The sequence below is a fragment of the Primulina tabacum genome, chromosome 6 (assembly GCF_025594145.1).
Source record: "Primulina tabacum isolate GXHZ01 chromosome 6, ASM2559414v2, whole genome shotgun sequence".
NCBI lineage: Eukaryota > Viridiplantae > Streptophyta > Magnoliopsida > Lamiales > Gesneriaceae > Primulina > Primulina tabacum.
In genome coordinates, this window is record NC_134555.1 from 24,201,215 (window position 1) to 24,273,303 (window position 72,089).

Consider the following 72,089-nt stretch of genomic DNA (forward strand, 5'->3'; position numbering starts at 1 on the left):
CTCGATGTTCTAAGGCTTGTTTCGCCGTTAGCCACCAACTCTTGGCCACTTCTTGCAATTGATGCCCAATCAGCTTCACCCTACGTTCATCTGTATAGGCAAGTGATTCAAATAACATCTCTATATCATCCAACCAGCTTTCGCAATCCGCTGCATTCTCTGTGCCTTTCAAAGTCGGGGGTCGGAATGACTGAAACCGCTTCAACAGAGTCTCCATCGGGGTAGCGGTTACGTCTATCTGGGTACCTGACGTACTCCCCTGTTCTGGCACTTGACCTGCAGCTGATTGTGGTATTCTTCTAGGCGGCATATCTGATTATCAAACAAATTAGGATACAATCTATACAATCTGTCTCAGCCCTCCTCTGATCATATACCTCTGATCCAGAATCGGTTCTGATTCAGTCTTTACAAGTACATGCTGTAAATCAATTCAGATACAATACAACATATAATAGGGAAAGCATTAAATCATGCTAGCACATCAAAAGCAAGGAAGAAGACTCGATCTACCCCGCTTATTCTATTCTATCTCAGTCTACAGAACCTACTGCTCTGATACCACCTGTTGTGGGGACCCGGGCTCTAATTCAATTCTTTTTGGGATTAATTGGATCTTTATTCAAAATGTGGGTCAAATTTTCGCTTTTTAACATTAATCCAAATGTAAATACTAAACATAATATCTTTCCTTATTTAATTACAACACATATAATATACATGTCATGTTTTACTACCAACACATCACTAGTGTTTAATACAAACCATAAACTACAAGTAGTACAAATCTAGTACAACATCACTATTGATCTTCTGCGCCCGTAGTCACCACGCTATCTTGATCTCATCTCTGACGTGACCCAGATTCTGCCCCACCTGTTGTTATGCACACATACAGACATAACAACAGCCGGAAACTCCGGTGAGAACAAATCCCAGTATAAAACATGTATACATACTGATACGAAATCATAAATCATGCATGAAAGCAATAACAATGGCTCCATAGTCTATGAAACCGATCTATCTAAACATGCAACTCAAATCAAATCATGTCTTGACTCGAATCGACTCTACTCTAGGGATCCCGGTGTGAATAAGACGTCAATGTCTGTCACCTACCCTCCCAATCGGGGTAACTGTACGTCTTATTCCTAGACTTCGGTCATGTCTGTATCGAATGTCTACAATCGGAGTGAATCTGATTCGAAGCGTCGATACCACCTAACATCTAGTTTGGCAAGTCTGCCAATGACTCTCCTATCTCAAAGGCTTGAATATAAATCTCTAAACAAGACATCATCATATCAAGAGATTTGAATATAAATCTATAAACAAATCAAATTCATATCACAAAATAAACAACAATTCTAGTATGTGATTTGGTTGGGAAACTCAAATTGAATCCCATTTGAGTTGTATCTTCCCCAAACAAAACATGAATTATACCTTTCTTGTTGAACTTTTATCGGTGTCGAAGTCTCGAAGTCGAAGTGAGGCACAATGAATCTGAAATGGTAATGTTCAATAGATACAAGATCAACATTCTATTCAATCCATACATGTACGTAACAATATTCATTCTCGGTACATTTTGGACGGCATAACAACGTATTATTTCGATACCGATCAACTCAATAACACATATATGATATCAACAATTCCCAATTCTCAATAATCATCCACCACACTTCAAAATCTGCATAATCTCCTATACACATTTTCTGAAAATACAAAATAATCACATACGATAATCTTTCTTCGATCCGTTTCCAAATATACGTTCGGAAACATCACAAGAATACATAATAACCATCAATATCTGATTTCTTCAACCTTTTAACTTCAAAACATGTTGAAAGTTAACAATACTTACTTCCTTTTGTAGCCAATAGCAAGAGGAGTACGAATATCACCTCGGATCGAAAATCGGATAACTAAATGTGAGACAATCACAATTCTAAGCTAGGGAGAACTTGGAGCTTTTCTGAATCTCTTTCTCTCGGTTATTGCTAATGGAGATGAAGAAATGAAAGTGTTACACATTATATAGCTCATGCCATGTGTCAACTTAGTGTGCATGCTGGACTTCTCGCGCATATGCGTGCCCTTAACTCGCGCATATGCGCGAGACATATTGTCTCGGCATCAATACCTCGCGCATATGCGCGCTTCATCTCGCGCATGTGCGCCAAAGTCTCTGGAGGTGTCGCGCATATGCGCGCCTTATCTCGCGCATGTGCGCCGATGCTTCTGGAATTGTCGCGCATGTGCGCGCATTTCTTCGCGCATGTGCGCCATCTGTTCTGTCCTATTTTGAATATTTTCTCATCTCATCTCACTTAATACTTCCCATTGCATGTCATGCATACTTATATCTTCCGAGTATCACATCAATGAAGGCTAATAATCTCAAGCCTTACAATATCCAGCTAAACCCATGAAGCTACGGATTTTAGAAACATTCGTAGGTCTTGGCCAATTCAATACAGCTTCGACCTTCGTAGGATCAACAGATATGCCATGTCTCGAAATGACGTGGCCCAAAAATACAACTTTGTCCATCCAGAATTCGCATTTGGACAATTTAGCATATAAATGTCTATTGCGAAGAGTTTGAAGTACCAGTCTCAGATGTTCAGCATGCTCCTTTTTCGATTTCGAATACACAAGAATATCATCAATAAATACAATAATGAATCGGTCAAAATAATCTCGAAAGACACGATTCATTAAATCCATAAATACAGCAGGAGCATTCGTGAGACCGAAATGCATAACCAAAAACTCATAATGGCCATACCTCGTACGAAAAGCAGTTTTAGGCACATCTTCGTCTCGAACTCGTACTTGATGATAACCAGAACGAAGATCAATCTTAGAGTAAACAGAAGTACCCTGAAGCTGATCAAATAAATCATCAATACGAGGAAGTGGGTACTTGTTTTTCACAGTAGCCTGATTCAATTGTCTATAATCGATACACATTCGCATAGTACCATCTTTCTTTCGAAAAAATAAAACCGGAGCTCCCCAATGTGATACACTCGGTCGAATATATCCCTTATCGAGAAGATCCTGTAATTGTTCTTTCAGTTCAAGAGGTGCCATGCGATAAGAAGCTTTAGAAATAGGCGCAGTTCCCGGTATAAGATCAATACTAAATTCAACTTCTCGGTGAGGAGGAAAATCAAGAATCTCATCGGAAAATACATCCAGGAATTCTCTCGCAACAGTAATCTCATCTAAAGAAGGCTCTTTCTTCGAGACATCAATAGCGTAGATAAGATAACCCTCATCCCCGCTAATCAAAAGTCGAGACATTTCCAAGGAAGATACCAATGGAATTTTGGCTTGGGAACCCTTGCCATAAAAATTCCACTTGGGTCCATCAATCGGTTGAAATCGAACCACTCCATGACAACAATCAACAGTAGCTCGATTTGCCATCAAGATATCCATGCCAACAATACAATCAAAGTCGTGCATTAGGAGGACAATCAAATTCAGAAATACCACATTATCCTCATATATCAATACACAATTATGCACAACTTTCTCAGACAAAATAATCTTCCCTGCTGGCGTGGCTATCGACAAAGTATCATACAACGGGGTACACTCAATATCATGAGATGCAACAAATGCATGAGATATGAATGAATGAGATGCTCCTGTATCAAATAAAACACGTGCAGGATAATCGCAAAGCGTGCAAATACCTGCAATCACTCCACCAGGAGCTTCTCTCGTCTGATCCTCAGTCATGGCGTACACTTCTCACTTGAGGACGAACTTGGGCACTCTGACCACCCGGTCCTCGATATCGTGGGACACTCGAATGCTGAAAAGATGGAACAGGAACAGCAGGTCTCATCATAGTACTAGGGCCACCTCTAAATCCTGGCTGGGGTTGAGCAGAAGTCGTACCCCTGTTCGGACATACCCGAGAGAAATGGCCTTTCCTGCCCACACTGATAACAAGTACCAAACATACCTCGACACTGCTCGATAGTATGTTTACCCCCACAATGGCTACAGTAGGAAGCAATCACAGGACTCCCTCCCTGGGATCCACTCGAACTCGAGGAAGACGAAGAAACAGAATCAGTCTTCTTAAACTTTTTACCTCTTGGGCGCAATGTAGGCTGCTGAGCTGACACTGGTGGTGGAGGAGTATACTGTGGACCTCCTCACCTGAGTCCAGCCTCGGCTGCCTAAGCTCGTTCAACTGCCTCTGCGTAGCTGGTAGGCAATCCAGAAACAACAAAAGTATATAAAGCAGGATGCAATCCATTTACAAACCTGTTATATTTTGCTTTTGCATTTCCAGCTACGTGAGGTGCATACTTCAACAACGTAGAAAATTTCGAAGCATACTCTGCAACAGTCATCGTTCCCTGCTGCAGACTATTGAATTCATTCTCTTGGGCAGTATAATAGGAAGGAGGGGAATACTGCTCCAAAAACTGGGCCTTGAAGACATCCCATGTGACTTCAATCCCGGCTTCTTTCAGTCCAATCTCAGCGGCTTCCCACCAAGATTTTGCTCGGTCTTTTAATTGATACAAAGCATGTTTCATTCGCCAAGCCTTGGAATATTCAACGATATTAAACAAATGCTCAATATCCTTCAACCAGGCCTCTGCTCTTCAGCACTCTCAGTGCAAAAGAATTTCGGTGGTTTTAAATCCTGGAATCGAGCCATCACTACATCCATGGACAATCCTTCAAATTGTCCAACTATTCTCTCAGTACTGCTACTCGCAGTTTCATTCGTGGGATCCATCTACTAATTAGAGTATGAATATCACCAATCAATATAAATTTCACATCATCATCATCTCATATCATCAATCTCATCAACAACTTACTCAAACTAAATCAAGTAGGAGCAAGTAATACAAATAAATCAAACACATACGCACAATTCATTTGTGCCTATTCACGTGTACACAAGACTCAATCGACCATTCCCAGCTATGCTCTGATACCACTCTGTGTGCGGCCCTTAGCTCCTAATCGTTATTGCAATGCACTTTGATTAGGGTTAACTAATTACAGCGGAAAACGAGTTTAAAATTTCTTTACAATGAGCCCAAAATATTTCTTCTATTATTTAAATACTAAAAATAGTATTTAGTCTCACATCATAAACATGCCCACATGTAATCAAAACAAATCATATACAAACAACTCATATCCTCGGGACATGCCCCGATATATAAATACATATACATATATACTGGGAACAAATTATAAACCTCAACTCAAACTGTGACTCCCTCCAGAAGTACCATCTCCGGTCTTCTGATATCCTGGAGTACCTGCCATTGTCCACAGACCAAGACAACAATAGCCCCCCTTGGGGGTGAGCAAAGCTCCGTATGGAACAACCATCATATATACCACAAGTATCTAAACAATGATATATGGTATGCAATGCATGTATATCGTGGAGGTATCAGGTCAAATGCCCATCCACTGAGCACATGTCAGAATCAAACGAATCGCTATCAAATCAATGCTCGAGCTGGCACACCGGCCTCAATAAGGGATACTTGTATGATTGCGTCGACGAAGCGCCATCAAATCCCAAATCTTATATCAATCGTCGGGGCCACAAATGTCTATGTTTTAAGGGTCATATAATACCAAACATAGCATTGTGTTCACAAACCCCAGAATCCAAGCAAATCATATCAGGGTATCCAAGGATCATATCTCAACGTGCATGTCATGTATCGATGTATGCATCAAACGATGTGTGTTAACAAAACATTTATTTTATACATCGATATTCCAATCTCAATGTCATGTATGCCACATAAACTCAACAAATAAGGCATATAAACATGTATTCTCATTCCAATCAATCAAACCAATCCAACATATATCATATAATACAGATACCTGTCGTATGTTACCCGGTCGCAACATACCTCAATTCTTCGTTCCAGTTGATGTAGCTTGAAGATATCAGTACAATAAGCTATCTACATCAATAACATATTTATTTCAATCAATAACATCATTCAAATTCAATAATATAAGTTTCAATTATCTTTTGAAACTTCAAAAATTCATATTAAATCGAAATCATAACATAATTCAATTCCGACTTCAAAACTTAGTTTCTTGTCGGTTATTCTACCGCATATATTTATCAGAATTAATAACAACTGACAAATAATTCTCAATCTCAACCCAACAATTAAAATTCTTTAATTATAATAAATTAGAAATAATTCAAAATAACATCACTATTATCATCTCTTCTTTGTCAAAATCATACACTATTCAGCAATCTTCAGTTTCTGTATGATTTAGCAATTTATCGGATTTATTCCAAAAAAAGCGACAAATTTAAAACGTCACCAAAAATATAAAATTTATGCCTCAAATCGAAGACCTCGTGTCAACGATCCCAGAACTGAAGTCGGTTCGTCGATTGGATAAACCGATAAGTCGCACGATCGAAAAGAAAAATTGAAAATCTTATTCTCTCACCTCTCATTTTTCTTCTGTATTTTGAAGAATGTAACTTACGAAGGTAAGTTTCATATATATCAAATTTCTTTTTTAATATTATATTATATTATATTAATAAAATAAAATAATATAATATATAATATTTAAGATTTTAACGCTAGTATATCCCTTTGAACGAGTCAAAAGATCAAATTTTCAAAAACTCAAAACATAAAACTTCTATATCTTTGACTTTTCTACGTTATATCCAAATCTCAAATCATTGGACTTCATATGACCAAGATATGTCATATTATATTCTTAAAAATTAATTCATTATTTTTCAACTTATTTACCAAAATGCCATCAAAATAAATTGAATAATTTTCAACGTATTTACAAAAATTTCATCAATGCTATTTTATTTTCGGGGTCTCACACAAGCAGATCATTTTCCTCTTTCCCTAATGCCCATTATCCAATTTCTTAAACATGTCCAATTGCATTGCAAAGCCAACATGCATGAAAATCATATAATTCATTAATCCACATCGTAACTCGCATAAGAATCATAAATCATCTAATCTTTTAGCATAACAAAATCATGCAACCATGCAGGATAAAAATCTTTTATCGTGCAAACTTAAACGTAAACGTCATTTAACTTATAAACATGTATGCACATGTAGATTAAACGTATATACCATGTAAACATGTAGGTAACATCATATAAATCATATAAAGCATGTAAACTTACATATTTGAGGCTTGACGACTGAACTTCCGGCACTGATGGTGGCACAACCCTTTACAGAACCATTGCTTTGATATCAACTGAAACGTCCACTACTCGTTAATTAAAATGTGATAGAAATTTTTTTTCCTCCTTAATCTCCATAATTCGAAATATACATATGTATATTTTAAAATATCTTGACACCATTTTGAAAATAAAACAACCGAGTAACATTTAAAAATCCAAAGGAAATAGTTTAAAGCATAAAATCATCCCACATTTTACCAAATCTAAAAGAATTTTTTGAAAAGTATAGCCCATACTATCAACCTCTCAAAAACCTTTCAAAAGAATAAATAAGTAGTCGTAAAAATCTTTAACATAAATCATATACATAAATGCGGAAAACTAGAAGCACTGGTTCTCGGGTTATGTGCACCTTCAGTCAAGCAAAGTCAACCATCAAGACCTCCATTAACATTATTATCATAATCATCTGCATCAATTACAACTCGTGAGTCTGAAGACTCAACACACTATAATCTTGATAACAACATAATACTTATACAGATCACATGCACCGTAAAAATACTTGTACTTAAAATAACATTTTCATGAAGATGCATAGACTTAAACATAAACATAAACATTTTTCATAAACATTTTTATAATGATACATAAACTTTAAACATAAATATTTTCGTAAACGTTTTCATATCAACATAAACGTATTCATATTCATCATAAACATATTCATATTCGTATCCATATTCATATTCATATTTATATTCGTATTCATATTCATATTCATATTCCTTTTTGTTGAATTCAGATCGTTAATTGTTACTTTCATATTCGTATTGGGCGATGGATCCATCTACATGTAACCACAGTACTGGGCGGCGGGGACATCAGCGACACTCTCAGCCGTCAACTGAGTCTTGGCCTTACGTATTAACATATCATGTCACTGGAAATACGATCGTCGGGCTCCCTCTGGGGCCTTCTACCGTAAACGGGCTCCTTCTGAGGCCTTTCCCCTCACGATATCTCCATTCGTATTATCGTATCATCGTATTAGTCACAATTACTTCACTTCATTCAACGTTTCTTATTTTCATCACTTAATAAAAATTAAACATGCATATAATGTTTTTTTTCTTTTAAACCAAGCATACAACATATCTTTTAACGTTATCGTTTCATCATAAAATTACATAAACATTTAAAATAAACATATTAAAATATTAATTCGTAAAAATCCATAAATATTTAAAATAAAAAACAATTTAAGAAAAATCCACATTCAGAAAATGAAATCGGTGTTCAGTCGCTGGGTCAGAGTTTTTTTATTTGGACTCCCTGACACATCAAATTTTTTATTTTACACTCCCTACCTCATTTATTTACAGATTTCCTTTTTAAAAAAATTCTTTTTAATCGTCACCTCCCTCAACCACCGTCATTATGCTTCCTCTATCTTCTTCTTCACCATTTTCTCGACCTTAACCAAAAACACCATCAGAAAAATCCCAAAGCACTAAATAGCTGCTGCTACACTATCACCTCCTCAATCCTTCCATTCATTCTCCTTCCTCTTTCTTTTCTTCACCATTTTTCTTGGCTTTACAAAAAAACTCATCCAAAAAATCGCAGAGAAGTTTCAAAAGCATATCGAAGAAGATGAATTCGAGTGATGAACAACCATCAGCGATGAATTTCCCCTGTTCCTCGGCAAGGTTTGGTTTTTCAGTCCACATATTTACTGTCGTTTGGTTTCATTCTCATTTTCCCTCTGCCCATATCTCCATCTCAAAGTCCCTAATGACCGAAGCCACTAACCATTAGAAACCATTGACAAAGACTAAAAAATTGATTAATTGAGTCACCTTGGAAAAATGGTGAGTTTTTCTCTCCTCGGTAATATACGATTTTTAGAGTTAAGTTTCTTCAATTTTGCTTTTCCGTTCTTCAATTTGAAGTAGGCTTTTTTCTTCTCGATTTTCCGTGGTTTTGTTGGAGTTTCGCATGTTAGCCCCAAAAATTTTAAAGGCTAGCACCAAAAATTCATATGCATGTCATAATAAGGATGCATATCAGCTTACTAGCAGGCTTACCCATAACAAATATGAGTCACCTGACAAGATATTACAGAAATTCATTGAAAGAGGGATGATAATTGACTAAGTTATTCATAATACATCAATGAACATAAACATATAGTCAATCATTCAAGAGGCCTCAATAGAGAAAACCAAATATCTTGCGAAATACTAACCTATAATAATAAATAGTAAGAGGTAAATGTTGAATCTAAGTATACATCCCCGTTTTCTTTATCTTTGTTATACAAATAGAAAAAAGAAATTGTTTGTCATGTTACTGAGTTTGATGGTTACTCGTGTTCAGATAAAGCTTACAAGTTTATTTTTGTATTTGAATTGGCTATGATGATATTAATTTATACGTATTGATGTAGAAATGGTTACGAAGAAATTATGTTGATGTGTATGAGTCTCATAGACAAATGAGCAAAGATGCAATGTCACCATGTTCTTCTAATTACTTGAGAAAGGTGATGAATAAGCTTGAACCAAAACCGAGGGAGAAGCTTCGGGCAAGGGTCAGAATGGAGTGTTCAATAAGGAGTAATGATGGTGTTGTGCTTGTGAAAACGATGAAAGCATTGATGTTTTTTGGATCATACTCGATTTAGCTTTTTAGTTTAAGCCTTTTCATATTTAGCTTCATAAACAATAAATATGTTTTCTGGATAATTTTCTTTCCTAATAATTGTTATTATCAACATTTGGATATTTGCAAAAAAGTTGCCTAATGCAGTGTCCTTTTTTGTGCTCTTTAGTGTAGTATTTGAATGGTACCATGAATTTTGTTTATGAAACAAAAAGCGCTACATATATTATTATTGACACAAAATATGCTAATTCGGGAATAAAATATCCTAAATTTAGTATAATATGTCCAAATTTGGCACATAACTTGGATATTTGAGCATAAATGTTTTGGCCTAATTCTAATTGTGCTTATTGTGAATCTTGATCTTGTGTATGTTATTGTGAATTTTGATCTTGTGTGTTATATAAAAAATTGTAAACAACATATACTTCACTTGTTTTTATTTGTAAAATTTAAGTGCTAGTGCTTTGAGGTAATTAGTAGATAAAAAACATACTAAGAAGTAGTTTCCTAAACATTACTCAGTGACAAGACATATGAGTTTGGGTCAATACGATGGTAGTTTTTCTTGGAGTTTTTGGGTTCACACGATGATTTATTTCCTCTGAATTTATGCTTATATTCTCACGTTATATACCAAAATTGCAAACAAATTATACTGAAATTGTTTTAATTTGTGCCGCAATTAACTTATTTTTCGTCAAGAATTTAGTTGCCAGTGTCTTGTGTTTAGTAGATAAAAAAATATGATAAGGAGTAGTTTTCTTAAATCTTACTCACTGATAAGACATATAAGTTTGGGCCAAGACGATGGTGATTTCCCTCGCAATTTATGTATATAATCTCATGTTTTTTACCAAATTGCAAACAAATTATACTGCAATTTTTTAATCTGTGCGCAAAAACTTATTTTAGACCGAAAATTTAGTTGCTAGTGTATTGTGTTTAGTAGATAAAAAACGATAAGAAATAGTTTTCTTAAACCTTACTCATTGATAAAACATATAAGTTTGGGTAAAGACGACAATTTTTTGTATTCTAATAACCGTTTTCGTGTTTTTTGATCATTTTAAATAAAAAAAATTAACTCAATAGATTATTGCTTTTTATAGTGGTTTTTGTCCGCCGAATAAACGCACTAGCAAGCACAAGACACTATCAACACTATTATTAGCACAAAATATAATAATACTGGGATAATATAACTCATATGCATATTTATTGCATAAAAGCTAGGAAAACTTCTTACCATGTTTTTTATATATCAAACACAAGACACTGTCAACATTATTTTGGCACAAAATATGATAATTCGGATATAATCAAACACAATTCTAGTGTGTTTTATGTAAATTTTGGCACACAACGGGGAAATTTGAGCATTTATTTCGAGAGGAACCAGTGTCTTGGTCCAAACTTATATGTCTTAAAAATTAATAAGTTTTATGAAAACTACTTATTATTATTTTATTTTATCCATATGAGTTAGTGAAAAGACAACGAACGGTTCTCTACATATTTATGCTCAAATTCTCATGTTTTATGCTTGCTTGTAGCACATTATACCATATTTGCAAGATATTACGCACGCATTATTATATTTTGTGCCAATAATATTTTTCATATGGTCTTGTGTTTTGTAGACCAAAATAATGGTAATAAGTTCATTTCTCAACTCATACGAATCAAATATCCGTATGAGTTATAGATAAGACAATGAACGGTTCACTACATATTTATCCTCAAATTCTCATGTTTTATGCTCAATTGTAACCAAATTATACCATATTTTCGAGATATTATGCCTGAATTATTATATTTTGTGTCTTTTATATGGTCTTGTATTTTGTTTACCAAAATCACGGTAATAAAAAATTCATTTCTCAACTCGTACTCATCAAATATCCATATGAGTTAGTGATAAGACAACAAAATGTTCTCTACATATTTATGTAATTATACTCAAATTCTCATGTTAGGTAGATTAAAATCATGGTAAGGAGTTGGTTTCTCAACCCTTGCTCGTTAAATTGAGACATGAGTTTTCATTTTTATGTTAGCGTCTCCCCTCAGAATTTATGCCAAAATTTTCAATTTATATACCCAATATAATACGAAATACAATGAAATTGTTGCGGTTGTATGCTGGAGTTACCCTATTTTGTGTCGGAAATTATTGTGTTATATTGACTTGTGTTATGTGAACTAAATTCATGGTAAAAGGAGTTGGTTTCTCAACTCTTACTCATTAAAATTGAGGCATGAATTCACATTTTTATGCTAGTGGTTTCCCTAAAAATTTATGCTCAAATTCTCAATTCATGTATCCCAATATACTACAAAAATATATTGAAATTGTTGTGGTTGTAGGGTGGAATTACCCTATTTTGTGCTAAATATTATTATGATATTGATTTTTTTTCGGTAGATTAAAATCATGGTAATGAGTTGGCTTCCCAAATCTTACTCAATAAACCAAGACACGAGTTTGATTTTTTATGCTACTGGTTCCCCTCGTAATATATGCTCAAATTCTCAATTTATGTACCCAATAGAATACGAAATATACTGAAATTGTTGTGGTTGTATACTGAAATCAACTTATTTTTGTGCTGGATATTGTTAAGTAGATTAAATTGAGACACGAGTTCGGATTTTTATGCTAGTGGTTTCCCTCAGAATTTATGCTCAAAGTCCCTAATTCATGTACCCAATATAATACGAAATATACTGAAATTTTTGTGGTTGTATGGTGAATTTACCCTATTTTGTGCTGAATATTATTATGATATTGACTTTTGTTAAGTAGATTAAAATCACGGTAAGGAGTTGGTTTCCCAACTCTTACTCATTAAATTGATATATGAGTTTACTTTTTTATGCTAGTGGTTCCCCTCGGAATATGTGCTCAAATTATCAATTTATGTATCCAATAAAGTACGAAATATACTGAAATTGTTGTGTTTGTGTGATGAAATTAACTTATTTTGTGCTGAATATTATTATGATATCGAATTTTGTTAGGTAGACTAAAATCATGGTAAGTAGTTGGTTTCTCAACTCTTACTCAATAAATTGAGATATGAGTTTGCTTTTTTATGCTAGTAGTTCCTCTTGGAATATATGCTCAAATTCCCAATTTATGTGCTCAATAGAGTACAAAATATAATGAAATTATTGTGGTAGTATGCTTGAATTAACCTATTTTGTGCCGAAAATTATTATGCTACTGACTCGTGTTAGGTGGATTAAAACCATGGTAAGGAGTTGATTTCCCAACTCTTACTTCACTAAATTGAGACATGAGTTTGCATTTTTTTGTTAGTAGCTCCTCCCAGAATTTATGCTCAAATTCGCAATTTATGTACCCAATATGATACTAAAATCAGTTCATTTTATGCCAAAATAATGTTGATATGATTTCTTGTTTAATCGGCCAAAATCATGTGAATAAGTGTTGCGTGTTTTCTTAATTGCTCGCAAGCGCACGACATCAAGTTATACTAAAATGTATTTTTTTGTACAAGTGTCGATCCCACGAGGAGTAAGTATATAAATGTATATTAGTGCTTGTGATTAAAATAGTCTCGACTTTATTTAGAAAAATCAATTAAAAATTTGGTTGCAAGAATAACTAAATTGAAAATGGATTTAAATGTAACACCAATTTGTAACAAATAACAATGGAATAAAAGATCTAGAGGTCCGATTTCACGCAACTGTCCACCATATGTAATTTCTTGTAGCTATGTTATAAAAATCCTTCTTATTCATTAACCAAGAATCCTATAATTATCTACTCCCTCTCCCGAGTGTTAAGTAGACTTTAGTTATCTAAAAATGGATTGCAACGTTCCCATCAACAGTCTACAAATAAATAACACATCAAGCACTAGATTCTCTATGGGCTTCGATAGCATTATAGGCTCTCCCGAATTCTATAAATACCATTGATGTATTTTTCCTATTTCTTGTTTATAATTTCCTCTTCCGAGTGATAAATTGTAAACATATGAATCATTCAAATTATGACCAATAAATTGAAAGCATTAAGATTAGAACAATACAAATGAACAATATGAAGAACTTAAATAGCTTAGTTCATAGATTCTAACATATGGTTTCTAGTTTTGTTCCATCTTTCCTCTAGAAATAAAAATCAGTTCATAATAACACAAGCAAAAAAATAAAACATGGTTTTAAAACAAGACATATCAAATGAAAAATAAAAGAAAGAAGAATTTAGAACAAGAGTTTGAAGTGCTGATTCCGTCCCCGGAGTTGTGCAAAAGATTTCCCAAAAACTTGATGAACTTGAGTCTCTAATCTTCTAGCAGCAGCCTCCACTCTTCCCTTGGCTCCCCAATACCCTAGATGGTAAGTAAATGATGTATTTTATAGTCCCAGACAAGCCTCAATCCGCAGCACACCAAAATCTTGGACTTCCATGCGCAGCACACCAAAATACAGATTTTTCGGATTCTGTCGTGCAAGGAACGCGGGTGCGGTTAAGAAGTCATCGCGGGTGCCGTGCTTCTACTAGTGTCTGAGCGCGGGTGCGGTAATCTTTCTAGCGCGGGTGCGCTGTCGTACCGCGGGTGCGGTGAATGTATAAGTGCGGGTGCGCTATAACTTCTGTATTTTTGCATCTTTTGTACTTTCCAATTCAACATTTTAATACTCCAAACTCTCATCGAAAGCTTCCAAACTACAACAACAAATCGCATAAAACCTGCTCAAGAATCACAAAATTTCAAGTTAAATACAAGTAATAAAAGTGCAATAAATTGCACTTATTAATAAGTTTATTTATCATATTTTTAATAAAACTTCTCTCTAGTGTCACGCCCCATGTCCGAAGCGTCTGTGACATCCGGCATTGTTTAACAATTACTTGAAAACAATTAAGCCTCGTATCGAAATGCCAAAAAACCAGTCTTTTTCATAAATAAAACATTGTCTTTACATTGACAATAGAATAAAAATACATCAGAGTTGCAAATGCGGAAACTGAACAAAAGGAAAATAAAGTCTTGATTTCTTGTATCTTGCTCATCGGCTACCATCCCCAGAAGGCTTCTTGTTCCTCCTCATTCAGTTGCTTTTCATTTTAATCTGAAATTTGTAAGGGGTGAGTGCTTTGGGAAACACTCAGCAAGTGGGGGTCGATCGATTTTCCAATGATACATATAGAACTTAATCTTTAAATTATTTCTTTAACAAACTTTCAAATCTTATTACTTTTAACTCATCATAACAAAAACTAAACAAATATGAGACAGACGTTATCAGACGATTCAGAGCAATTCAGAAACAGATCAGAACAATTCAGAACAGAACAGAACAGATCGGAACAGACAGAACAATGTTACTCATCTCATTTCCATGGTCAAATTGTCCCCAATATGTTAGTCCTCTAAGAGGTGAGGCCAGAACATGGTTTTATACCCACCAATGGGGGCCAGAACAGAACATGGTTTTATACCCACCAATGGGGGCCAGACAGAATCACAATTCTCGTCCCATTTCAATTTCGAATCATAACAGTGCAACAAAATTCAGAAGCAACAGACAGAACATATCAGAGTTTTCAGATATCAGAGTTTCAGACGGATTCAGCGGAACCAAAGAATTTCGAATAACAGACTGAGCATATAATCGATCGAAATTTTAAACGGACAGACTTCCTATTTTCGAAAATGGAGACACACAATCATGCATGTCATAATATATATTCAAGTTTAAAAATACAAATGAATATATAACAAAATCCCACTTACACTTGTAGATTTTTGAACGAAGCTGTCTTCTGAAAATTCGACAGCACTTCGGTTCGACTTTAGCAATTGCAGTCTTCACTTAGAGAGCACTTCGACGTAAGATTTCCGCAATCGACTATACGAAAATTCCCTCCTTCCTCCTTGCTAGCCTAGGCTGAAAACTTGGAGATTTTGGTGGAGGGGAGTGGCCGAAACTTTGAGAGCGAAGGGGAGAGGGAACAGAAATTTCTTGCTTGCTTTTGGAGTGTCTTTCTTTCAACCTAGATGTGTTATTTATAGGCCAACTCAAGGCTCTTCACATAGCCCTTGGCCGAAATCTTGGCCTCCAAGAATGGCCATAATTGTAGTCCAAACTTCCAAGATTAGTCATGAATGTGGTTCAAAATCTCATGCAGTCCTTAAATGTGACATTGATTTTCTAAAGAGTCATTTCCTGCATCATCAATATGTCCTAACCCTTAGCTTCTCCCGCAGCTCCTTCATGGGTTAACGCAAAGGTTATTTCTTGCATACTTAATTTGTCCAAGCCTTTAGCTCATCTTTTAGCTCCTTTTTTGGTCTTGTTAGGACAAGCTTGGTTGAGCTGCTTTGAGCTGAAAGATCGAGCTCATGAGCTAGGGGTTTTCTCCCCAAGAATGAATGAACTTCCTTGAGCTGATGGTTTTAGCTTATGAGCTGAGGGTTTCCTCTTCCGAGCAACGTACCCTCAATTCTCAAGGTTTTGCATTGCCTTGGCTTCTTTTTGAGCTACTTTCCGAGCTTTTTGAGGTGCTTTGCTTCGAAAAATCCGGGTTCTCACATCCCACCCTTCTTATTGGAAGTTTCGTCCTCGAAACTTTAGTTAGATAAATCTTTAAAGTGATGAGGGTGCCGAGTGCGCATACTTTCTTCAAATTCCCAAGTTGCTTTTTTTCCCATATGATTTGACCATTGTATCTTGACATATGGAATTGTTTAGCGTCTCAGCACTTGGTCTTTGGTGTCCACTATTCGAATAGGGACTTCTTTCCTTCGTTTAGTAGCGATGCAACTTTAAAATTCTGACTTGGATCTGAGACATACTTCCTTAGCTGTGAGACGTGGAAGACGTTGTCAATTCTTGACATGCCTGGTGGTAAAGCCCGCTGATAAGCTAAGTTTCCCATTTTTCTCAGTATTTTGAAGGGTCCGACATATCTTGCAGTTATCTTTCTAGATTTGCTGAATCGAACCACTCTTTTTATAGGGGAAACTTTTACATAAGCTTTCACACCATTTTCAAACTCCAACGGTCTTCACTTTAAATCAGCCCAGCTCTTTTGTCGATCATGAGCTGCCTTGCGTTTTTCCTTGATAATAACTACTTTATCAACAATTCAAGTATCATGATAGCTTTCTCTCTGATTTCAATACTTCCATGATAATTATTGTTATCAGAAAATTCAATCAAGGGGGTGTGTATTTAATTCCTCCGAGGTCCATGGCACACGCCCTAAAATATCTTCAATAGTTCGATCCACCGTCTTTGCCTCATGTTTAATTCCTTTTGTGTGAACAGTATTTGAGGCGTTGATGATCGATAAATTTCACACATTTGCCACCAAAGAAATTGATTATCTGGATCTTTGGCTCAAATATAATTGTGGCTAATTCACTATCATGTGTTAGATAATTTTGCTCACATGATTTTAATTTCATCATTGCATAGGCAATTACTTGCCCTCTTGAATGAGAACACATCACAATCCTCTTTTGATGCATCATTATAAATTGTGAAATTCTTGCCTTCTTCGGGAAGTACTAATACTAGCGTAGAAACGAGTTTCTTTTTCAAGATCTAAAAACTCTTCTCACATTCTTCACTCTAATTGAATTTAGAGTTCTTCTGAGTGAGCTTGGTGAGCGGAAGAAAATCATTCAACGCATTTTCTTAATAGCCAACTAATCCCAAAAACTTCAAATTTCTATTCCAGTATTCGATCAAGGCCAGTCTATGATTGCCTCCACCTTATTGGTGATCCACTGATATGCCCATTTCAGAGATTATATGACCGAAGAATGTGACATTTTTTAATCAAAATTCACATTTCTTAAATTTAGTATTTAGTTATTTTCCTCTGAGCATCGGTAGAGCAAGACGAAGATCTTCCTTGCGGTCTTACTCACTTGTTGAATATGCATGAATGTCATCAATAAATGCTACCACAAACTTGTCGACGAATTTTCTTGAACACTCTGTTCATGAGTTCTATGAATGTTGCTGGAGCATTGGTCAGGCCAAAAGGTATTATCGTGAACTCATAATGTCCATACCCTTTTCTTTTTAAGGCTGTTTTAGGTATATTCTCTGCCTTGGCATTCAATTGTAGTAGTCTGACCTTAGCTTTGAAAAGATCTTAACTCCTTTTAACTGATAGAAAAGGTCATCTATTCTTGAAATATGACATTTGTTCTTAATCTTATTGAGTTCTTTGTAGATCAACACACTACCTTGTGCTTTCACCATTCTTTTGTGTCAATAAGACTGAAGCTCCCCAAGGAGAGGCACTTAGTTTGATTTGTTTTTGACTAACAAATCTTGGAATTGATCTTTTAGCTTCTTGAGTTTAACTGAAGCCATTTGCTAGGGTTCCTTAGATTTTATTGTAGCACGGGCTATCAAGTTACTTTCGAATTCTACTTCACAATCTGAGATAACTCAAAGTAACCTTTCCGAAGCTCGCTACCACAGGAATATTTTATATCTTTAGCTTAATTCCTTCTTTTGCTTCTCTCATTATTTCTAGTTAGACTTCTTCGCCATACTCCATGCCTTTCTAGATCTGAGAAGTAGAAAGGAAGGATTTATGTCCTTATCTTTGCCATAAAATATGATTTATTCTTGGATTGGAGTTTGGCATTCTTACCTCGACCATCTATCACTGCATGATTCTTGTCCAACCAACCAATTCTCAGAATGACGTTGAAATTTACCATAGTACACTAAATAAAATCGGCATTGAATATATGCGTATCCATACTTATTGTATTCTAAATTATCACGATTACTATCTCCAAACTTAAAACCAATATAGAATCTTAGAACATAACTCCTTATTTGCATATTGACTTAAGTCCCAACAGTTATAACATAGTTAAAATTTCTTTCAACCTTGTACGGAAGAAACTAATTCCTCAAACAATTCTTCTTTTACTAAATCTGTCTTTAATCAAAACTATGAGCCTAACATGTTTTAATACAAACAAGTTTTGTTGGATGTCTTTCTCCACAAATCTTTTCCCTATTTTTCTTTTTACTAGAAGAGTCAGAACCTATTATGCATGCTACATTTCCCTCGATGTCCACCAATATCTCATAACTCTCTTTATTTACCTAAGGTAATGACCTTAATTTCTTAACTTAAGTTATTGTTTCTTACCTCTATTAAATATTCCAAAATCTTACATTTTTAAATTTATCGCTTAATATCCCAAATTTAAATGTCCATACCGTTAATTATTGACATAAAATCAACTTTTATCTCCGAATATCAAAACTTATATAATTCTTATCTCATTTTTCATAAATAATTTATTATTCCCGAATCAAATATTTCATCTTAAGTCGGAAGCTTATCTTCGATAAGTAAATTCCCAAATGTAAGTCAACTTATATCAGAGTATTTGTATTCTCAAAAATATAAGTCAAATTATCTCTGATAGGTATGTTTCCAATATAATTCAACTTATCTCTCTACATTCTCAAAGAAATGTTACACTTATTTCTTTCATATCATTTAACCATAATACCAGTCTAGCCTACCTTATCATCTCTTCATCATCACTGTTTTTTTTTTTCAACTACTTCCATAGGTGCTTCTTTTTCTTCTTCTTCTTCTTCTTCCATGTTTTCCATGACAAGGTGCATATAGTTATGTTATACGCACCAATGGGGCCAGAACAGAACATGGTTTTATACCCACCAATGGGGGCCAGACAGAATCACAATTCTCGTCCCATTTCAACTTCGAATATAACAGTGCAAAAGAATTCAGAAGCAACAGACAGAACATATCAGAGTTTTCAGATATCAGAGTTTCAGACGGATTCAGCGGAACCAAAGAATTTCGAATAACAGACTGAGCATATAATCGATCGAAATTTTAAACGGACAGACTTCCTATTTTCGAAAATGGAGACACACAATCATGCATGTCATAATATATATTCAAGTTTAAAAATACAAATGAATATATAACAAAAGCCCACTTACACTTGTAGATTTTTGAACGAAGCTTTCTTCTGAAAATTCGACAGCACTTCGGTGCGACTTTAGCAATTGCAGTCTTCACTTAGAGAGAACTTCGACGTAAGATTTCCGCAATCGACTATACGAAAATTCCCTCCTTCCTCCTTGCTAGCCTAGGCCGAAAACCTTGGAGATTTTGGTGGAGGGGAGTGGCCGAAACTTTGAGAGTGAAGGGGAGAGGGAACAGAAATTTCTTGCTTGCTTTTGGAGTGTCTTTCTTTCAACCTAGATGTATTATTTATAGGCCAACTCAAGGCTCTTCACATAGCCCTTGGCCGAAATCTTGGCCTCCAAGAATGGCCATAATTGTAGTCCAAACTTCCAAGATTAGTCATGAATGTGGTTCAAAATCTCATGCAGTCCTTAAATGTGACCTTGATTTTCTAAAGAGTCATTTCCTGCATCATCAATATGTCCTAACCCTTAGCTTCTCCCGCAGCTCCTTCATGGGTTAACGCAAAGGTTATTTCTTGCATACTTAATTTGTCCAAGCCTTTAGCTCATCTTTTAGCTCCCTTTTTGGTCTTGTTAGGACAAGCTTGGTTGAGCTGCTTTGAGCTGAAAGATCGAGCTCATGAGCTAGGGGTTTTCTCCCCAAGAATGAACGAAATTTCTTGAGCTGAGGGTTTTAGCTTGTGAGCTGAGGGTTTCCTCTTCCGAGCAACGTACCCTCAATTCTCAAGGTTTTGCATTGCCTCGGCTTCTTTTTGAGCTACTTTCCGAGCTTTTTGAGGTGCTTTGCTTCGAAAAATCCGGGTTCTCACATCTAGGGTTCCTTCGGGAGCCGTATGAGAGCACTTCCTACCTCCTGTAGGATTCCTCGCTTGATTGCATCCTTTTGATCTAAGCGTTTAGTTTTTTTCTGTTTTATCTTGCAATGAACCCGGACGAAATCAGTTGTCTTGTCGAAAAAATCAAACTCTCCAATCATGACGATCAAAAAGTTATTCTGTTGGAGGAAGATTGGAAACTCGGTAGGGATCGCATGGCTAATTGTCTAGCGGCAAAGGTAATCTTTGTCAAGAATGTGAATCGAGAGGCGTTTCGTTCTCAAATCCCACGTATCATGCAGTTGAAAGGTAAAGTTGTGATCGAATCTGTGGGAAACAACACGTTCATTATGGATTTTGCACTGAAAGTTGACAGGAATAGGGCTCTTTGTGAAGGGCCATGGAATTTCTTTCAAGACCTGATTGTTCTTAAGGACGTTCAAGGACTTGTGCACCCGCACTCCATAAAGTTTGATGAAATCTCGATATGGGCCCAATGCCATAACGTGCCCCTTGCGTTCCTAAACAAGAATACACTTGCGAAGATTGGCTCTCATATCGGAGTGGTCGAGGAGGTTGATGAGGGATTGAGTGGCTCGTGTTTGGGACAATTTGCCCGGATACGGGTTCGAATAAACATTACACAGCCTCTGAAAAAGTTTATTCGAGTTAGCACAGGTATGGATCATGATGCTAACATTATTATCGTTAGTTATGAACGACTACCGGACTTCTGTTACCGGTGTGGAATCATTGGACACTCGTTTCGGACTTGTGAGGCGAGTCTGGGTGAGAATACTTCTATGGAATATGGAGCGTGGATGCATGCGCCTAGCAAAATGAAAGGGCGAGCTTCACCAAACAAACAAGCCAGTGCTTCTCTTAACACATCCCACAATGAAAAGTATCATGCCAACAACCCAGAAGAGCAGGCAGAGGCAGAATCCCCTCGACCGATCACAGTGACACCATATCTGGGAGCCGACCACATTGTGCTTGTGAATATGGATGAAGCCAACAATAAGTCAATTGAGTTGGCACATGTTTCGACCGAGATGGTTCCTGCTATTCCGACTAAAGAGAAGGATAAACTTGATAGACACAGTCCTATGAAGTGGAAACGTAGAGCTCGCAACAAGCCCAATATAAAAGATGGGAAGGCACAAACAACGTTGGTGGTTCGGGGTCAGAAACGGCCAACTCCAACTGATAATGATGTATTAGCTCATGATGCAGTCCGAGACAGTAAGAAACAGCTCCTGGAAAGCCCTAGTACCTTCGATACATTTACGGCGGCGGTTGCTTCGCAACCCCGCCAATATCAATGAGTTGCATTGTTTGGAATGCCCGGGGGCTTGGGAACCAACGGGCATTCCGTGAATTAAAACGGCTAATTGCCGAAAAGAATCCCGCTTTCTTATTTTTATGTGAAACAAGGAAGAGAGATATTAACAAGGATCTTTGGATGTCTATTTTGGGTTATAAAGGATGTTTTGTAGTGAATAGTCGGGGTCGGAGTGGTGGTCTCTGCTTTCTGTGGAAAGACCCACTGGATATAACCATTAAATCATTCTCGGTGGGACATATTGATTGCCTTGTGAGCCATGGAGACAAGCAATGGAGGTTTACGGGCTTTTATGGGCATCCTGACACAAGCTTACGCCACGCATCTTGGGATTTGATCAGAAGATTAAATGGTTTGCATGAACTTTGTGAGTATCCTTGGATCATTGGAGGAGACTTTAATGAAGTTTGTTTTGATAGTGAGAAGCTAGGGGGAATAGACGTTCGGCTGCCCAGATGGAAGCTTTTCGTGGTGTTCTGGATGAGTGTAATCTGCAAAGCCTACATAGTGAGGGTGATATATTCACTTGGGTCAATCGCCGCCGCATGGGTGACTTGATTTTTGAGAGACTTGATCGTTTTGTTAGCACGTTTGGTTGGCGCATGCTATATCCCACCTCAAAGTGCACAGCTCTGGACTATTATCAATCAGATCACCGCCCACTATTTATGGACCTTGGCAGTGGGCTTTTGATTCAGAAGGGTGCCAGATCTGGCCAACGTCCCTTCCGCTTTGAGCCTATGTGGACCAGGGATCGCGAGTGTGAAACTGTCATATCCGAAGGATGGCAGCAACCGGGTGCAAATGTGGATCTTAACTTCAGAATCCGGTCCTGTACTATTCATCTACATCAGTGGGCTCATAATCGATCCAGGTTTATTCCAAGGCAAATCCAATGTAAACGCGAGCAGCTAGCTGCGCTTAGAATTCACGAGCGATGGCAGCACGAGATAGATAATGTCAGGAGCCTTGAAGAAGAAATAGAGAAGCTAAGCTCCCAGGAAGAACTGTTCTGGCGATAGCGTAGTCGTTCCGATTGGCTAGCATCAAGGGACAAAATACTAAATACTTCCACAGGACGGCTACTATACGTAAAGCACAGAATACCATCAATGGGCTAATATCCAGTCATGGTGAATATGTCCAGGATCCTGGAGGTATGGCTACTATCATCTCTGATTATTTTGCTAACTTATTTACTTCAACTGCTCCATGCCCAGATTTCATGCAGCCTGTGCTTGACTGTATTGAACCAAAGATCTCTAGTGCTATGAACAATATTCTATGTGCTCCGTTTTCCGCTCTAGAAATTAAATCAGCTCTATTTGATATGAGCCCTGATAAAGCTCCTGGGCCAGATGGTCTGTCTGCTCTCTTTTACCAGAAGTATTGGCATATAATTGGGGTGGATGTTACTACGGCAGCTCTGAAAATATTAAACGAAGGTGAATCTTTGGCAAGTTGGAACAATACTGTAATCACTCTTATCCCGAAGGTCAGCAATCCAATGATGGTGAAGGAATTTCGGCCAATAAGTCTTTGCAATATATGTTATAAAATCGTCGCTCGGGCTCTTACCAATCGATTGCGACCGATGATGAAGCATATCATTGATGATACCCAGAGTGCTTTTATTCCAGGACGCCTAATCACAGATAACGTCATTCTTGGTTTTGAAGCTATTCACTAGATTCGAGCCCGAAAAAAAGGTAAACATGGATATGCGACCCTTAAATTGGACATGAGTAAAGCCTATGATCGTGTGGAGTGGAGTTTTCTCGATGCAATAATGTCTAAATTGGGTTTTAGTAGAGTTTGGATCAGGAAGGTGATGATGTGTGTAGCAAGTGTAAACTACTCCTTCTCGCTCAACCAAGAAGTGATGGGCAGCCTGAAACCTAGCAGAGGCATTCGCCAGGGCGATCCTCTATCGCCTTATCTTTTCACTTTATGTGCACAGGGATTATCGGCCTTAATATCCACGCATGCAGCTAGGGGATCTATACATGGAGTCCGAATTGCTTCTACATGTCCAATCTTGACTCATTTATTCTTTGCGGATGATAGCTTAGTCTTCTTTCGTGCTACGGAAGCAGACTGTGCTGGAGTGAAGGAGTGCCTAAAAGCATACGAACTAGCGTCGGGACAGGTGATTAAATTTTGAGAAGTCGGCTCTATCATTCACTCCGAACACTGAGCCTGCTCTAGTGGACAGAATTAAAATTTCTTTGTCGATCCCGGTATTACAAGGGCACGAGGTGTATCTGGGTCTGCCAACTTTTTCTCTTCGTAACAAAAAAGTGCAGTTCAGTTATCTTGTGGAGGGGGTATCGCGACGGGTTAAAGGCTGGGGTAGTAAATTCTTCTCTGCAGGCGGAAAAGAGATTCTTATAAAATCTGTATTACAAGCAGTCCCTACTTATGCTATGTCGTGCTTTCGGTTACCTAGATCGACCTGTGCAGCAATCGAGAAAGAGTGTGCCAATTTTTGGTGGGGTTCTGGGAAGGAGAACAGGCGTATGCATTGGACCACCTGGGATTTCTTATGCAAACCTAAGTGCAAAGGTGGGATGGGCTTTAGGAAGTTGGAAATATTTAACAAAGCTCTTTTGGCCAAACAAGTGTGGCGTATTATTCAAAATCCAGAGTCATTAGTATCGAAGGTCCTAAAAGCCCGATATTTTAAACACTCTGATATTATGAAAGCACCAATTGGGAGCAATCGTACATCTGGCGATCAATCTATTGGAGTAGAGAACTACTAGACATGGGCTTGTATTGGAGAATTGGGGATGGTTCTACTATTGATATCTTGCGGGAAAAATGGATACCTCAATCAAATCCACTCTTGAATCACATGGAATAAGATTGCCAGAAGGGTCACGTGTAAGTGCTTGGATTAATAACCACAAGTGGAATACAGCTATCATACGCAATACATGCCCAAGCTACATAGCGAATGGGATCCTCACAATTCCACTCTCACGCCATGGCCAGGACAACACGAGATACTGGAAATTTGAACCAAAAGGACACTATTCTGTGAAAAGCGGGTATAGAATCGGGATTGGCCTTCACAACCCTCCTGAACACCAATCGGATGCCTCGACTATGGAAAGCTGGTGGAAATTCATCTGGGCCTTGTCTATTCCCCCGAAGATTCGTGTTTTTTGGTGGAGGGCTTTTCATAATATCATCCCTACCGAACAAAATCTGAGGAGGCATCATGTGCCAGTCTCCGGGTGGTGTCCACTTTGCATAAATCAAGAGGATTCCACTAGCCATGCAATTATATCCTGCCCGATGGTGAGAGGTTTCTGGAAAGGGAACCACGTTTGGACAAAATTGAAGCGGACTGGGTGCAGTGCTATCCAAGACATATGTTTCTGGGTGATGAATCACTTGAGCAAGGCTGACTGTGAGGAATTTATGTGTCAAGCATGGCTGATATGGAGTGTCAGGTGTTCGTTCTTACATGATCAGGAGAAACAAGAGCTACAACCGCCTCGTACTAATGCTTCAGTCTTGCTGGATGACTATCGAGCGGCAGTCCGAGATCTCTCAATTAACCAACACCATACAGCGACTACCTCGCAGGAGACATGGCAACCACCTCTAGAAGGAACAGTAAGAATTGACGTGGATGCGAGCTTCAATACAGCAGCCAACGTCTGTGGGCTGGGTGGATTGATCCGAGGCAATGATGGTACTATGGTGATCGCGTTTGGACTTGCTATTCCTAAACCGGACACAGTCGTCATGGGAGAATTGTTTGCGATACGAGAAGGCTTACGTCTTGCTAAAGAGAAAGGATTCCACGATATTTGTCTCAGCTCCGATTCACTTCTGGCCGTGCAAGCAGTCACGTCACCAACAAGTGATCTGAGTTACGTCGGGTCTTGTGCTCAAGAGATCCGATGTTTGTGTCTTGATTTTACTAGCGCTACATTATTGCATGTTAGGAGATCGGCCAATGAGGTGGCTCATTTTTTATCTAAATTTGCAATTTCTTCCCCTGCACCTTTCGAATGGGTGCCTGGGAATTCTCCCCTATGGTGGACCAACTTGTAATGCGGGATCATCATCAATAAAAATTACAAGTTTTTTTGTCAAAAAAAATAAGTTTATTTCTCAAGTCTCACTCACTAAATATGAAGTTGAGTCAAAAAAAATAAGTTTATTTATCAAGTCTCACTCACTAAATATGAAGTTGAGTTAGTAATAAAAGATAGAAGTTTCCCTAAGAATTTACGCCAATATGCTCCAATTTTATATGCATTTTGGCCATTTTATGCCTTAATTACATAATAATATGCTAAAATCAGTTCATTTTATGCCAAAAATAAGGTTGATATGATTTTTTTGTTTGATTAACCAAAATCATGTGAATAAGTTTATTTGTCAAGTTTCGCTTACTAAATATAAAGTTGAGTTGGTAATAAAAAATACAAGGTTCTCCTAAAAATTTATGCCAAGATGCTCCAATTTTATACTTGATTATGTTTTTTATCTAATAAACAAAAGACACTGTGAACTAAATTCTTTGCATAAAATAGGTTAATTTTGGCACAAATTAAAACAATTGATATATAATTTTTTTGCAATTTGGTACATAACGTGAGAATATGAGCATAAATTATGAGAGAAACCAAAATCATCTTGACTCAAACTTATATATTTTATCAATTAGTAAAGTTTAGGAAAATTATTATTAGCAAAAAATATAATAATTTGGGTATAATATCTTAAAAATATGGTATAATAAAACATGAGAATTTGAGCACAAACATACGGAGATTCGTTTGTTGTCTTATCACTAACTCATATAGTTATTTGATGAAAAAGAGTTGAGAATTGAATTTATTACCATGATTTTGGTCTACAAAACACAAGACCATGTGAACAATATTATTGGCACAAAATATAATAATTAGGGTATAATATATTGCAGATATGGTATAGCGTGGCTACAATTGAGCATAAAATATGAGAATTTTAGCATAAAATAGGTTAATTTCGACACAAATTCAAACATTTGCAGTTTAATTTGTTCGAAAATACAACAAAAATGATCCGGTTTGAAATTGCGCTATGAATATAAACAAAAAACACTAATATGTATAACCATAAATCGCAAATAGTATCCTTAAAAAAAAAAAAAAATCGCAGACATCCAAATGAACTATCCCTTGGAGAAAATTATACAAAATATCAATCAATGTTAAAGTTGAAAAGTACACGTTAATATTATTCTAAACACCAACACATCTAATCTTTCAAGCAAGGTATCGATATCTATAAACTCTAAAAATGTATTCCGCCGTAAACACATCCACATAAAATAAATTTAATCTTCATGAATCCTTGCTTACACCTCATTTTTTGTAAAATATTTGCGGCAATATGTGCTCAGAAACTATTCATTGTGTGTGGCGCCCCAAACCTCGCCACGTAATCATGCAACATGTGACGTCATATGCATAAAATTTTTCTTTTCGACGACGTAATAATATAATGCATATACGACAAAATAGTGCAATCACCACACTATCTACGTCAGTGTAGCAGAAATAGTATAATAAATACACACATACAACTCAAATAAGACAATAAGATATACTGTCTCTATCTACTATCAACTACAAGACTGTTTGACTAGACACATCTAGTCCTTCACCACTATCCTGTCTCACGCATAGTCCTGTAACCTGCCCAACAGAAACAGCCCTCAAAGGGTGAGCATATACAACAATCATCATCGCAATACATAACAGTTATATTAACAACATAAGATATAACTGAAATGATAACAGAAATACCCCATTTGCCGTTTCTGGACAATCAACCATCAACCTCAACAACATCACACTGCAACAATAACATCGACGATACGTCGCACCCCAACTCCGGCGACAGCAATATCGTCGAACGAACAACAACATCGACGATACGTCGCACCCCAACACCGGCGACAGCAATATCGTCGAACGAATAACATCAACGATACGTCGCACCCCAACTCCAGCGACAGTAATATCGTCGAACGAACATCAACGTGACAACATCACCGAGACGTCTCCCAACAACGATAGTCAACAATATCAACAATAATAAACAACAACAAATATAATATCAAATCACCCAATTCCGATGATTTATCATCGTTCAACGCAATAGTATTCATCAATACTAAACTAATAACAACATATGCTCGTACGTCAACACGTACCTGATAATCGAGTATATATACAATCTGGCTATTTCTTTGATCCTGAGGCTTGTGATGTATCTAAATAATTCAACAATAATTATCAGATCATTGTCATCGTATCAACACAGTTATAACAGCCTCAATATATAACATCAAATAGCCCAACAACAATTAATTCAACAAAATATAAAAATCGATTATAAATTTGTATTGTTCAACAATTTAATATTCTGGTGTATTTAATTCACAATACTACCATCAAATACACCCTAATTAATTAACTTCAAATAATAGGCTATTTTACATCCGTCAAATTACGAAAACTTTATATCAACGTGTAGCATATACTTCGTAGACTCCGAATATATAATCACAATTAATAACAACTGACAAACAACTCTCAAATCTCAATCCAACGATTAAAAATCCCTAATTATAATAAATTGAGAATAATTCAAAATAACACCACTATAATCTTCTCTTCTTCGTTAAAATCATACACTACTCAACAATCTTCAATATCAGTATGATTTAACAATTTATCAGATTTATTCCAAAAATCGACGAATTTCAAACATCACCAAAAATATAAAATTTATACCTCAAATCGAAGACCTCGTGTCAACGATCTCAGAATTGAAATCGGTTCATCGATTAGATAAACCGATAAGTCGCACGATCGAAAAGAAAATCAAAATGTTATTTCTTTCTCTCCTGTCTCGCCTGTTCGTGCGTATGTTGCTTGCGGCAATTCAATCCACCGCCTCAATTTTCTTTTTTTTTTTTATTTTTTTTATTTTTTTATTATTATTATATTATATTATATTATATTATATTAATAATATAATATAATATATAATATTTAACATTTTAACACCGGTATATCCATTTGGACCAGTCAAACGATCAAATTGTCCAAAACTCAAAACATGGAACTTCTATGTCTTTGAGTTTTCTACGTTATATCCAAATTTCAAATAATTTGGACTTCATATGACCAACATATGTCATATTTCATTCTTTAAAAATCATTAATTATTTAGTAATCTCATATTACTAAATCAACAACTTGTGATATTACTTCAGGCATTACATTTCTACCCCCCTTAAATGAATTTCGACCCCGAAATTAATCAACAAGAGTAATAACATGCATAAATAAAAGATACGTCATACCATCAGAATAAGTAGGGGTAGAGCTCCCTCATATGCCGCTCTGTCTCCCAAGTGGCCTCTTCGACAGCTCTATGTTCCCACTGAACATTCACCATCGGTATAAGCTTACTACGAAGCTCCCGTTCAGATCGATCCAAAATACAAACTGGTCTCTCAACATAAGACACGTCAGGATCTAACTGAACCTCAGGAATATCCAACACATGTGAAGGATCCGGCTCATACTTCCGCAACATCGATACATGAAACACATCATGAATACCAGATAAAGATGGAGGTAGAGCCAATCGGTAAGCCAAAGTGCCTATCCGCTGCAATATCTTCATGCCAAATCGCACTGTGCCACGAAAAGGAGAAACTTTCAAAAATACTCGATCGCCCTGCTGAAACTCTAAAGGTCTTCGTCTTTTATTGGCATAGGCGGCCTGTCTATCTTGAGCTGCTTTCAATCGTTGCTGTATCAACTTTACTTTCTGTTCCATCTCATGAATCATATCAGGACCGGTAACTGCAGCTCGATCAACATCATCCCAGTATAACGGAGATCTACAATGTCTCCCGTACAATGCCTCAGATGGAGCCATCTGAATACTACTCTGATAACTATTGTTATACGCAAACTCTACCAATGGAATAGATGACTGTCAAACAGATTTAAAATCCATAACATAAGCACGCAACATATCCTCCAGCGTCTGAATAGTACGCTCAGTCTGACTATCTGTCTGGGGATGATAAGCCGTACTCAATCTCAACTATGTCCTCATCGCAGTCTGCAATCCTTCCCAAAAATGAGAAGTAAATCGAGGATCTCTATCAGAAATAATAGACACTGGAATCCCATGCAACCGTACAATCTCTCGTATATACAACTGTGCCATCGTCAAGTACGTACTACTCATGCTATAGGGTATAAAATGTGCAACTTTCGTCAATCGATCAACAATCACCCAAATAGCATCAATAGTTCCAGTGCTTCTTGGCAAATGAGTCACAAAATCCATCGATATGTGCTCCCATTTCCAAGTCGGCACTTCTAAACTCCTCAATTCACCTCCCGGCCTTCTCCTCTCAGCTTTGATCTGTTGACAATTAAGACATCGACGTACAAAATCAATCACATCACGTTTCATTCCCTCCACCAAAACTGAGAGCGTAGATCCTTATACATCTTCTTGCCACATGGGTGGATAGAATATCGACTACAATGTGCACGCCGCAACAGGCCCTGGCGCAACTCAGATATATCAGGAACTACCCATCTATCATTCATCCTCAAACTGCCATCATCAGCCACTCTAAAACGAGTATCTTGTTTCCGAGAAACCAACTCCTTCCACCGGTATATCCATTTGGACCAGTCAAACGATCAAATTGTCCAAAACTCAAAACATGAAACTTCTATATCTTTGAGTTTTCTACGTTATATCCAAATTTCAAATAATTTGGACTTCATATGACCAACATATGTCATATTTCATTCTTTAAAAATAATTAATTATTTAGTAATCTCATATTACTAAATCAACGACTTGTGATATTACTTCAGACATTACATTGTGCAATCTTTTTCGTAGGTCCATGCTTCATTTTCATCACGAGCATAGCACCTCAACCACAAATATGTGTAAACACCGCAATCCAAGTCTGCATCTTGTTGCCGAAAATGAACCCGTTTAACAATAGTAAAAAAGTTCAACACTAAGCTGTGTATATATAGAGTTAAAAAAAATAGAAAAAAAAGTAATTTGCTCCAAGTAACTTCCAGATTTCAAGTGTATTCTCCATAAATATACAGAGATCATGCATGCAACAAACAAGAAGAGAAAAGAAGAGAGATTATATGTTGTTATCTCTATCCCTTTCTCCTTGTACCATTCAAGCATCTGCTTTTTACCCTCTGAGCCAACACAAGTATGGAACCCTGAAAATGCAATAACACCAAATGCACTCATGATATTCCCCACATTTTTATGTATGGTTGCCAACGAATAATGACACTGTCTGACACAAGTGAAAAACATGATTAAAAAACAAGCATCAATAGATGATTTGAGAAACAATAATGCAACCTAAAGCTAGCAACAGAAGATCAATTACATCATGCTCACCAGTAAATGAGCTGGCATTTTATCAGTTGGGAACAAAGTAAGCTTTCGTCAAAGCTGGACGCTCATAAGGTTCATATGTCTATGATGAAAGAAAAAATTGATTGAAGCACAACCACCAAATACCATACTATCAGCAACGCAAAATTAGACACCAGAAAATGTGATATATAATGTAGGAGATAAAAAATATAGTTTACTTCATTCTAATTTCTAATATATTCTTGTTCATATTCCTTGAATTTAAAATCTTTAGAAAATGCTTTGATCACATGCCATCAATCCTACGACTCACAGCATCCACATAGTGTTGATTAATGGAACCAAAAAAAAACATTTTGCATAACGAGCAAAATCAGTAGCCTATGACAATAAAGGACACGAGAAAATTTACAATCAAGGTATTGCTTCAATCAAACAAAAGTGGATCAAAGATTTTGAAAATTACCAAGAAATATAGAAAATCGGAAGTCCTCCGGTTGTGTGCGCAATTAGTGTTTTGGAGAGAACGAGTCTGCTTCACGATGCCCTCTTTCCCTCACACATAGCATGTAATATTTGTGTTTTTTTTACCCCAAAAATAGATTGCTTCTGGCTGCCTTCACTGTCCGTGGGTTTCGCCTGTGGGTGTCGACTTCGCCGGTGGATGTTGACATCGGTTGTGGATTTAGTTTTTCCGACTTCATCTTGAATAAAGGAGAAAAAATGAAATGGAGAAAAACGAAGGAGAAGGGGAAATAAAAATAAAATGGGAAAATATGTAAATTAGTTGACTATGGAGTTTAAAATAAGTTTTCAAGTGGGTCAGGAAATGAAGAATTATATTTCCTGACCTAGGGACTGGATACCAATTTGTGTTTTTTATCAGGGATTTATCACCAATTTGCCTTAAAATAATCATATTAACATATAAAAATTCATAAACATTTAAAATAAACATTTTAATATATAAAAATCCATAAACATTTAAAATAATCATATTAACATATAAAACAGCATTCATGACACTGTCAAACGTTTACTAATTTTCGGGTGTAAAATTACCGTTTTACCACTACACGTAAAATTTTACGTTTTTGACATTTTCTTAATCCCGTCGACTATAGACCATCCAAAATTATTATTTAAGCTTACATTAATTTTTTCATATTTTTATTTTTCTTAAATCGAGGACTTTTATATTAATCTTTAAATATAACATATTAATGCGTTTTAATCCCGAATTAACCCAAACTTTGATATAAAATTTCCAAATTAAAAACTTAGACTTTTTATAATTATTTGGCCCTCGTGAACCATGACTTGACCCCCGTGAGCCATGTTTCGATTTTAAAACCATGAGGAAGCCCCTTATTCGAACCAACCTAAACCCTTCGAGCCATATTCAATTTTTCTCGAGTCAAGCTCGGACCACCTCGAGCCGAACCATGACCCCAGCCCCTCTAGGGACCATCCTGGACCCTTAGAACCATTGGACTTCCTCACAAGTTGAAAACCGAAGCGATACATCATATACATGCTTTGGCCGAGAACTCCCTTGTGACATGGACTCTTGTTTTCTTGCTTAGCCACTTAACCAACGAGCCAGCCCTTGAACCAGCCCCTCAGACACCCTCCTAGGACCCTAAGGACCTAACCTAGCCCAGCACCAAGGAGTCCTTGAATTGGTTGGGGAAGGGGCGTGTAAAATTGTTGGGTATGGGGTGGGGTTTTGCATATTAAATAGTAAATAAACTACTAACAAAAGCTTAGGCCCATTAACAAAATTAATTAGGCCCAAATAGCCTATTAGTATTTAATTAAAATATTTTGTTTTGTAAAGTTTGTGAATTTATTAGCCGGCTTGCCAAAACGTTCTTATTTTTATTGAAAATCCAACACCGATAAAATTATGTCACGGCGTATAAAATTCCGTTCGATCGACCTTGGCTTGAGAACCTTGCAAACTTTCGAACCTTTTTCCCTTGCTTTAAGCTTGTGTATGTGTCGTGTATTTTAGGTGCTAAGGAGTCCTTGAATTGGTTGGGGAAGGGGCGTGTAAAATTGTTGGGTATGGGGTGGGGTTTTGCGTATTAAATAGTAAATAAACTACTAACAAAAGCTTACGCTCATTAACAAAATTAATTAGGTACTCCAAAAAGCCCATTAATGTTTAGTTAAAATATTTTGTTTAATAAAGTTTGTGAATTTATTAGCCGGCTTGCCAAAACGTTTGTATTTTTGTTGAAAATCCAACACCGATAAAAATTATGTCACGGCGTATAAAATCAAATCAAAATTCCTTATTTTCAAAAATGAGAAAAAGCATCACCCTTAATTTAAAAAAATAAAAACAATTATTTAATAAAAATATTTTTCATTTTTCAGTCATCGGTCTCCAGTTCTTCGATCGCAACTCGAATAACCCTTAAAAATACATTTTAATTCATCCATGTAGAAAAGTATATATTTTAAACATGTCAACATGCACAACATAATTAATTTATGCAATTAAAACAATTAATTGAAATACAAGAGGAATTTAATAAATTGCATGCGTGTGGTTGAAATACCACTTATGGAACTGAACAGAATTCGAAGAACTGGAGGATATTTTATATGATCAGGTACACCGGTCTATGGAGATAATGAAATAGAACAGAATGTCTGGAAATGTAAGTTATTCATTACACTTCCTCATTAGTTTCTCCAGAAGAAAAATCCATGGCCAAATTAAAATTCCTTGTGAATTTTTTACATTTACATTCGAGAAGATGTAACGATTGGTGCAAATAACTTCGATGGTCATCATTAGAGCTTCACTACTTCAGTAGTGATGAGAAAGTAATGAAGTGGCTTGTTCTTTGTGCACATCTGGGTAAAGTTCCGAAATTTTAATGGTCATCATCTTCATCATTATCATTTATTTTTCTGCGAATAGGTACTCTAATGTCGATAGTTTCCTTTTGTCACTTCCAAAAAACTCACAGAAGTGGCCATCATACTGGCCAAAAACACTTACTGATATACCTCCAAGTCTATCTTATGTGCCCGATGTTGAAGAAACATTTAAGGCGGATACCAGACACTGGTGATCTGCGCTTGTCTCAAAAGTTTTTCTCGAAGATCTTGCTATAAATTGGTCGAGTGTGAGGAACGTGATGGGTATGAATGCACATTACGGAGAGTAAGACCAATATGTCACTTCATCTTGTCGACCCCGAGATGTTCATTAGGTATCTTGCTTTTGTTTATCTTTACAGTTCCTTCTCATGCCCGTCCCAGGTTTGCTTTCTTCCCTCATTAATATGCCTTTATGGGTGATGAACATCGTTCCCATTCATGAAGCAGACACTTTATCTGTCATTTTCGATAGAAGGCTGATCAGTCTTTACCACGACTGATGTGAATCTTTGAGCACCTTCACGCGAACATATGATCTAATGCATTTCAGCTTCCTCTTCAGAAATCTGACCAAAAGGTTCCACTGAAGCTGCTTTTTCCCCTTATGCTTCACGTTTTTGCACGATTTCAATTTACAAAGGGTTACTTCTTTTAACTGTGATATTCTTTTTCAGATGTGATACAGTAGAAACTAACACAGAGCTGGATCGCGTATTACGACCAGGAGGATACCCGCTGGCTCAAAACACCATGGAAATCATTAAAAAGCTGTAATGCCCGAATTTTAAAAATATAAAAAATTTAAAAAAATTACTATTCACAATTTACTATGCAAGCGTTGTGGCGTTAGAATGTAGCGCCTAGACGCTATAAAGGCACGGGATTTTTGGTGCTGAGGCGCTGGAAAGTGGCACTGCGGCGTTACAGACGCGAAAAATGAAATAAGTAACTCATATCCACTTCGCCTAATCATTTCTTCTCCTTCTTCTTCACCTCATCCCTTTCTCTCCTCCATTTTCGAATTTCTTCCTCATTTTATGGGTGATTTGCTCAAGAAAATATGAAATGAAGGTAGATTTGGGATCCTCTCACCATGGGCTTCAAGATGATGGAAGTATTTCTCACTTTTATTCAAGTTTGTATATGGGATGGTTGTATTTGGATTTTGGTGTTATGGCCTTCATCAAACTTGTTGATCATCGAGCTAGCTTCGATTTGGTTCTTGAATCACTCAATTCCAGGAAGAAATGAAAGAGGTATGTGATTTTTATTAAAATTAGTATGGAATTCCGAGTTAGTGCATATTTGTGTACATGCCTTCTGTTTATTCGAATTCTAGGATTTATGGATTGGGATTTGGATTTTATGTGCAAATAAAATTATAGAACATTGTCTTGTCTTCGAAATGGTACTAGATTAGATTGATTTCATTGGGTATTGAGGAAGTTATGCTCAAATTACTAAAATGTGCCAGATATGTATTGACGCAGAATTCGTGGGAATTATGTTGTATGTTTCAGATTATGAACGACTGGGTAAATTACTTTATTCGACAAAACTTTGTGAAGAATAATTGTTGGCTTTGCCTTTTCTTGCATATCCAATTTGCGGGTTTTGATTCGAAGTAGTATCGAATTAATTATGAATTTTGTATAGAAACTGCTCTGTTTTGATAAATTATATGAGTTCTTGATTTATAGTAGACTTCAGAGGTTCAAGACTTCTCAACTACGTATTTCGATCACTTTTTGATAATATTTGAAAGGTATATTATGTTAGGTAACATACGAGGTAAAATTATCTTTTTTATTTTAAATTGAAAATTCTATGGCTCGATGAATTACTTGTTATTTGTTGATGATTGTTGTCTTGAGATGAACTTATTATGATATCGAGTTGATGATATTGATTTGCATTATTGCATTGCATTCTTGAGCCACTTTTCAATTCAGATTTGATATGATGGAGGTCGCCTTTATTTGTTGGACGTATGGGGTTATATAGTTGAGTTGGCATAGTATATGTGGAGATCGCTGCTATGGCCTGAACACACTCTATAGGCGCACCATAGTCCTGGGATTATAGAACACAGCACCTCACCCCGAGCGGATGAGTAGGTGGATGTTGCTGGGGGATTCTCTTCCCTTAGGGTACCCTATGACCAGATGATTCACTTGATCTTGAGATAGCCGCAGCTTCTGATCATGCATTGCATTATATTGCATCTTTATGAATTTCATATGAACTAGTTGTTTTTTAATTCTCATATGTTATTGATTGCATCATACTGGGTTTATACTCATCAGCATGTCGGCTACTTCTTGTTTTCATGCGTTTGACGGTAGGTGAGGCGAGGCCTGGGATGCCAGAGTTCAGCTTCAGGCGAGGATATGCGAGTTAGAGTGGGATTCTCTGGTCTTAGAAGCTATTTGATGATACTTGAAATATTTTGGCTCACGGGTTATTTTGCATGTTTACACTTATAATTTAAAAATTTGGGACTTGTAAATTATTTTATCGATGTTTATGTCGGTATGTGACGCACAAATTATGTGTTTTACTCAATCGTTTCTTTTGTTAAAACTGTCTTTGTTTCTTTGGATTTTTCTTAGGGACATGTTTTTATATTTTTGGATGCTTCTATTTTGGGGGATAGGCTGCCCGTTTTATTTTAGAAAAGTTGAAAAATAAATTCCCTCATTTATAATTATTAGATTTAGATGTCGAACTCGGGGCTCCACATTAGGAGGTATCGGAGCATAAGATATTTGGGAACATGGTATGTAAGGTCCAAAATTAAAACGACGTAATCCAACTGTATGCAAATCTAAGAAAAAATGAATAATAGTTAATTAAATTATTTTAATGGCTTAAATTGATTATGTTTGATATGTTTATGTGGTTTTAAAGTAGTTTGCTACTTGAATGCATAAAACTGTATTTTTAAAGGTTATTCGAGATGCGATCAAGGAACGGAGACCGATGACTAAAAAATGGAAAATATTTTTATAATTTGTTTTAATTATTTAAAATAAAGCGAATGCTTTATTTTATTTTTGAAAATAAGGAGTTTTGAGGTGATTTTATATGCCGAGACGTAATTTTTAACGGTATTTGATTTTCATCGAAAATATGAACTTTTTGACAACTCGGCTAATAATTTCACGAACTTTCCTAAACGAAAGATTTTAAATAAGCACTAATGGGCCTAGTGTACCATACTAATGGGCCTAGGCTTGTACACTTAATAACTATCAAAATTTTTAAAGCACAAACCCTTCCCATTATTATTAAAACACACGCCCCTCCCCTCCTACACACAAGGACTCTCCCCCACCAGCAGATACACTGGCACACACGATACTTTGAAGGGGAAGGCTTCGGTTTTTCACAAGGGTTTCAGTCCTAGGAGTCTACGTCGCCGTTCTTCGCATCGTCAACGTATTTTTGCGCGTAATATACGCAAAGGCACGCCATAATTCTTTTTTTCTCATCTGTCACGACCTAATATGTATTTAATTATCGTTTGCATGAAAAACATGAATCCCTTCTCATTATTTTCGTTTTTATTCATAACCATGGGTTTAAGGTATGAGTTTTGTTCCAAAAAAGGTATGAGTTTTGTTCCAAAAACTTGATATTTAATTGCGTGAAGGGGCTGCCATGATTAAGGACCAAGATGGAACGTTTTTACACAATTTAAGAGTCCTAGGATGCATGGTGATAGGCTGCACATGAACTAGAACCAGCTGGAACCAATATTGCATGTTTTAATGTCAAGGCTCGATTAAAGGGGAACCATGGTGCATGGCTCGGCCAGGGCTAGTCCAGGGCAAGGCTGGGACGTGGTTGGGTCTGGAGAGGAGTCCTAGCAATGCTAGGACTCAAGCTAGTCGGCTAGTGAAGAGTCCAAGCTTACTAGGACTTTTTCCAAAGCCTCCCTAGAGCAGCAGCGTGCAAGAGGGCTCGCTGCTGGGGTCAAGGGTCCAGGCTAGGTTTGTAGGGTCCTGAGAGGGTTCACGAGGTACTGTGCTCGGTGTTGGCCCGGTGGTTCCTAACTAGGTTTCGAAGAGTCATAGGTTTGTAGGATTCTCGGCCGCAGCACTTGTCTGGACAGGGAGCTTCGGCGTGGGTCAGGGCTAGGTCCTAGGGGTCCAGTGGGTCTAGCAGGGTCCAGGAGAAGTCTGGGCAGGGGTTGGCTCAAGGTGGCTCGGGCCTAGCTCGATGAAACCGTGAGTTGGCTCGAGGGTGTTCTTGGAGGGCTCGGTTTTAGGGTTTCTTTGGTTAAGTGTTGAATCGTGGTTCAACGGGGGCCGAATCATGGTTCACGAGGGTAAATTAAATATAAAAAGTCTATGTTTTGAATTTGGGAATTTTATATTAAAGTTTGAATTTATTCGGGATTAAAACGCATTACGAATTGTTAATTACGATAGAAATAAAAATCCATGAATTCAAGCTAAATAAAAATATCAGAAAATTTAATTAAGCTTAAATAATTATTTGGGATAGTCTAGAGTCAATGGAAATAAGAAAAAGTCAAAATCGTGAAATTTTACGTCCGGGGTAAAACGGTCATTTTACACCTGAAAAATAGTAAAACGTCGTGGCATTGCCCTAAATGTTTTAAAAGATGTTAATATGATTATTTAAATGTTTATGGAATTTTATGATAAAACGTTAATTCTAAAAAATATGTTGCATTCTTGGTTTTAAAAAAATTATTTATGCATGTTTAATTTTTATAAAGTGATGAAAATATGAAATGTTGAAGGAAGTGAAGTAATTGTGAATAATACGATGATACGATAATACGTAAGGCCAAGGCTCAGGTGAGAGTGTCGCTGATGTCCCTACCGCCCAGTACTAATATTTCATGTAGATGGATCCATCGGCCTTAAGCTAATACGAAAGTCACAATTAACGATCTGAATTCAACGAAAGGAAAACGTATACATATATGATAAAAATGAATATGTTTATGACCATAAGAAAAATGTTTATGTTTATGCATTGTTCATGAAATTTTATATTACGTAAAAGTATTTTCACTGTTGCATGTGATTATATATGTATGACTAGTTATAAAGATTATGGGTTGCTGAGTCTTTAGACTCACTAGGTGTGATGGATGCATGTGAGGCCCGGGGTCGAAGAGGGCGGTGGGTGATCGCCGGTGCCATGAGGTTGCACGGACAATGAGCGGCTCCTAGCAGGCTTCTAGGCGGAGGGAACATGAATGAACCGATCTTACACCGGAAGGAGATGGATTCTTAAACTGTTCAGGTATGGGACTGTGCAGTTGAGGAGGGCTTAAAAGATTTGATTGGAACTATTCATGTCAAGAAGGTGCATCTTCTTTTCGGTAGCTCATAACATAAGAACTCCAAAGTTAAGCGTGCTTGACTTGGGGCAATTTTGGGATGGATGACCTCTTGGGAAGTTTCCCAGGGTGCATGTGAGTGAGGACATAAGAACGCTGTAAAAACTCGTCTTGGTACAGTGAGGACAGTCGTCGAATCTGGGGCGTTACAGTTGGTATCAGAGCCGACCTCTCTTAGTACGGTGTGGTTCGGGGACGAACCAAGCGGAAGCTGGTGGGCATGTGAGGCCCGGGGCTGAAGAGGGCGGGGGGTGATCGCTGGTGCCATGAGGTTGCACGGACAATGAGCGGCTCCTGGCAGGCTTCTAGGCGGAGGGAACATGAATGAACCGATCTCACACCAGAAGGAGAGGGATTCTGAAATTGTTCAGGTATGAGACTTTACAGTTGATGAGGGCTTAAAAGATTTGATTGGTACTATTCATATCAAGAAGGTGCATCTTATTTTCGGTAGCTCATCACATAAGAACTCCAAAGTTAAGCGTGCTTGACTTGGGACAATTTTAGGAATGGGTGGACCTCATGGGAAGTTTTCCAGGGTGCGTGTGAGTGAGAACATAAGCACGTTGGAAAGATTCGTCTTGGTACAGTGAGGACAGTCATCGAATCTGGGGCATTACAATGCAGGTGAGCATGATAATATTGATGTGGAGGGACTTGATGATTGATCTTACTGGACTGAAGGTGCACATAACCCGAGGACCAGCACTAGTTTTCCGCATTTATGATTTAAAGTTTATGTTAAAGATTTTTATGATTATTATGATTGATTTTGAGTGGTTTTGAGAGGTTGGTAGTGTTAGTATATTTTGAAATATTGATAGTTTAGGTTTGGCAAAACAGTTGACGATTTCATGTTTTGAATTCTTCTTTTGAGTTTCAAATATTGTTGGTTGTGTTAATTTAAAATGGTGTCAAAATATTATATATATATGTATGTGTGTGTGTGTGTCGGCCGAATTAGGAATAGAAATTTTTTTTAGTACTTTTTAAGAAAAACGAGTAGTGGACGTTTCAGTTGATATCAGAGCAATGTTCCTGTAAAAAGTTGTGTCACTGTCAGTGCCGGGAAGCTCAATCGTCAAGCCTCAATCTGTAAGTTTAATTGCTTTATATGACTTTTATGATGAAACCTCCATGATTACAAGAGTTATATGTTTACGTCACATGTTTAATAGATTTTTGAGAATATATGTTTTATATGCTTAAAATTGCTCAAAAAGGGATTAGTATATGCTGCATGATTAGAAAACTTAGATTTATATGCATGTTGGTTACGTGTAGAAATTTGGAAAACGTTAAGATGTAATGCCTCCTAGACGTGCACCTAGTACTGATAGGCAAGCCGAGAATGTTGAGGATCGTCATGTTAATGCACCCCCGCTTCCTAATGGGGATGCTGCTACACGTGCATTGGAGGGCATGGCTCGTTACTTTGAGCAGCAGTTTCAGCAGGCTCCTAGGACACAGCACGACATCTATGATCAGGTTCGGAGGCTAGGGCCAAAGGAATTTTCTGGAACCACTGACCCATTTGCTGCTGAGGGTTGGATTCAAGCACTTGAGGTTCACTTTCGCTATCTGAATATGGGGGATGCTAATCGAGTGAGGTGTGCTACATTTATGTTTAGGGATGATGCTTCTTTGTGGTAGGAAAGAGCTGAACATTGTATTAATCTCGCTACTCTTACTTGGGCTCAATTCAAGGAAATATTCTATGAGAAGTACTTTACTACTGACGTCCGAGGACGATTGAAGAGGGAATTCATGACTCTCCGTTAGGGAGATACTACTGTGGCTGAGTTTGTGAGGAAGTTTGGTAGGGGCTGTCACTTTGTACCCTCATTGCTAGGGATGCTGTTGAGAAACTATTAGGATCGGTTAGGTGAGAAAAGGGTGTTTAGAAGGGGGTTGAATAAACACTCTACAATTTTCACCACTTCTTCTAAGGTTGAATCCGTTTAGTGAGAAACCGAGTTCAGAATCTTGTTATCAATGTAAATTATTTAACTTAATAAAAGTGCGGAAATAACCAAAAGACAGATATAATTTAACAGGTAATAAGGAACACACGATTTTGTGGATGTTCGAAGATTTCAAAAACTCATACGTCACCCCTTCTATCTCAAAGATAGGATATTCACTAAAAGACTTTTATCTATACAAAGATTTGTACAAATCCACTTCAGTTTTGACTTAACACTACCAAGACTGAAACTCTTAGTATTAATACAATTTATCAGTACTCAACTGATGTGTAATTTCTTAGCACAACTGCTCTTGATAAGATCAAATAATACAACAGTAAGTGTTTTGTGCTTTTAGCTCAAACATATATCCTGAAAGCTATTGATGTGTATAATAAGCGTGAGCTTTTTGAGATTGACCTTGAAAGAATTTTTGCAGAGTTTATTTAAGCTAGTAGATGGATAGCTTGGTGACTGATACGGTAACCTATCTTCTGCTGATCTGATTAACTATTTATAGGCTTTGATTCCAACGGTAACAATGAATGCATTTTGAATCTTTATATCCGTTGTTTTCCACGTCAACATTTTTCTAACAGTCGTACACTGTAGCATTTCTGAGATGCGGCGTTCCTGCTGCTCTTTGTGCAATCTGTCGGTTTTTGGGTTACGTCCTTTTCACTGATGATGTATAAAGCTGATGACTTAGTTTACACTTTTTAGCTGATAGGATAAATTGATGAAAGTGTGACCGATCAATTCCCAACTGATCCTTCAGTTGACTACACGGCTTCAGTTAGCTTATATCAGTTCAGTTGCCCTTGATTATATATTGATCTTCAGTTCGGGCAACTATCAGTTTACGAAAATTTTAGTTCAGTAACCTTTAGTTTCCTTGATCAGTTGTTTAATATTTTCACGCCCAGTTTTTCAAACTCCGAAATTAAGTTTCCAACAATTTCCCTCTTTTTTGTGTTTGACAAAACCTGGAATATATGAACCGATCTAACTAAACTTCTTGTAGATAATTTATTGAAGACTCTTTAGATGTACAGATTAGTACAAAGAATAAAAGAATTTCTGAATCAAAGAATCTTTTAATCGATTGAAAATATGCCAAAATTCTCAACTGAATATTAAAACTGTCTTCTAACTTATCTGGACTTCTTCATTTATTTGCTCTTTTATCACCTGGTCCTTGATCAGTTGGTTGACTTGGCCTTTTCTTAGATGATAACTCCTGCTGTTTTTCTTCCTCTTCCCCTTTTTTGGTCAAACCCATCAACTTTGTTGGATAAGGCACGAACCTCCGAAGTGACATTAGATAACACGTCCAAAATTTGTTCTTGCATCAGATCTATTCTCTTTGTCACTACTGTTTCCAATTTCTCAATGCGATTTTTGAACATGTCTTGAGTCTGGAAATGTGCTTGAACTGTCACTCGATCTTTCCTTAATTGATCTATTTGGAAAAATAAGGACGTGATATCCTTTATAACATGTTGTAGGTTCCTCATTGTATTTTCCTTTATGAAATCAATCTTCAAAGTGTGCAGCAATTGGGTTGACTTCACATCAGAAATAGATGACATTAAATGGTGGAGGTTGGACGGAATGTCTTCTATAATAGTGTGTGTAGCCGTTGGTATCTTAGGAGACATGGCTTCAGATGATTATGGTTCTTGCTCCTTGTCTTTTTGATCAAAAATTATCAAGGCCCTATTTGATTCAGTCTCAGCCGTAACCATCTGTGTAACAATTTATTCAGCTACCTCATGTTGAGGTTTTTGAGGAGGAGCGGAAATCTGATCAGCAATTGAGCTTGTAGGCTTTACAGCTGGTTCATCTGCTGACACTTCAGTTGGATTTTCAGTTTGCACTTCTTCAGTTGGTTCATAGTGCAACTGAGCCATGTCAGTTTCAGTTTGGAACATTTGTTCAGTCGTGGCAGGCAAATGAACTGGTTTTTGAATTTCTTCTAATATATCCTCTGAGGCTATTAGCTCACTTTTGTTCTGGTCTTCAACTGTTTGTGCAGTTAAGATATTCAGCTGAATGTCAGCTGCAATTGAATCTATAACTTCATCGATATTTGCTAAGGACAACTCAGCATCTGTGTAGAGTTGAAGACCTGGTGGAGGAGATGGAGGAGCAGAAGAGGATGGTCGAGCATCCTTGGAAGAAGGATCAGTTGCTTGCTCAGACTTTTCAGCAACCGCTTCCTTGGATGATTCTGGCTGATGAGTTGAAGGTTCAGCCTGTTCTTCTGAGGATGAGATCAGGGAATTTGATGAAATAATTAATTGTTGGCCCATTTCCCAGTCTTTGATCATCATCTGCAATGTGAGAAGATCCGAGTCCAATTGGTCATAAACTACTTTGTCATTGAAGACAGTTGGACTGGTAGGATCAAAGTTTGTGCATAGCTGAGCAGTGACTTGAGCTAGATTTTTGGCACGCGTCTAATCAAAGAAGTATGTTTTCCTCTCCATCGCCTGAGCAATAGTGCCAGCTTTAAGTACCTTCAGGACTATTGTTTCCAAAGCGATGAATTTATCCAAAACTTTGGCCTTCTGCAACCGCTTGGCAAACACTTCGATCTTGAATCTGACCCATTCATTGTAGACTTTCAGCTTAGATTCATAAAACTCATTTATCTGTTTCTAATCAAGTCAATATGAGTCTGAATCGCGTTTGTTGGTTGGGGCTCTGTAATCATCTTGCCCTTTCTTTTTGGGTCAGTGAGGGCATGAGTAAGGCTCAGCCCTGATTCTTATGAATCCACATTATCACGTATGACTGAGCAGGTAGTGCAGTATAACTGGTGATAATTATAAGTGGTGCACTTACTCCAACCTGTTTTGGTTTATCACTAGATTCAATGATAATTTTATTGGAAGGACTAATTGGAGGAGGTTGCGGAGATTCAGTTGATGAAGCAACTGAAAAGGCCCTTAATGGTATGGCTTTGATGGGATGTTGAGCTCTAGTTGGCTTCAGTCTTTCAGCTGGGATGTCTTCTACAGCAGCATCTGGTTTGGTTTTCTGGGTCCTTGGCTTTTTCATGATTTTCGGAGAAGGAGTTTTCTCCGATTAAATTTCAGATTCACTTACACTCAATTTCCTCTTGATTTCCCTTTTTGACTTAGCCAAGCCTTTGGCCTCTTGATTTTTTTGGGACCTGCCTACGTTCCAATCTCCTTCTTGACTTTTAAGAACTACTCAGGAAATATGTCCAACTTTGTCTTGGGTGATTGTACATTCTTAGGAGTGAAGACTTTGAACTTAAATGATTTCTCAACTAAATCATCCACCAAACCTCTATGCTTGAGAAGGTAGCTGTTATGCACAGCAAACCCTTTGGACTACTTGGTCGACTGAACCATGTTTTCAGAATATTGAAAATAATTGTCGACCAGTTCAGTTTGCGTCCATTTATTATGGCAGCCATGATTTGGAATTTTTCAAGAGTTAGGGCAGCAAAAGAGCCTGCCTTGACGAGAAGACCCTTGGCCACAATATCAGCTAACAACTAATATTCATGCTTCAGCTCTTTCTTGGGGTCAGAGACTTTTTTATTCCCCTCTGCAGATAAAATTGTTTGCATCTCCTCAATATCAGCATCTTTTACTTAAGAGAAATGAGAAAACCCATCTGCACATAGTTCGAAGAATGTGCTGAATGATTCTTCATCAATAATCAGCAATTTGGTGCCGATAGTTGTAGAGATCTTTCCATTAGTAGATACAGAACTGTTCTCGTAGAAATCTCGAATCTCTTTAGAGTAGACTTCCTAAGTAGATGACCCAAGAAATTTTCTTAAACTAGCAGCTTCCAACTTCAGAAATATACTTTGAATGGATTCATCCTTGACAAAAAGAACTGAATCAAAATCAATGGTCATAGCATTCAGCATGTAAGCGGGGATTTGAGTTGCCATTTTCTGAGTTGTTTGAGTATCTGCATAAAATAGAGAAAACTTTGATAGTTGATATGCTCTTGTTAATCAAAATGCTTGTAAGAAATTGAAATGAAGTGGGTTCATTTCTTATGTTGGTGACTGTTCGAATTTTTGGACACGTGTCAGTCCAAGATAAATTGAGTTAAAAACGTGTGTACGTTGTGTGTAATCATGACCAAAGAAAATGCTTGGACTTCGAGGGGCCACATGTTCAATTGCTATCTACTGAAAGACATAATTAAATGTGTAATCATTTCAGTCCCATTATTTAATATGAAATATTCAGTTTTGTTTAATCAATTAACTTATAGATAAGATCAGTTATGTCAATACCTGAGTGATCAGTTGAGAACTGAATCGGCTCAGTTGAAGACGAATCGACTATTGCCTTACCAGTTAATCAATTAAATATTGTCATTCCCCCTAAATAAATGCATAAATAAAAGAAATTTTATTCTGGAAAATGAAACGAAGGTGACGATAAATGCGTAATTATAAAAGAAATCTTATTCTTAGAAGAAGAATCGTTAGGGATAATGATTTTGTCTCTTCAGATGCCTCGAAACTTGGCTATAAATAAGAGTAACAAGGTTAGTCACCAAGTATTAGCAAATAAAGCAGTTTGAGGAAGTAACAATGGACAATGAAGGAAGTTCAATGCAGCCGGATCTACCAGCAAAGTTCATGGAATCTGCTATTGCTGCGACAAAGATTGCAATGGAGAACAATGTCTTCGAGAAGATACTGTTGTTCTGGATGAAAATCCAGGACCTCCAGTCCTTCCCAAAGGAAGAATCAGAAGGACTTGTTGCCACCCCCAAAAGGGTGGCAAAACTAAGTAGGTATCGGCGGCATCTTCGTGTCGCCGATAATGTAGACATCTTTACTGATGAAGGTGTCTACCTTCTGAGGCTCCTCAAGGAGCAGAAGACTCTGAGAAAGATTGCTATCTCAAAGGACTTCCTAAGGACCTCTATTGGAGGATTAACCTGTTGGTTGTCCTCGTGGAGGTCTGCAGTTAAAAAAAAAATCTCCCTTGTACGCTGCTATTAGAATAAATAAAAATTTTATTATGTTTATTGTTGTCTTTCTTTTACTGCATTGTTAGATTCTACATATAAACTGGTAATAACTGAGTAATCAATAAGACATCAAAATAAAACAAATAAAATTAATACAAATAAATTAAACCAAGAATATTTCGAAAGTAGGAAAACTTATTCTCGGGATGTGGCTTAGTGAAGATGTCAGCAGCTTGTTGTTCAGTTGAAATGTACTCTAGCTTATGGCCTTCTTCAAAGCATGATCTCTGATGAAGTGATGTTTGACATCAATGTGTTTTGTTCTGGAGTGAAGAACTGGATTGTATGTAATTGCAATCGTTCTTGTGTTATCACAGAAGATTAGTTATTCCTCTGCAATGACTCAATAATCCTTTAGTTGTTGCTGAATCCAGAGCAATTGAGCGCAACAGCTTCCAACAGCTAAATATTATGCTTTAGTTGTGGAAGTGGCTATGTATGTTTGCTTCTTGCTGAACCATGAGATCATTCTGTCTTCTAGAAATTGACATGACCCACTGGTGCTTTTACGATCAAGCTTACATCCTGTATAATCTGCGTCTGAATATCCACCTAAATTGAAAGTTGAGTCTTCAGGTAAATAATGAGACTGCTTAGGATCAGCTTGAAATCTAGCACACATGCAAATAGCAAATACAATATCATGACGAATAGCAGTTAGGTATAATAAAGAACCTATTAACCCTCTGTAGATTGCCGTCTCAACTGATACTACCCCTTCATCTTTATCTAATTTAATTGACGAGCTCATGGGAGTATTTGCAGCTGAACATGTCTCCATGCCAAATTTATTAAGCAATTCCTTGGTGTATTTTGTCTGATCGATAAAAGTAGAAGTCTCCAGTTGCTTCACTTGCAGTCTAAGAAAGAATGTCAGTTCACCCATCATACTCATCTCAAATTTTTCCCGCATTAACTTGGCAAATTTCTCACATAATTTGGGGTTAATTGACCAAAAAGTAATATCACCAACATATATTTGTACAATTAAAATATGATTATTCTTTGAAAATTTTAACAGAGTCTTATCAACTGATCCGACAGTAAAGTCATATAAAGTCATGATCAGTTAGAAATTTTGAAAGTTTTTCATACCAAGCTCTTGGAGCTTGTTTAAGACCATATAGAGCTTTGTTTAAATGATAAACATGATCAAAAAGAGTGTGATTAACAAAACCTGGTGGTTGTTCAACATATACTTCTTCCTGCAACTGACCATTTAGAAATGTGCTCTTGACATCCATTTGGTAGACTTTGAAGTTTTTGAATGAGGCATAAGCAAGGAATATTCTGATTGCTTTCAGTCGTGCAACTGGTGCATATGTCTCGTCGTAATCTATTCCTTCTTCTTGCCTATATCCATTTGCTAGTGACCAACTGCGAGTCAGAGTAAAGAATGGCTCGGGAGGCTCCGACCTCCCGGGCAGCTCGTATGCCAGCGAGGACAACCACGTATTCAGCTTCATTGTTGGTGACCTGTGAATCGATTCTTAGGGACAACTTGATCATTTCTCCTGAGGGTGCTACACTACCCTGACTCCGCATCCAGCCAGACTTGCTGCTCCATCCACGAAGACTCTCCATTCTTCTTCTTCACCCGACAGGGCTTGCGCTTTAATAGCAATCCGGGGCTTGTATTCAATATCGTACTCCCCTAGCTCCACTGTCAACTTTACCATCCTTCTTGAGACCTCTGGGTGAGTAATGATCCTCCCTAGAGGGCTATTGTTGAGAACAAAAATTGGATGAGAGAGAAAATAGGGCTTCAACTTCCGAGCAGTCATTACCAAGGCTAGAGCTATTTTCTCTACTTCACTATATCTGAGCTCAGCTCCTATGAACGCGTGGCTGACATAATATTCAAGCTTCTAGCTCAGATCCCTCCTCCCGGATCAGCACATAACTAACAGTGCACTCTGTGGTGGATAAGTAAACAAATAATTTATCCCCGGGCTCGGGCTTTACCAAAATTGGAAGCTCTACTAGATGATTCTTGAGATCCCTGAATGCTTGTTCATACTTTTCATCCCAGCCAAATTTTTGAGAGCCTTCCGCAAGAGCTAAAAGAAAGGATAACTTCTGTGCGCAGACCGGGAGATGAATCGGGAAAGAGCAGCAATTCTCCTTGTTAAATTTTGTACCTCCCGGATAGATTGAGGGGAGGGCATATCGAGTACCGACTTGATTCTTTTAGGGTTCACTTCAATTCCACGATCTGTAACTAGGAAACCCAAAACTTACCACTTTGTACCCTTAAAATACACTTGGCTGGGTTGAGCTTGATCCCATAGGATACGAGCTGCAGCAAAGATCTCCTCCAAGTCGGGGATAAAATAAGAAATCTCCCAGGACTTGGCCAGGATGTCATCTACATACACTTCGACATTCCTTCCTAACTGCTTCATGAAGACTCGGTTCATTAGGCGCTAGTACATTGCTCCGGAATTTTTTAATCCAAAAGGCATGACCACATAGCAAAATGTGCCTCCAGACGTAATAAAACTGGCTTTGTCTTGATCTGCCTTGGCCAATGGGATTTGGGGTACCCCTGATAGGCGTCCATAAAACTAAGCAACTCAAAACCAGAATTGGAATCCACTAGCTGATCGACCCGTGGAAGATGATAACAATCATTTGGACAAGCTTTATTGAGATCCATGAGATCCACGCACATGCTCCATTTCCCCGTAGTGTTGGGAACCGATACCATATTCAAGAGCCATGTAGGGAATTGTACCTCATGAATGTGTCCGGCTTGCAACAGTTCCCAAACTTGGGCGTCAATCACCTTGTCTTTTTCTGGACCAAAGTGTCTCTTTTTCTGCTTCACAGGTCGGGCTCCTGGGGTGATGTATAACCTATGTTCGGCCACCAGGGGTGGAATCCCGACCAGTTCCTGTTGTGACCAAACAAAAACATTAATGTTAGATTTTAAACAGTTCAATAGACTAACAAGGGTGGATAAATCAAGGTCTTGGGCGACCCGATCTCCTTTCCTGGCATGATCTCCATAGTTTCTTGCTCTTCTTCCGCCACAAAATGCATTTCCCCCTTCTTCACCTACTCCTCCTCCTCCCATGCCCTATTCTTTCCCTTCTCCTCCCATCTTGCCTTCTTCTGATATGCCCTTACAGTCTCCACATTACACTTTCGGGAATACGGTTGGTTTACCCTTACTTCTCCAACCCGATTTCCGACTGGGAACTTAATCTTCTGATGGTAGGTGGAGGCTACAACTTTCAATTAATTCATAGCTGGCCGACCCAAAATAATATTGTACGACGACGGGGCGTCCACAACTGTGAAAGTAATTATAATCGTTTTTCGTAGTTCCCGGGTGCCCAAGATTAATGGCAAAATTATTTCTCCTTCTGGGTACACGGCATGACCAGCGAAACCAAAAAAGGTTGTTTCTACTAACTCCAACTGGTGCCCCTGTAAATCCATCTGCATTAGGGTTTCCTTGAATATAACGTTAACATAGCTGCCCGAATCTACAAAGACTCTCATTACATCGTAGTTATAAATGCGGGCCTGGATCACCAGAGCGTCATTATAAGAAAGGTTGACTCCTTGAAGATCATACGAGCCAAAGCTTATGGTAAGCTCACTCCTCCTTTCTCCTTCTACTTCCAAACAATCTCTCCTACCTCGTGCCTTCCAGGCCCCATTAGAATCACCATCCGTAGAACCATCGGAAATCATTTTTATTACACCTAAGGTAGGAGATGAGGCCTTCTTCCATTCTGGCTCCTGGTTTCTTCTTTCACTCGAGGCACCTCGCGAATCAACATCTGAGCTAGGCCGTGGACGTTGATTTGACCAGGGTGGCAAACTCGTTCTTCTGTTTGATGGGTTGTAAGCTGGTTTGGAGGGGCGACTACATTCATTTTTCAACATTCGACACTCACTTTTTTCATGAGTACATGCTTTGTGGAGGGTGCAGAATCCTTATTCTCGGACCTAGCAGATTGCGAATTGGGGTTCGGGCCTCGCAATTTATCCGAGCTACATTCTTGGGCATCCCTATCCCGCAAAACTTTCGAGGGCACATGATGGAGAAAGTGATCCGCATTCACCATCTTATGAGCTCTCTCCTCGGGTCCGACCACCTGGTCACCTCTCTCTTTTCAAAGCATCTCGGTTTTGCTTCTGATCTTCTTCCATGTTAATATACTTTTCTGCCCGAACCAGAAGATCCTCAAAGTCTCCAAGCAATTTTTTGGTTAATTAGTGAAAAAAACTCCCTCTCACATAGCCCATGTGTGAATGTGGTGGTTTTTGTTTCTGGGGCGCAGAAGGGGACATCCAGAGCGACTCGATTGAATCTTTTGATGTATGCTCTTAGAGTTTCTTTAGGGCTCTGCTTCACCTCGAACAAGCTGAAGGTGATTCTTTTGTACTTCTTGCTGCTACTAAAATTGTGTAAGATAATTTCTGGAAATCCTCGAAAGATTGAATACTCAGAGGGGACAATCCTTAAAACCATCTCTGTACCGAGTCAACCTGAGTAGTCAAGAACACCTTGCATTTAATCATGTCCCCATAACAATGCAACATAGCCATATTTTCGAATCGGACGAGGTGTTCTTCCAGGTCAGAACTCCAGTCATAGTCTTTTATCTTTGCAGATTTGAAGTGCCCTAGCAGAGGCTCCCGGACGATGACATCAGAAAAAGAGCATCCCTTAGCCATCATCCGAGTACTGCCCCGAGTCCCAACTTGCCCCTCCAAGACCTTCACTTTCCTTCTTAACTCTTTCAGTTATTCCGTTACAGTGGGGGACTTAGAACCAGCACTCGACTCCCTTTCCTCCGCCCTTCCACCCTCTCCTCTGCCTCCTTGCTTCCGCTCCTGCTCATGTTCTGGATGGGTGGAGTGATGGGAGGCGGCTTCTTTGCCATGGCTTTCTCAACGGCGTCGGATATGATCCGGGCCAATTCTTCGGGTGATAAGGTAATAGTAGGTTGAAAACCAGTGAGTGGCGGGCCACCTTGACCAGAGAGAGATGGGTCACCTCCACGAACCCAAAAGTTTTCTTGGTGTGTTCTTCTGGTAGGAACCATATAGCAATCTAGGGTTTTTACAAAAAAAACAGTGTTTAATCATGTTAAAGCTTTAAATGCATGATTATTTCATGATTATATATGTCATTTCATTATTTATTAAGATTTCATGCGTTAGGACTTTTAAGTTGTATTTCGCGCTCAAACGAGGAACGGGGACTGGGATTGTCTGGAAAATATTTTTATTAAATTATTATTTTTAATTATTTAATATATGGTGTAATTAAGTATGATGGGCCTTGGTTGGATATTTTTACTTGTCGGGTTGTATCTTTAACGAGTACGCAAATTTTATCGATTTGGATAACTTTTTGAGGGTGCGGGCAATATTTCAAAAACATACATAAACGAAATATTTTTCGGGAGTGTTTTTGGGCTTGACGGTTTTATTTCATTTCATAATGGGCCTAAAATCCTTTGTAACTTATTTAATTTAATTAGGGCCCATTATACATTAACATTTTTAATTAAAAACCTATCAAGTAAACCCTAACCCTACACTCCTCACTCACGGCCGCCCCTCCCCTCAGCTACAACAGCATTTTCGAGAGTTCCATCTTCAGCCACCTCGGTTTTCTCTCAATTTTATAAGAAAACTCCTTCCCCGTCTCTCCAGTGTTCGTCCCGCGCGTAGATATCCATGTTTTCGAGCGTTTAAACACAAAGACACTCATGTATCTTCTTTTTTTCTTCATTCACACCAATATTATGATAAAGTTTCTGTAAATGCATGAAAATCTTTTTGTCTACCTTGTGATCACGTTTTATACAAGTTTGACATGAAAATTGCATTTCTTCATGACTCATCCTCACGTTTTCATGTATTGGTGCAATGGGCTGCTGAGTTTTTGATGATAAGGGACTGTTCATGGTGTTATGGTGTTGTCATGAGGCTGGAGTTGAGGGTTAGTCGTGTTAAGCTGAGGGCCAAGGGGTGTTGTATCGAATGCTTGGTTCGTCTATGGCGTAGATCGGACGATGGGCTGAGCCGGCAGTGCAAGGGCTGAAACAAGCCATGGACCAGACCCTGGTGGTTCTGAGACACGTCCTAGGAAGGCTCGACCACTACTGGAACCAGCCATGAAGCCAGACGATCGTGATGAGGGAGATTGGTCGCTGGTTGAGCGCCTTGGTTGAACATCAGGTGTGCATGCATTTCGGGCATGCATAAGGCTGAGTCCTTGAGATGGTTTGGTCCAGGAGGGCCCGAGATTGGTCTAGGAGGGGCTGGTTTGGGGCTGGTCCAAGCTGGTTAGGTGTAGGGTCATTGGTTCGGTCCAAAGTCGGAACTAGGGTTAATGATTGTTTGTGCAACTAAATTCCAGCAACTTTCGGTTTTGGTTTGGGGGTAATAAGTGGTCTGAACTAATTGGTTTAGGGGCTGGTAAAGTAGGCTTAAGTCATGATTTGAGTTGGGAAAAATTTAGTTAAATTTCGGGTTGATTCGGGTTAAAACCGGGATCCCGGTCCAAGTTTTAAAACGAATCGATTAAATTTTGACACGGGCTCGAGTATACGTCTAAGAATATTTTAAGTATGTTTTGAGGTGTTTCGAGGTTTCTTAAGGAGTTTGGTAAGTTTCGGGTCGAATTTTTGAGGTCCAGGGGTAAAATAGTCATTTTGTGTTTCCATGGGCAAAATGGTTATTTTGCACACGGGTCGAGTTTTAGTCTTGGAAAGGCCCTGAGCACCATTTGACATGTAATATTTAAATTTTTATGTATCACGAACATGATTTTTTATGAAATTATGAAAATATGTTGCATGCTTTATTTTAAGAAAAATTTATGTATATGCATGATTTTATTAAGTGATGAATATGATGACATGTTTTTAAGGATTAGAGTTGGTTGTGACTAATACGATTATATGAGATATTATGAGCTGAGGCCAAGGTTCAATGAACGGGTAATGCTGTCGCTGATGTCCCCGCCGTCAGGTACCACAATTATGTTAGATGGATCCATCGAATAGAGCTGATATGATAGAGTTTATACGAAAGTTACAACTAATGAAATGAATTCAATAAAAAGAAAATGTATACGTATATGATTTTATGATGAGACATGTTTTGACACGTTATGATTTTATACGATATGTTTACGTTATGCTTTTAAGTTCATGTAATGTATGTTGCTTGCAGTATTTTTCACTGTTGCATGTTATGTATTCAATATAACATTACAGGTGTGTTGAGTCTCTAGACTCACTAGGTGTGAATGATGCAGGTGAGCATGTTGATGAGGAGGCTTGAGGTGCCAAAGTGTGAGTCGGCAGGGCTGGATGTGCGCACATGAACCCGAGGACCACATTTTCCGCACATCATGTTTTTGAGTAGGAGTAGACATGATCATTTTTATATGCTTTGTTTTGATATGCTCATAATTACCATGATTTTTACTTGTTTTATTTTTACCTACATCTAGGATGGATGAGTTGGCGATAATTTTAAACTGCGGTATTTTATCTGTTATATGATTACGATTATTTTTAAAGGTGTATTTTCAGCAGTATTGAATGCATGCAAAATTTAAGGGTTTCGAAAATGAGCTTGTCAAAAAAAAAATGTAGCATTTTTAAGTAGTAGATGTTTCAGAAACGTTTTGGGCCGTTCAAAATCTAGGAATACATCATCATGGACATCAGCCCTACCAACCCAACAATATGAAACGACAAGAATTTTTCATGACGGGGAGCAAAAGAGTTACCGGGACAGCGATAAAGACTATATCCCGACTATTAAAAGAGGGAGTGGTGATACCCCCGGGGAGGCCCGAGTCGGGGAAGCCCGGGTCATGGGTAATAAATGGATCAGGTTATTAGAAGTTTTGGGCTTGTCCGATAATAGCCGGGCAAATGAATGCCTGAGACATCATTTTCCCGGGCTTCCAGACGAGTTCTCGAGTGATGGCTCTTTACCCGAGTTATCTCGTTAATAGCACCTCACTCGAGTACACAAGTATGTGATACCTTATATTGGTGATCATTGCTGTCATAATCACATGGATTTGACAATGCGGAAGGGATAGTTTGGCGTGTCAGAAAAGTTGTGTCATATGCCGGTTATGGGCAACCATCTTGCCCTAATTAGTAAGTGGGCACATAAAAAAATGTAATCATCGACTTTCTTGCTATAAATATCATGTCTGCTTAACATTTAAAGATTCATACATATATATCTTGCCCACATCATTTTATTCTCTAGAATATACACCATTTATACAGCATTTCTCTTTGCTACATGGTCCTTTCCTCATTCACTAACTGACTTTAGCATCGGAATGACCACGCCGGACATCCTTTTGGCGCCCATTCACGTGGTTATTTTCGTGTTCATAGGTCAGTGCTAGCCTTTCCCGGAAGAAAAATGTAACGTACCGTACTTTTAAACTACTTTAAAATTTGCGGAAAAATAAAAATTTTCTTAATTAAATAGAAACCTTCAAATTGCGATAACAATAAAACGATCATTCAAAATATTTGCAACGAAAAGATAACAAATAAAGTTTACTAAAAACACTTGTTTAAATATCGTAAACAATAACGTGAAATCAGAGTATTTGAAACATTGCATAATTTCTTAAAAACATGGGCGGTCCTCGGGTTTAGCCTCCTGGTCAGTCCAATTCGGCTCATTGGTCCCCATCCCTCGTCTCCTCAAATTCATCATCACCTGCATCGATCAAGTCTAGTGAGCATAAAGACTCAACACGTATAAACTGGATATAACAAGTAATACGTAATAAAACCACATGCATCTTTAAAGTAGAGCGTACATACTTGAAACTTGAACGTAATAGCATAAACATACTTGAAACTTGAACGTAATAGCATAAACATAGACGTGCCATCATCATAAAACTTTTCATAAACATGCTTGCTTCATACACTTGAACATACATAAACTTCATCATTTTGCGTAGAGATATGTTTCAAAGCAAGTGACCCATACATAAATGCGCCTGATCAGATTAAACCCCAGTACTGGGCTGACAAGGAAAATCTACTGCCACATACATGAGATTCCCAGTCATGCTTTACCGAGTTGATTGGTATCTGGTCATGCTTTACCGCTTTTCAATCCTGATCTAAACCAGGTAATGCTTTACCGGGGTGGAGAGGTCCTCGGCCACGTTCACCGACTTTCAAACCCGTTCATAATTTGGTCACAAGACATTTATCATACCTCAAAAACATAAAATATTTTCTTTTGCACGTCGAACATACTTACATGACATTGAGGGATCCGTTAGATCTCTCTTGAGGCCACTGCTGCATATATTAACATGAGTTCGAGTACCTACCTTGCATAACTTAGACGTATATAGTCATGCTCACACCCAAAAATGACAAATTTCCTTATGACATTCTAAATCTCTCGGGACTTGACCTCGTTTAATCTCTCGGGACTCGACCTCGTTTGAAGGAAAAAGTGCACGGACCCCGTGCTAGGGTCCGGCTACGGGTCCGTGTACTTACTAGAATCGCGAACCAACGGAAATTCACTACACTTATGGCTTATTCTTCCTAACTCGATCATACGGACCGTGAACCAATGCCTCGAGACCCATCCTAGGATGTTATAACACTTATTCAACTCAACAAACGCCCCAAAACAACTACGCATCATAAACAACGCAACCCAATCCGTGAACTAGACATTTGACACCAAAACGCATCCTACGACTTCTATTGCAAACAAGTGCATATCGATGCGATCCGACACACCAAAAACATCCCAACATCATACTCAACATACTTAAATGCAGCAGCGATCACCTGTCGATCCCCAACGTAGCCTGCAACAATAAAACTTCAAGAACACATCAAGAACGCATTTTCAGAAAATCGCAGTTTCAGCAGTCCCACGAAAACAATCATAACTCACTCATTTCATATCCACATATTTCGAATTTACTGTCGAATTGAAGGTATCAAAAAGTTCTACGTTTTATATGTTAAAGTTTTTCTAGAAAATTGACCGAAAAGTCGCAGTATTTAAAATGACGGCAAATTTTGAGTTTTCAGATCTAAAATCGTTTCAAAACTGATCCAACAAATTTTTGCTCAACCTTTTTACAACATACATGGATTTTTACGCATAATAAACATAAGAACATATAATATAACAAGATTGATGCAGAAAAAAAAGATTATACATGGTTTTTCATATTTAACGTTACCGAAACGACGATACCGAAGCGAGGATGATACGAGGGTTGATCTGGGACGAACGTGGCACGATTTTCTTTGTAGAAAAGAGACGAAAACTTGCTGGAAAATACATAGGAGAGGGGCGGCTGCTGAGAGAACTCAAGGAACCCTAGGTTTTCTTGTTGAAAAAAGATGGAGTGAAATGAAATGTGTGTGTGTAAAAATGTGTATGTGTGTGTGTGTCTTGGTGTGTGTGTGAGTTTTTTAATAATTAGGGGATAAATTTTGTTTAATTAATAATTAGCAGACAATTAAAAATGCAAACCCACTTTTAACTTAATAAAATCCCCTAATTTAAAAATGAAATGCACACTTGCTAAACTTTAAAAATTTTAAAATCCTAAAATCACTAATTAAATAAATTAGGCTTTAAAATGCTAAAAACTTAATAAATCATTTAAAATACCCCAATCCTAACTTAAAATAAAATACAATATTTTAAAATTTGCCAAAAATCGTCGCCGGTCTCTTTTCATCGATCCTGCATCGAATAATTGCCTGAAACATGAAAATCAAGAAAATATTTTAACGTAATGCTAATTCCACAAATTATGCATCACTAAATTCATTTTAAACTTAATTAGATAATTTAACAATTAAATAAATGCATGGGTTTTACGTGTACTGATTTTGGGCTCTACAGTTCCTCCTCCACTTATATAAATTTCATCCTCGAAATTAAATCTTACCAAACAACTCCGGGTAGCAGCTTCTCATCTCTGCCTCGGTCTCCCAAGTGGCTTCCTCCACTGATTGATTCAGTCACCGGACTTTGACCAACTTGGTTACTTTGTACCGAAGTCTCCGCTCTTGTCTGTCTAGGATTTGAACAGGTCTTTTGTAACGTACCATACTTTGAACTACTTGAAATTTGCGGAAAAATAAAAATTTTCTTACATAAGAAACAAACTCTCAAATTTTGATTTAAAATAAAATTTTTATCCAAAAATAGTTGCAATAAAAAGATCGTAAATAAAGTTTGCTAAAAACACTTGTTTAAACATCGTAACCCAAACATGAAATCAGAGTAATAAAAATTGTCGTGCGTGAAACCTTAAAAACATGGGCGGTCCCCGAGTCTAGCCTCCCACTCAGTCCAAGCTAGCTCACTGGTCCGCACCCCTCGTCTCCTCAAAGTCATTCTCACCTGCATCGACCAAGTCTAGTGAGTCTAAAGACTCAATATGCATAAACTGGAAATAACGAGTAATACGTAATAAAACCACATGCAATCTTTAAAATAGGACGCACATACTTCAAACCTGAACATGAGTGTAAAAGCTTGAACTTTCATACATACATAGACGTGCCATGACGTGAAACTTTTCTGAAACATTCTTGCAACATACATACTTGAACATACATAAACTTCATCATTTTGCGTAGAGATATGTTTCAAAGCAAGTGACCCATACATAAAACGCCTGACCAGACTAAACCATAGTACTAGACTGACAGGGAAGATCCACTGCCACATTCATGAGATCTTCGTTCATGCTTTAACGGGTGGATTGGTCCCTGGTCATACTTTACCGCTTTCCAATCCCATACATAATTTGTTCACAAGACATTTAGCATACCTCAAAAACTTAAAAATATTTTCTTTTGCACGTCGAATATACTTACACGGCGTTGAGGGATTCGTTGGATCTCGCTTAGGGCCACTGCTGCACATACTAACATGATTACATGCACTTAACTTTCATAGCTAAGACGTAGGTACTCGTGCTTACCACCGAAGTAATTAAATAGCTTATGACATTCTAGATCACTTGGTACTTGACCTCGTTTAATCATCGTACTAACCCATGACATCAAACCCCGAACAACCTCTAAAATGATGTGTGAACATTTCCCAACAATAAGAGACATGAACTCACTATTTGAACTTGAAATTAAGTGGAAACCAAACGTTCTTCCAGCTGGGGCCGCGCTCCGGACGGTAACATATTACCGCTCGAGCGTCAGGTCTTCTGGAAACCTACACTCAGACAGAAAGAGTGGCGCTCGGGCGGTAAAACATTACCGCTCGGGCGCCGAGTGCACTGGACTCCGCGACTTAGAAGCTTAATTCCTCCAAATTCGATTACACAGACAGTGAACAACGTCTCGAGACTCATCCTAGGACATTATGGCACTGACTTGACTCCACAAAATGTCCCAACGTCTCCAAAACGACGCATCATAAGCAACGCAACAAATCCATGAACACGACACTTGACGCCAAAACCAATCCTACGACTTCTAATTCGACCAAGTGCCTAATGACACGAAACAAAATGCCAACAATCATCCCAACATCATTCTCGATATACCTAAACACATCAGCGATCACCCATCGATCCCAACGAAGCCTGCAACAATAAATCTTCAATAACACATCAAGAACATATTTTTCGGAAAAATGCAGTTTGAGCAGTTCCACGAAAACGGCCATAACTCACTCAGTTATTATCCAAATATTTCGAATTTTATATCAAATCGAAGGTACTAAAAATTTCTATGTTTCATATGTTGAAAGTTTTTCCAAAAAGTCGCAGTATTTAAAATGACAGCAAACTTTGATTTTTGAGATCCAAAAACGTTTCAAAATCGATCCAACCATTTTTGCTCAAACTTTTGCATAACATTCACGTGTTTTTCATACAATAAATATAAAAATTAATAATATGAAAAGATCGATACGAAAACGAAAGAATATACATGCCTTTTGATGATTTCAAATACTGAAACGACTGATACCGAAGCGGGAACGGTACTAAGATTGATCCGGAACGACCGTGGAACGATTTTCTTGCAACGAAATCAGCGAAAACTTGCTGGTAAAACTCAGAGGAAGGGGCGGCTACTCTAGAGACAAGAACCCTAGTTTTTGCTCTCAAAAATATGAATGAAATGTGTATGTGTGTGTGGTGCGTTAAAACGTGTGGTGTGTGTGTAAAAGTGTGTGTGCTCGTGTGTTTAGTTAAATTAGGGGAATAAATATTGCTTAATTAATAATTAACAACTAATTAAAAAACTAACATTCCTCTAACTTTACATAACAATCTCTTTATTTAAAATGAAATGCATCCTTGCTAAACTTTAAAAGTTTTAAAATTCTAAAACTCACTAAATAAATAAACTATGTTTTAAAAAAAATGCTAAAAACTAAATAAATCTTTTAAAATGTCTCAATCCTAACTTAAAATAAAATACAACATTTTAAAATCGCCATAATCGTCGCCGGTCTCTTTTCCTCGATCCCGTATTGAATAATCGCCTTAAACATGAAACTCAAAAAAACATTTAACTTGCATCACATAAATATAAATAATTAAAATAATGCCATTTAAATAGATCATGCATCTCTATAAATCATTTTAAACTTAAATAAGTAAGTTAACAATTTAAATAAATGCATGGGTTTTACGTGTACTGATTTTGGGCTCTACATCTTTCCTTATACGACAGATCTGGAGCAAGCTGCAATGGTTCATAACTCAAAACATGCAAAGGATTTGCTAGGTACTTCCTCAGCATCAAAACGTGAAACACATTGTGTACACTGGCCAGATTCGGCGGTAGGGCTACACGAGAAGCTAGTGTCCCAAATCTGTCAAGAATCTCGAACGGTCCAATAAATCTCGGACTAAGCTTGCCTCTCTTCCCGAATCTCATAACACCCTTCATAGGTGCTATCTTTACAAAAACGTGATCACCTACGAAAAACTCAAAATCTCTTCTTCTCTTGTCAGCATAACTCTTTTGGCGACTCTGAGCGGTCTTCATCCTGTCTAGGATCTTGACCACCACATATGCAGTCTGCTGAACACTCTCTGGACCAATTTCTGATCTCTCACTGACTTCATCCCAATGAACCGACGATCTGCACTTCCTTCCATACAATTCCTCGTAGGGAGCCATACATATATATGATTGAAAAATGTTGTTGTAGGTAAACTCCACTAGAGGTAGCTTCGATTCCCAATTCCCATGGAAATTGATCACACAGGCTCGCAACAAATCCTCCAATATCTGAATCACTCACTCAGACTGGCCATCTGTCTGAGGGTGGAAAGCTGTACTGAATAGAAACTTCGTCCCCATGGATGCGTGCAAACTCTTCCAAAAGGACGATGTGAACCTCGGTTCCCTGTTGGACCCAATAAAAACTGGGATTCCATGCAATCGAACTATCTCCCTGATATAGAGCTCTGCATACTGCGTCATGGAGAAAGTCGTCTTCACTGGCAAGAAGTGCGCCAACTTAGTAAGTCGATCCACTATAACCCAAATAGAATTGGATCCTCAGACTGACCTCGGACAAACCAACAACGAAGTCCATGGTGATAATCTCCCACTTCCACTCGGGGATAGGGAGTGGCTTAAGCATCCCTGCTGGCCTCTGATGCTCTGCCTTCATCTGATGACAGGTGAGACATTCAGACACAAATTTGCGGGTGTCTCTCTTCAAACCTGGCTACCAATACAGAATCTGTAAATACTTGTACATCTTGGTATTATTAGAGTAGGTGCCCGTCGAGCCAAGTGTTGGCCGAGGGTTCATGTTTAAACTCTATGTATGAACAGTCTTTATTTTAATAATATTTGAAATTATTATTTTGGCACTTCTTTATCTGTATACCCATGCTAGTTGCATAGATAAAGCCCTTGAATATACAAATAGTAGAAAGAATATAAGATGCTCATATGATGAGTATCATGAAACTCATATTTGTAATACTGTATATTCTAAACGGTTCCTAGTCGATTCAGCCGACACTAAGAAGGATATAGGCCGCTCGAGTTCGAGACTAGTATCTGCGATGTGAGTACCATGTTTCATTGGTAGGGGACATTGTGATGTCCGAGCATGCAGATAGGTGCTCCTAGTAGAGTGCACTGAACAACCCTCCATAAAGGACTTTCCAAGTTGTTCTCACTTATCGAGTGGAAATGTCCTAGTTTATGGTTGTACACAATTAGTCCTTATGACCCGGGACAACATTGAGACTCTATGTGCTAGAATTACACTTTGACTTGTTTACCGACTCTCATGGGGTCATCAGGTGGCAAGGTTGGGTGTTCTGTCGAAACATATAGGAGTCGATGCATTGTAGTCGGGGATTCACCGCTTACCTTCGGGTATGGATATCCTATGTGTTCTCATGTGTATGTAGGTTGAAATCTCTGATCAGAATATGGTGGTAATTATGAAAGGGGTTTCATAGATTACACCATTGATGCAACTACGACATGACACATAGTATCGATTCATTGACAACTCTCGATAAACCAATGGTTGTCGAATCTGTCGGGATATATGAGTTGAAAGGACCGTACTGTACGCTAGCCATAATTGAATGGTTCTTGCAGGAACTATCATTTGATACCTAGGGAATCATGTAAGCGATGCTGCTAGGCGTTTAACATGAATGGTTGGGTACTATCAGACTTGAGTTCTGACGTTCTTGTTATCAAGGAGTTGATAAGTAAGAATGGAGCAATTGGGGTATGCTCATATAAGGACATGTTTAGTCCGAATCACATGGAGATGTGAACCCACGGCTAGTTGTATCAATGAACCATTGAGGGCCACACAAGTGCTAACTTTCTAGATCTCGTTGAGAAGTAAAAATAGTTCAATGTGTTGAACGGCTTATAAATGAGTTTATAAGCGTAAGGAAAAATAGAAGTATGACTTCTATGAGAGAAATATAACTTTTAATTTATGAATGTGTTCCTAAATTAAAAGTAGGCCAAGTGAATAATGTATTTGAAAATTGTGATTTTCGTAAACATTATTATGGACTAAATTAAATTAATTCAATTGTTGAATTAATTAAACACTAGTGGGCCTAGTAGAGTCCAAATAATTAAATTAATTCAAGTGTTGAATTAATTAAATAATATTGGGCCTTGTAGAGCCCAATTGAAAATAATTATTTAACTAGTGGGCTTGAGTAAAATCAAGTAAAGTTTAATTGAGCTCAAATATGTTTGAGACAATTAAATTCAAAAGTCCATGGGCCCTTTGTAAATATTACAAGCCCACTAGGTTTTGCATGCTTGGAAGGTGAAGAGTTGTAGATTACTTTTTGATTAAAAAAATTGCATGGCATGCAAAAAAGTGTTTTCTACTTTTCCCACAACCTAGACAACTCAATCCTCTCTCCCATACAACTCACTTGGCCGAAATTTGCATCAATTTTTCTCTCCATTTTTCTTCATTTTTGTAGAGGAATTCTTTCACTTCTCAAAAGAAAAATTCTCATATTTTGCACTAAAAATATGAGGGGATCTACCTAGTTGGTGGTGGGCTTTATTTTAGAGCAAGGTGTTTCGATCTTTGGAAGCTTGTAGAAGTTCTTGTCATACAAGAGCTAAGGTGTTTACACCTTAGTTGGAGCCATCATCAACCTCAAGAGGTTGATAGGTATGATTTCTTTACACCCTATGAATGTCATAGTTGTGTTTTGTATATGTTACACACTAGTACATGAGCTTAAACAATTTTGAACTTCCGTTGCGCATTTGAACACCCAAAAACCAATCCTCTTTCAGGTACCTCCTGGATGAATGGAATACGGAGATGCATGTGCCTCTGTCAGAATATCCTCTCTGATCGAATCAACACTAGGCACCCACATCCTTCCACTGTACCTCACAATACCATCAGAAACTGTGTAGAGTACACTGCCCTTGGCTTCACCCTTCAATTGCCATTTCTACAATTGCTCATCTGAAGGCTGACCTCTACGGATTCAGTTAAACAAAGAAGATTGGACTGTCAGATTAGAAAGCTAAGGATCCCTACCCTTAGAATAAACCTTTAACCCAAATCTCTGAATCTCTGACTGAAGAGATCTTTGTACTGCCAACTGTGCTACGACTGCAACTTTTCTGCTCAAGGTGTCTACCACAACATTAGCTTTCCCCGGATGATAGCTAATCTCACAATGGTAGTCTTTCACTAACTCTTACCACCGTCTTTGTCTCATATTCAATTCTTTCTGTGTGAAGAAATACTTGAGACTCTTGTGATCAGTGAATATCTGGCATTTCTCTCCGTACAAATAATTTCTTCATATCTTCAACACAAAGACAACGGCAGCTAACTCAAGATCATGTGTCAGATAATTCTTCTCATGTGCTTTCAACTGTCTGGAGGCATAAGCTATAACCCGACCATGCTGCATCAAAACATCACCTAACCCGAGCTTAGAAGCATCGGTGTACAACACGAAATTACCTTGCCCTGCTGGCATGGCTAAAACTAGCGCTGAAATAAGAGATTGCTTCAAAGTGTCAAAGCTCTTCTGACATTCATCACTCCATACGAATTTAGCATTCTTTTTGGTCAATGAAGTGAGATACACTGCTATTGAAGAAAATACCTGAATGAATTTTCTGTAGTAGCCTACTAAGCCTAGGAAACTACGGATCTCTGACGCATTCTTCGGCTCAACCCATTCCTTAACGGCTGCTACCTTAGCTAGATCCACCTCGATACCATTGCTAGATATTATATGACCCAAAAACGCTACCTTCTCCAACCAGAATTCATACTTACTGAATTTTGCAGACAACTTGTGACTCTGCAAGACCTGCAAAACTGTACCCAAATGCTGCCGGTGCTCCTCATGGCTCTTCGAGTAAATGAGAATGTTGTCGATGAACACTATGACGAACTGATCTAGGTAGGGCTGGAATACTCGGTTCATGAGGTCCATAAATATAGCTGGAGCATTAGTCAGTCCGAATGACATTACTAAGAACTCATAATGCCCATATCTAGTCCTGAAGGTTGTCTTATAAACATCTGTATCTTTTACCTTAAGCTGATGATACCCTGATCGAAGATCTATCTTAGAGAACATTGTATCTCCATGCAACTTATCAAAAAAATCCTCGATCCTTGGAAGTGGGTATTTACTTTTGATCGTTACATTGTTCAGTTCTCGGTAATCGATACATAGTCTCATGCTCTCATCTTTCTTCTTCACGAAGAGCACTGGTGCGCCCCATGGTGAGAAACTAGAGCGAATGAATTCCTCGTCAAGAAGCTCCTGAATATGCTGTTTGAGTTCTAACATCTTAGCTGGAGTTAGTCGGTACGGTGCCTTAGAAATTGGCACAGCTCCTGGCACAAGATCAATAGCAAACTCCACCTCTCTCTCTGGTGGAATGCCTGTGACGTCATCTGGAAAAACGTCGGGAAAATATCTGACCAATGGCACATCAGATATTGACGGAGTGGGTACGTTTGGTACAAAAATAATAATGGCCAAGAAAGCCTGACACCCCTTGTGAATAGGTCTCCGTGCCTGCATGCAAGAGATCATGCGAGGAAAATTTCTCCATCTATCTGGCTCAAATAGAAACTGCTCCATGCCCAAAGGTCTTACCAACACTGATCTTTTCTGGAAATCAATAAGAACTCTGTTCTTAGTCAGCCAGTCCATTCCCGAGATAATGTCAAATTCTGGCATCGGCAACACGATTAGATCGGCATACACTAGGTGGCCTTGCAGCTCGAGGTCGATGTCTCTGACCACGCTAGTAGCTGATAATTCTTCCCTTGATGGGACTGTCACTGAATAGATCACGTCGAGTCCAATAGACTTGACGTCCAGATGATTAGCGAACGTCTCCGAAATAAAAGAGTGAGTGGCCCGTGAATCTATCAAGACCTTCGTGGCTACTCTCTTAATGAAAATATTTCCTGAGAGAAGTTGGTACAACACAAAACTTATATCCCAAAATTCTAGTCTTAATCTCATGCATAGAAGAAATTTCTACACCCAGTCGCCAAAATTACTAACTAGCACACTAATAATCCCATATAAAAATTGAAACATGCATAACAAAATTTAATATTGTGCTGAATTAAATTAGTTACTAGTCAGAAGGGTCGTGTATGGGTTCACCTCCTCGGCCTGCATGGCGAACACTCTATCCTGGATCGGCTGTCTCCAATGTGGGCAGACCTTCAACATATGATCGTCGGCTCCGCACTTGAAGCATTTGCCCGATCCAAATAAACACTGTCGCGGATAATGGCGGTTGCACTTCGGGCACACTGGGTACTCACCGGGCCTCTGAGGAGCCTTTGGTGGAGGAATAGGACCCTTGCCTTTCGGCGGTCCCCAAAATGGTCTCTTCCCCTGCAATCCTGGGAAAGGCCTCTTAAACTGAGGTCGTTGCTGCTGCTGCTACTGAGGCACCTGATAGGGCCTCTTGCCCTGCTTATTGACCTCAATGTCCCTCTGGTCCTGCTCTGCTGCCAAAGCTCTCGACACGGCAACTGCATAAGTCGTAGGACCAGCAACTCGAACATCACGGCTCAAGATCGGCCGCAACCCATCCATAAAATGCCTCAACTTCTCTCGGGCATCATTTGCAATCAAGGGCACAAAGTGACACCCCCTCTCAAACTTCCTGACGAAGTCTGCCACGCTGCTGTCTCCCTGTCGCAGCGACATGAACTCCCTGGTGAGGCTGGAGCGTACTTCTTTAGTGAAGTACTTGGAGTAGAAAACCTCCTTGAACCCATTCCACGTCAGTGTTTGTAAGTTCACTGACGCGCTTTCCCACCAAAGCCTGGCGTCTCCAGTCAACAAGAAGGTGGCACATCTAACACTGTCTGCATCCTGCAGCTCCATAAACACAAATATGACCTCGATGGACTTAATCCATCATTCCGATATCATTGGGTCGGTCGTCCCCGAGAACTCTTTTGGATCCATCCTCTTAAACTTCTCATAGACTGCCTCCGGTCTGGGCCTCGCCTCTGTATCCACGTAGCTTGTTTCCTGATAAGTGCATTTTGTGCACTTAAATTATCCTTATAATTCATATAGATTGTTAGTTTTTTTGGGCAGAATTATGCGTTTTTGTTATCTTTGGTGTGATTGTAGGAATTTAGGTACGGCTACGACATGGGCGTGAAAATGAACTAAAATGACGCTTAGGAGAAGAAGTGTGATAAAACCAAGCACTGAGGGCAGTGAGACCCGCGCATATGCGCCACTCATGGCGCGCATATGCGCGTGAGACATGAGGCGAGACCAGAGAACCGCGCGCATGTGCGCGGAGCAATGGCGCGCATATGCACGCGCAAGAAGAAATTCCAGACGCACAAGATAGAGAGTGTCGCGCATATGCGCGGAACTTGGGCGCGCATATGCGCGAGAGAAGAAGCTCAGCACAGAAAGAGGTGCGCGTATGCGCCGGTCTTGGTCGCGCAAATGCGTCCGACGCTAATTTCAGAGTTAAATAGGTTTCGACGTGGGCTTTGGTAAGGGTTCTGAAATTGGTGACAAGCAGCCGACATATCACTCGAGAAAAGGAGAAAAAGTGAGAGCGCATGGAGCATGGGACGCGAAGAACAGAGATAAAAGACGCTGAATCCGGACACAGAGACACGCTTTCATCTCTCCCAAACACGTTCCTAATTCGGTTTTTTACTTTTACGTTCTTAATGATTACAAACAGGTTTTGTATTGATTTAAATTCGATTATGAACTAATTTTATTTTCTAGAGATTTACGTAGTCTTGATTGAACTTATGTTATTGACGTTTTGAATTTTCATTGAATTAATGCATCGTGTTTATTTGTGATTTCTTGTCGTTAATGCTTTTGAATTACTGGCCATAATTCGATTGATCAAATACTCGGGAGAGGGGATTGAAATTAGGACAGTGGAAATCACATCGTTAGACGTTTATAACGTGCAAAAGACGTATAACTCTAACGAATCCATAAAAGAACCTTGTTTGCATTTATTACGTGTTACGTGATTTTGAATAGACATATTAAGATCACTAATAGGTAATACAGTTCTATTTATCCCTTGAAAAAGGGAATAGAAAAATTTTGAGTTCTTGGTTAATAAACAGGATACGATTTAATTAATTGTTAGTCAATTTTATTTAGCATAGGGGAGACTCGACGAAATCATATCTCTAGATTGCTTTACCAACTGAATCTCGACTGCGTGCATAAGATTAACATAATTTGTTATTTTTGTCTGAACTGATTATAAACCATCTCATTGATTCTTCTAAATAAAGTTGAACTATGTCAATTATGGTAATTAATACACAGTTTTAAATAATTACTCCTCGTGGGATAGATATCTGTACTCTAACCAATACTAAAACTTGACACCGTACACTTGCGGTAGTGAAAATACGCGACAAATTTTTGGCGCCGTTGCCGGGGAGTAAACTATTTAATTGCATATTAATATCGTTACTAAATAGTCTTGACTTTAATTTAGATTTTATTTTATTTATTTATCTTGTTAATTTACAATATTCTCTGTTTTGCAGTGCATGCGAAGATATCAAAATCCTGACTTGCTGATTTTTGATCCGAAAATCGAAAGAACTGCCATGAGATTAAGGAAAGCAATGGAGAGACAAAATTAAAGCAATGGCTGAAAACAGAGATAATCAGAATGAGCTCCCAAGAGAGGTGCCAATCCGAGAACATTTCCGCCCAGTCATCAACGCTCACTACTCTGGAATAGCTCGCGGAACCATTGCTGCTAGCAACTTTGAGCTAAGTGTTGGAAACTAGATTCTGGAGTTTGACAAAACATGAATCAATCGATTAACAAAATATGAATCAACTGAAACGCGCAAGCAAATTCGGCAACTGAACTTATCAACTGAAATCAGCTGATACAATGATACAGAGTAAACTGGTCAGTTGGAACTGATCAGTTAAAACATTCAGCCGAATGCCTCAAAGTCTCTCAACTGAAGATGTCTCGGGAAAGAACAAAGAAGACATAACAGATTACAAGAGCACCGCACAACAACCAAGACTACTTAAAACAACGCATTCCGGACAAAGCAATTAAGACGCCGAATTACAATAAATGAAGCAAACAATATCGAAGGAATAATCAAGTGGAAACCAACGGATACAAAGATTCAAATTTATCTCGAGATTACCGTTGGAAAAGAAGAGTATAAATATGGCAGAAGAAAAAGAAGAAGTGACAATACATCATTCAAAACTTGCTATTACTCTGTCAAAATCTCAGCTCACTCTTACTTGATTTATTCGTAGCAATCAAGGCTACAAGTTGAGCAAACTAGCACTCTGTAATATTTGTTAATTCAATAGTGCTAAGATCAGTTACGCACAGAGATCATTTTGTAATACTAAGAGTTTCAGTTTAGGCAGTGGGTAAGTCCTAACTGAAGTGGGTCTGTACAAGTGTTGTATTGGATCAAAGTCTTTTACTGGAAATCATATCCTTGTGATAGAAGGGGTGACGTAGGAGTACTTGAATTCTCCGAACATCCAGAAACTATCCTTGTGTATTTTATTTCAGTTCTGTATTCTATCTGTCAGTCAGTTACCTTCCGCAACTACCTCAGTTTAACTGATTGATATTGACCAACAAGATTCTGAGAATCAGTTTGTCACCAAACTGAACTCAAAAATTCGAAAAGACCAATATTAATTGAGAGTGTTTATTCAACTCCCCCTTCTAAACACTCTTGACACGTCAATCGATCCTATCAAGTGGTATCAGAGTGGTTGAATCTTGTTCTTGAATACTTCTGATCTATAAATCTGCTAGCATGACTTCATTCAATAAAATTCCTATATTCTCAAGAGAAGATTTCGATGACTGGAAAATCAGAATGCAGGCTCACTTAGCTGCACAAGATGATGACATGTGGTATGTCATAACAGACGGACCCATGAAGATTCTAAAAGCAAATACAGCAATTGCCATAACTGAAGGGGCACCACAGAGAATTCAAAAGCCCAGAGAAGAGTGGACAACTGAGGACAAAAGAAAAGCCAATCTTGACAATGTGGCCAAAGATATTCTATACAAAACACTGGACAAAGCAACATTCAACAAAATAAAGATGTGCAAAATAGCAAAAGAAATTTGGGAAAAGTTGATTCAGTTATATGAAGGAAATGACCAAACAAAAGAAAATAAACTCTCTGTTTCTGTTCAGAAATTTGACAATATCAAAATGAAGGTTGGAGAATCAATGAATGAGTATGATGAAAGGGTGAGCAGTATTGTAAATGAATTAAATGCACTCGGAAAGGTGTATACTAACAAAGAGGTTGCACTAAAAGTGATGAGAGGTCTTCCAAAGGAATGGGATATCAAAACTATGGCTATGAGAGAATCTAAAGACTTGAACCAGATCGAACTTCATGAACTATTTGCTGATTTAAAGGCTTATGAATTTGAATTGCAGAGCAGAGAAGGATAACCATTTACTCCTACAGCTACAACTGCTCTAGCAGCTGTAAGAACTGAATCAACCAGTTCAGTCGAGAAATCTGCCGATCAGTTAAGCAATGATGCTATGTCATTATTCATCAAAAAGTTTGGGAGGTTCATGAGAAAGAACCAAGGAAACTTTCAGAAGCAATACCAGAGAAACAATTCCAAAGAAGAAATAAATGCTTGCTACAATTGTGGCAAAACAGGTCCTTATATTGCTGACTGTCCTAAACCTAAAAAGGACATTCAAGGATCAACTGACAGAAGAAAGAAATCATATGAGCATAAGAGAAGATCCAGAGATGATAAGAAAACCTACAAAAAGAAACATGAGGTTCTATTAGCTGAAGAGAACAAATCCAAATGAGCAGAAACTGATAGTGACGAATCAGAACCAGAAAGCTCATATAGCTCAAGTGATGAAGAGGAAGTCAAATGTCTAATGGCCAATGATACAGAAGCAGAATCTACAAGTCAACAGGTATTTGATTTTAGTTCAACTGATTTTACACGAGAAGAACTCATTTTAACATTGCATGAAATGGTAAATGAGTACCAGAAACTTGCATCATCATTTGAGGAAATAAAGTCAAAGCAAAATGATCACATGGACAATAAAACCAAAACTGATGAATCAGTTGATGGGTTGAGTCTAAAAAGGGAAATTGCTGAGTTAAAAGCAGAGAGAAAGAAAGATCAGTCACTGACCCAGAAATTGATCCTTGAAAATTCAAAACAAACTGAACTCATTCAATCTTGGAATAAGTCGTCTACTGCACTGAATGAGATGCAGAATTCACAAAAATCAGTTTCTGATAAAACTGGTTTAGGGTTCAGTAATCAAGGAGAAACGTTTTCAAATGATACTCAACCAAAGCTGACAATGAACAAAGGGAAGTACATTCACTTTGTCAAATCAGCAGTGGTACAAGAACAAATTGAGCCCAGTAAACTGATTGAACAACCTACTGAGAAGTTGAACAAGGCTAGAAGATATGGGATTGGCTATAGCCAAAAGCTTTCAACTGATTCACAAAGCGGGTCATCAAAAAGATTTCACAAAAACTATTCGAATGGCTATGTCAATTACTATAACTGCAAGCCAGTTCAGAAGAGATACAGATTGAACAATCAGTTGAATAAGACTAAAACACATACTGTATCAACTGTACACTACTCACCAAGCACACAAAAGCCGAGAAAAATCATTTGGAATACAGCTACTGGAAAGTCAGTTAGACTAATCCAAGTATAGGTTCCAAAGGGACTAATAAGTTTTGGACCCAAATAGATATGGGTACCAAATCATATTATGTGTGTGCTTGCAGGTAACAGGTACAGATAAAAATTCAATATGGTATTTGGACAGCGGTTGCTCACGACATATGACAGGAGATGCAAGTGTGCTATCTCAACTGACCAAATATAGTGGTCCAAATATCAGTTTCGGAGATAATTCCAAAGGTAAAACCGTGGGTAAGGGTAAGCTTATCCATGGTAACTTTACTATTAAAGATGTTTTATTAGTAGAGAATCTGAAGTATAACTTGATTAGCATCAGTCAGTTATGCGACAATGGATTCTCGGTACAATTTGATAAAAACTCATGCTCAGTTAAAACATCAACTGATGAAATCATACTAACTGGCAAACGATGTGGAAACACATATAAAGTCAGTTGGAATGAACAGCCTCATGCACCAGTCTTC

The 72,089-nt window shown here is 38.0% G+C and overlaps 2 protein-coding genes and 2 long non-coding RNA genes across 6 annotated transcripts; 3 read left to right on the forward strand and 1 right to left on the reverse strand.

The window, feature by feature from the left end:
• Positions 1–8,629: 8,629 nt before the first annotated feature.
• On the forward strand, positions 8,630–10,064 carry LOC142548116 (uncharacterized). Its single transcript, XR_012820897.1, has 2 exons — positions 8,630–8,946; positions 9,687–10,064. It is a non-coding gene; the product is annotated as an uncharacterized LOC142548116 (long non-coding RNA).
• Positions 10,065–23,807: 13,743 nt separating this feature from the next.
• On the forward strand, positions 23,808–24,831 carry LOC142550125 (uncharacterized). The gene is made up of 2 exons (XM_075659362.1): positions 23,808–24,215; positions 24,373–24,831. The coding sequence occupies exons 1-2, from the start codon at positions 23,808–23,810 to the stop codon at positions 24,829–24,831; spliced, it is 867 nt and encodes a 288-aa protein (XP_075515477.1).
• Positions 24,832–24,889: 58 nt separating this feature from the next.
• Positions 24,890–26,137, forward strand: LOC142550126 (uncharacterized). The gene has a single exon (XM_075659363.1). The coding sequence runs from the start codon at positions 24,890–24,892 to the stop codon at positions 26,135–26,137; it is 1,248 nt and encodes a 415-aa protein (XP_075515478.1).
• A 1,422-nt stretch (positions 26,138–27,559) lies between these two features.
• LOC142549198 (uncharacterized) lies at positions 27,560–32,307 on the reverse strand. 3 transcript variants are annotated; one of them, XR_012821125.1, is made up of 5 exons: positions 32,010–32,307; positions 31,565–31,643; positions 29,454–31,377; positions 28,296–28,355; positions 27,560–27,774 (listed from the first exon to the last, which is right to left on the reverse strand). It is a non-coding gene; the product is annotated as an uncharacterized LOC142549198 (long non-coding RNA). The 3 variants fall into 3 exon arrangements; XR_012821124.1 differs by having other exon boundaries at positions 27,886–28,355; XR_012821123.1 differs by having other exon boundaries at positions 27,560–28,355.
• Positions 32,308–72,089: the final 39,782 nt, after the last annotated feature.

Coding starts and splice junctions, on each gene's coding strand:
- LOC142550125 (XM_075659362.1), top strand. CDS start 23,808: ATGAGTAAAGCCTATGATCGTGTGGAGTGGAGTTTTCTCGATGCAATA. Junction 24,216..24,372: donor ACGAACTAGCGTCGGGACAG/GTGATTAAATTT, acceptor AAAAAAGTGCAG/TTCAGTTATCTTGTGGAGGG.
- LOC142550126 (XM_075659363.1), top strand. CDS start 24,890: ATGGATACCTCAATCAAATCCACTCTTGAATCACATGGAATAAGATTG.